This window comes from Scatophagus argus, chromosome 4 (genome assembly GCF_020382885.2).
Source record: "Scatophagus argus isolate fScaArg1 chromosome 4, fScaArg1.pri, whole genome shotgun sequence".
In the NCBI taxonomy this organism is placed as follows: domain Eukaryota; kingdom Metazoa; phylum Chordata; class Actinopteri; family Scatophagidae; genus Scatophagus; species Scatophagus argus.
Genome location: NC_058496.1, coordinates 1,204,573 through 1,276,483, shown reverse-complemented (window position 1 = coordinate 1,276,483; position 71,911 = coordinate 1,204,573). Strand labels below are relative to the sequence as shown.

The 71,911-nt window shown below is 46.5% G+C and overlaps 2 protein-coding genes across 4 annotated transcripts; one reads left to right on the top strand and one right to left on the bottom strand.

Moving 5' to 3' along the window:
- Positions 1-2,027: 2,027 nt before the first annotated feature.
- Positions 2,028-5,717, bottom strand: lrrtm4l2 (leucine rich repeat transmembrane neuronal 4 like 2). The gene is made up of 2 exons (XM_046387009.1): positions 5,375-5,717; positions 2,028-5,062 (listed from the first exon to the last, which is right to left on the bottom strand). The coding sequence occupies exons 1-2, from the start codon at positions 5,427-5,429 to the stop codon at positions 3,462-3,464; spliced, it is 1,656 nt and encodes a 551-aa protein (XP_046242965.1). The 5' UTR covers positions 5,430-5,717; the 3' UTR covers positions 2,028-3,461.
- A 6,123-nt stretch (positions 5,718-11,840) lies between these two features.
- Positions 11,841-47,451, top strand: LOC124057953 (leucine-rich repeat transmembrane neuronal protein 4). 3 transcript variants are annotated; one of them, XM_046386673.1, is made up of 3 exons: positions 11,841-11,990; positions 12,346-13,929; positions 46,273-47,451. In XM_046386673.1, exons 1-2 carry the CDS (start codon positions 11,987-11,989, stop codon positions 13,884-13,886), a joined length of 1,545 nt encoding a protein of 514 aa, XP_046242629.1. In that variant the 5' UTR covers positions 11,841-11,986; the 3' UTR covers positions 13,887-13,929; positions 46,273-47,451. The 3 variants fall into 3 exon arrangements, with proteins under 3 accessions (XP_046242629.1, XP_046242630.1, XP_046242628.1); XM_046386674.1 differs by lacking the exon at positions 46,273-47,451 and adding an exon at positions 14,422-15,741; XM_046386672.1 differs by lacking the exon at positions 46,273-47,451 and having other exon boundaries at positions 12,346-15,741.
- The last annotated feature ends 24,460 nt before the right edge of the window (positions 47,452-71,911 follow it).

The window sequence follows — 71,911 nt, the reverse complement described above, 5'->3', positions numbered from 1 at the left end:
GCTGCCAGGCGTGAGAGAGACCACTTCATCGGACAAACCTGGGTTATTTTAGTGACCATGGAGACATTTTCCAGCCTGTGGCAGCAAAACCAGGTACTTCAGCCAAAACATGATGTTCTCCTAAACCTCCCCAAGTGAGATTTTTGTGCCTAAAACTAACCAGGTCAACATTAAACCAAAAACTGAAAGTTCAAGAACTTAAAGAAATGTAAAACTGAAACACAAGCAAACGTTAATTTTCAATATCCGTGCTTTACAGAAATTTACAATGCCAACCTTTATTTTGACAATTGGGTTTAAGTAGGCAGATTTTGTTATGTCTAGACAGAGCTAGGCTAGCTGTTTTCATCCTTTTCCTGTCTATATGCTAAGCTAGGCTAACTAGCTGCTGGCTGTTGCCTTTCATTAACCAACAGACTTGATGATATCAATCGTCATATCTAACACTCAACAAGAAGGCAAGTAAGCATATTTTCCAAAATGCAGAACTACTCCTTTAAATTACTTACCTCGTCAATGGAAATCAGGCTGCCGGTTAAAAATAAAATATGCATTTGAGGTCTACTGACAACACAACCCGAGGCCTGTTGTGCCTCTCTTTTAAAACACCAACGTAACCTTTGGCAGCGCTGAGCAGAGTTTAGCACACGGCCGTCACTGGGGGCCGGGCTGGGGGGGCTGGGGGGGCCCCTCACAGCGAGTGAAGCCCACAGAAAACATGCTGCATTTATGGATGTTTTTCTGATTCTGTTTTGGCCCTGCTCTTCTGCTCGGAGTATCTTTTCTTTTCATTTCTCGGAGCGTACAGGTTGAGATTTCTTCCCTCCAGATGTTTGCAGATGAAGTGCTGTTCAGTTTGTGCATACTAAGTCAATAACATGCATTCCTTCAATTTTTCATCCAAACAAATAACCTCAATAATGATCTGCAAGTCGCGGACCGCAGCTCTCGGATCAGCACTCTTCTCTTCTCTTCTCGCTACACGGCTCCAAAGGATTTCAAAACACGGGCAATTGCTTTTCATCAGTCACGATATGACAAATCAAACTCTAATTACAATATCTGCCAAAATTAGACCAACAAATCATTTGTTCTGTTCATGTTACCCTCAGATTGTCCCACTGCTCCTTGAAAGAAATTCATCATATGTGAAAGTAAATATATGGATATAAATTCTGTTGGCGGCGTGCCCGCATGCAGGCCCGCGGGCTAAAGAAAGCCTGAGTCATGTTTGGAAAGTGAATTATGGGAGATCATAAATCCTTATCTGAACAACCTTTGACCAGTCAGAAACTTCGCTGCGTGTGAACACGCTGACGGCTGATAACAAGCAGGAGAAAAGTCTGTTTACTTCACAACAGGGTCTGAGAAAACTACTGACAGCAGATTGTTGTTTTCAGCCGAGTGTCAGACGCTCCTACATGAAAGCAGCAGCACTGCCTAATCCTGCCTGGCTTCACACGTGCACATATGTCCCCTGGCACAGGTTAATTTGCTCTCCTCACAGTCAGCAAGCCGGAAAAAACAACAGAAGCAGGCGAGGAAGGAAGGGAAGGACGGTGAGAAGTGATATGTTCTTAATGGCATAACTGCTTTGACCCGTAACACCTTCAGTCCCTCGGCAGCCTGCCTCGCTCCTCCTTTTCCTTCCACAGCCTTTAAAGACAGACTCATTGGAAAGGGAGACTCTTAATCTGTCGGCCGCAGGGGGCTCAGGTGTCTCGTTTTGTCTCGTTTTGTCTCGTCGGCGAAGCGAAGAACGGCATCACCCACTCGGGCTTCTCTTGCACTGAAAGCAAACCGTCTCATTGATGTCCCAGGGACTGACGTGGGCCTCCCACCCGGAGTGGGAGGTGTGTAACCCAGATGCAATCAAGAGTGAGAGGACAGAAGACGCACGTGATGGGAAATATGTCGGCTCGGCTCTCACGCAGCAGCAAATCCAAAGAAACGTACCACACAGGGAGCACAATGAGAGGCTTTTCTTTTCCTCCGGTCGTCCATGTTCTCACCACACACAGTCCTCACAGGTTGTCAGTGTTTCTTTAATTATACAGTCGTTATCACATAGAACGTCAGGTACCCACACTGTCATGTCTGTACACAAAACAAAGCATCACCGGGATGGAAGGAGGGTTCAGTAGAAAAGTCTTTATGAAAACCATCACTTCTGACACGTCAGTCCTGAGATTAGACTCGTGAGATTTAAATACAGTCAGTTTAACTTCTGCCACGACTCCATCATCGATTAGAGCTGATGGTTAAATACGAGGGAGAAGCATCTTCAGGAAGGACAGTGAGTTCATGCAGAAGATCTGAGGACGAGATGCTCCCTTCGGGCCGTCCCTCCGCAGCCTGTGGACGTTTGGAAAACCCCTTTAACATTTAACCTGACGGCTGAGCCAGAATCTGATTTCGACCTCTTAAAGTGTTGCTTTGACATGTCCGGAAAGCTACTGACACGTAGCCAAAGCTGATCAGAAATACAGACATCAGTAGCTGCTTTTGAGAAGTATTTGACGTACGTACTGTTGAATTTTCACATGTCGAAAAAGGAGTGTGACTGATTTCTCACCATGTGTGTAACGTGTCGAACCATTCCTGATATGTGACAATTTCCTTATGATATCTAAAAGTCAGTTCTGACGAGTTATAAAGACGTGTAGAATTTCATTCGTGATGTGTGTCGACAGGAAGTGAGAGCTGCTACGTTACGGATACGCCGACCGTTACTACTACTACAGAACTGACCTGTAGAGTCTGTAACTGTTCGAATAAAAATCAACGGTTAGGCCAAGTTTCAGTTAGGTCACGGATATCAGATGTCGATGTCAGGCATTTCGACTGGTGACAAATGAGCTGTAGATATCTTTAGTTAGATTTGCAACTAGTCAGGATTACAGTATAGACATGCTGGCTGTCGCTGCTTAAATGTTAAAAGGGCTCGTCACAGTGGAAGTGCGGCTTCAGACTGCTGCACATCGTAGTCCAGGTGGTATCAGCGAGGACAAGGTGCCACACTTCACTCGACACACACACACACACAAAGACACACACATCCTAAATGCATGACATTACATAAAAAATTAAAACTAGCAAGTAAAAAGTGGCTTCGTTGGTTCATTTGTTCTAGAGTTTTACTAAGAATAAGTTCAGTTTGGGCAGACGTCCACCGCCGTGGAGGTCCAGTCGTTACCTTAGACGATACACAGCTAACCTGGCTGACCCCGCCACTGCCTGTCCTCGTGTCAGTCGGGGGTGGTAATTAGCTCCAAATATATCTCTCCGTTCCTGTCTTCTTCTCTGTGCACGTAATTATATTGTAATATGCCCCCAAGTATTTCCTTCAGAGCCGCAGAATCTATCATCTCACATTAGAGATAAAACACTTAATCTCACGGAAAGAAAAACCCATTTACCTCTCTGCTTAGCAACTGCAGTTTTAGAGTGTTTAAGGTGGCTCAGACCTCACACTCTATGGATCCTGATATGGTGCACGTGCACGGCCTCGTCTCGTTCACCAGCGAGTCCATCGTCTCCGAGTTCGAATGGTAGCTCAGATAGTACTCTTGCAACTGAGTGTTTAGGTCCTGCTCCTGCTTGCGGGCCTTTTTCCTGCGCTTGTGGTTGACTGAGTGCTGCTGCAGCTGCCTCATGGTGTTGGGGTAGCGCCTCCACGACACATAAATAACCAGAAGGATCAATGACACTGACAGGAACAGGGCTACACTGCCCGCAATGATTTTATGGAAAGCCATATGCTCGAAGTGCGGCTCTGGGATAAACGACGTGGGGGGCTCAGGGGGGGACGTGGGGCTCATGTTTGTGGCCTCTGCTGTCCCAGTAGGATGCACAGGTGAAGGGCTTAAACTGTGAACAGGTGACTCGGTACGAGTCAGCTGGGTGGCACCAGAGGGAGAGAGGGCAGACGTGACGTTCGCGGCCTGGGCTGAGGTCAGGATGCTGAGCGCGGTTGTTGAGAACACGTTTGACACGTCCGCACAGGTCGAGTGATTCCTCACCACATCCGTGACTCGCTCACCCTGCACCGACTTGGGACTGCTGCATATCATACTGATGTCTTTGGAGTCTCTGAGGTGTCTGAGCCAGCCCATGAGAGGGCAGATGCTGGGGCTGCAGTCCCAGGCGTTACCTGCCAGGCTGATGGTGGTGAGGGACGTCCACGCGCCCACGGCTTCCTCAGGCACGCTGCTCAGCTTGTTCGACTCCAGGTTGAGTATTTGTAAGTTCGGCATACACTGGAAAACCGCCGGGTCCAAGATTTGGATTTCATTCCCCGACAGATCCAGTTTCAGTAGCTTGTGCCAGGTCCAGGGCACACCTTGGTTGATGGCTCGTATGCGGTTCCACTGCAAATAAAGAGCTTGGAGGTTGGTAAGGCGAGGGAAAATGAAGAAATTAATCCTGGAAAACTGATTGTGCTCCAAATGAAGTTCTTTCAGCTTGAACAGCCCTAAGAAGGTTGTGCGGGTGAGACTCCGCAAGCGATTGTAACCCAAGTCCAGAAACTCCAGGCTGCGGCACTCCAGAAAGGTCCGGATGAGGATCTGCTTCAGTCCGTTCGATCGAAGGTGGAGATTCTGCAGCTTGCGCAGACCATAAAAATGCCCCGGCTGCAGAGACTGCAGCTGATTATAGGATAAGTCTAAATTTCGCAGGTTTGGGATGGCGCTGAAGGTCTTGTTGTGCAGGAGGCTTATTTTGTTGGAGCTGAGGATCAGTTCCTTGAGCCTGCGCACGCCGTGGAAGGCTAACGCATCGACGGCAGTGATGGAGTTGTGGTCCAAGTACAGCCAGATGAGCTGGTTGAGGTGAGCGAACTGGTAGGGCAGCAGAACCAGCAGGTTGTTATAGCGCAGAGACAGACCTTGGCATCCCGTGGTGATGTTTTCTGGGATGCCTTGGAAGATGCCGGATTCACAGTAAACAATCTTTCCTTCGCAGCGACAACTCGCAGGGCACATCTTCTCCCCCTTGCTGAGCAGCAGCAGAACGGCTGCCTGCAGGAGAAGACACGACCTCCAGCCTGACACCACAGAACCTGTTGGGGGTAGAGCAGGCAATCAGAGGGGTGACCTGGTGTTACAAACATGTCAGAACATTCAGTCTTCCAACACGAGCTGATGCAGCGAGGTCTGATGTCTGACACACCAGACCTGCTTCATGAAGAATTGATGACAGGCAGGGAGACTGACGGGAGCTACTTTTAAGGTGAGGGAGTCCGAGAATATTCACAAGAATGGGATGCAGTTTCAGTTCGTGCTTACAGAAATGCAGGAATTATGGAATTCAGTTTTGGAACAAATGGAAGCTGACCCCAGCTGTGGTCTGGAGGGGGGTGATGATGACTTACCCATCGCCACTGAGGACAGGAGGAATCCTCTGAAACAGATGGATGAAGAGCACATTAAACTGCTCCCACATGAGGAAAACCGCAGTTCACGCAGCCTCGGAGTCGATCCGCATCACCAAAGTCTTCAGTTTGAGGAGAGAAAAAAAATCAAACAATCGCAAGTTTTTCCGCAGCGGTCCGACGCGTCCTGGAGATCCTCCGCCGTCAGCGGCGGCTCGTCGCTGGACTCCGCGCTGTGCGTTCAGCCGCCGGAGGAGCGCAAACGCACTGAGGCTCCGCCGTGGACACACAGTGTGACTGTGTCTCTGCGCGTGTCTCTGTGCGTGTCTCTCTGCCTGTCTCTCTCCCCTCCGCTCTCCCTCTCTGAGGCGTAGGCGTCTTCAACACACACGCAGCCTTGAAGCCGTAACGCAGCATGTGTGCGCGTATCGACCCCGCGTGTTCAGCTCTTTACGATTATTTAACTGGCTGTAATATCTGTGTTTTTCTTCCGTCTTACAGGTTAAATACGTCTGCATTAAATATGAATGCTGTAAGTTAAGCTGCTCAGCGGGAGGCTCCGTGAATCATAAAAATAAAACGTCAACGGAATTTGGCAGAACATTTGCTGTTTATATTCACTGTAGCTCTTTAATTCTTCATTTGTTTTACTGATGACACTTTATTTGCTTTAAATAACACAGTGTATAAAACCCACAATGATGACCTGTTTGTGTAGCTACATGATCAGCTCTGATCCAAACCCGCCATTCAGTCACAATCAGGCCTTTTGGTCCCGTGTTAAAACCCTAACTGAGAGCTCAGCTTTGCTGTGATGTGGACACACAGCGTCCATCCACACTGTGAGGCAACAGGCTAACAGCTAACACCTCCTGCTGCTGAGGAGGAGGCAACAGGAGGAGTATGGCTGTTCAAATGAATGGACCCTCATGGAGTGGACAGCAGAGGAACGGTGTGTGTGTGTGTGTGTGTGTGAAAACGTGCTTAAAGAGACCACAGAGAAACCTGTGATTCTGTGGTCCTTTCAAGCTCATTTTTCATACTTTGCTCAGTCTGCTTTGAGCAGACATCCATCACATTCAGTGTGGAAAACAGCATTGATGACTGCACAGACACACAGAGGCTGAGGAGGAGCGTGTGGCAACAGCGACCCCTGGTGCACAGAAGAAGAAATGCTTCACACACACACATTCACACACACACACAGTCACAGACACGCACACACACTCACAGTCACACTCACACACACACACACACAGTCACACACACAGTGATCAGCAGCATTCAGATCAAACAGAGCTGAGGGGGGCTCACGTCAGTCTTTGGCTCGGGGTCTGGTGATGTTCTCAGTCAGACGAGTTCTCCTCTGGTGGATCGTGTTAAGAAGAAGAGGAAATGTTAAGATAATTCCTCTTCAGCACGGAGAACGATGCCTCACGCGTGTCCCCGGAGGTCACACGTCATTCAAGAAAACCAAAAGTGTGTGAAAGGAGGCGCAGCAGCAAAACCACTCAAAGGTTTTCAGTTTCAGGTGAGACCTGTCTCTGGGTGTCCTGCTCGACCTGAGGACGTCGTTGGTCTTTAAAGGCCACCAGAAGCCTGGACTTTCATAACAAAACTATCACGATGAAGTGAAAAACGGCTCAGGTGCGACAGCTAAACGCAGCCTGTCATCCTCTGCAGCAGCATTATGTAAACGCTGCTGCATTACCTGTAAGCTTTAGGTGTAGTGTGTGTTTCCAGTGTTTCACACACACACACACGCCCTGCTGGCGATGAACCTGCACTCAAGCAAACACAGCAGAGCCGCTCACAACACCGCAGGCCTCTCGTCCCCTGAGACAGGACACGAGTGGCGGGACAGCTGGCTGAATAGAAGCTCGTGTAGAAACTCTACCTGTTGCAGCCTCAGCTTTGGTTTATTTGCGATTAGAGGAGAGCCTCTTAGCCCGCTGGTCTCGTGTGTGCACTGCTATGCTAACTCCATGCATTATGAATGAGGACATAAACTATACACAGTGAACTGAGGTGGAGCAGAAGAACCTTGACATCAGTGATGCAGGGAACCGTTGGGTTGGTTGGTTGTTTGGTGCGTCCATCTCTTCCTGCCTCCTGCCACTTCTGCCCTCAGGCCCTTCTGCTCCACGCCTGCTGTTCTCCACCTGTCCACCAGGTGCCCTCAGACCTCCCCGCTGCCGCCTGGTGTTAGGGTCTGCTCTCTGTTCCGCCGGACTGTCAACCTGGCAGCGTCAACATGTTTGTGCCTTTGGGTCCTCGATCCCGTCGCCTCTGCTGCACGTGTGTGACTGTTTGGATTTAAATGCAGGAGCCCATTATCATCATCTCTATAATGCATAAGCAGCCGCTCCTCACAGGTGCTTTCTTATGCATGAAGGTAGACCAGCACATAAAGCTTTGAATGTTCTGCTGAGCGTTTCTGGAGCAAACACTGTGTGTTTTAACTGTGTTTGCGGTCCCCTCTTTGACTCCATGGATGTCGGAGCACTTCTGCTGCTGGAGCTCCAGCATGAGAACTGGTCTGGAGAGATGAGGTGCTTGATGCACATACTAAGAAAACAGCTCCCTAAAATAAAACGAGGTCAGAAGGAACAGCTTCAGGGATCCTCTCAGTGTGATCACAACTTCAGTGAGACCCATACAAAGACCCGATCAATCGGCTGATCAGAGGATCGGTTTTAAAGGCGTCACTTCATATGTGGAATCAGAGCACAGTCATAATACATCCTGTGGTAGTTCGATAAATGTATGCAGTATTTTCTCCCTTTTTGCCTCATTTGAGCCACGGGAGCAGCAGGGGATAAAGTGCCAGATGCTTCGGGACGAACCCTCTGCCTCAAATGTTTTCCTGCTGCTTGGATATTTTGCGTGTAATTCGTCGGTAATTAAAGTTACATATTTAAAAGTCAGGGTCAGAGTAAATGGAGCCTTCTTCAACACTGTTTTAAGTCTCTCTTTGTCCTAATTATTTTACTACTTATACATTTCTGCACTCTGTTTCAGTGGGATTCATTATGCTGCAAAAAAGCAGGTCCTTCCCTTGCTCCATTATTCAGGGCTCAGTCAGTCACAGACAGTCATTAAACTTTCATAGGAAGCAATTTGGTGGCTGAGTTATTTGCAAAGCGAGGTGAGTGCATATGGTGGTGCTACACCTTTGTTTATGGCGTGGCTTCCCGTGGGCTTCTCTCGGGGGGGGGGTTCAGCGATGGCGCCTGAGCGACGCCTGCAGACGATCGTCGACGAGTCAAAGCACGAGTCGTTTTATCTGAAGGATGTTTTGACAAGCCGTAGGATAAGAAGCAAGAAAACGTTTGAGAGAAACAGGTCAAAGTTGTGGTGTTCCTTCCACTGTTAGGACTGAAAACATACTGTGGTGGATGCGTCTCTGCATTGCTGGCATTTGTCACATCAGATGCGTTGGACTGATGCACAGACCAAAGAATATTTAAAGGAACTTGGAAAGAAAGATCACAGCAAAGTGACGCACTGTGACTGTAAAGAGTGGGATTACACCTGCAGATACGAGGGAGTTTTACCCACAAGAACCTCCAGCTTTTCATCTCCATGTTTCATTAACAGATTTGATAATACATCAAACACACACCAGACAGAAGACCAAACGGAGAAAAGAGACCACAAGCCACCTCCCAGCAGACAGAGCAGGACTGCACAGTACGTTCCCACACATTAGAACCTGTTATGCAGGCCTAATCCTGCGTACAGGAACACAACGTGACTCGGCCGTCCACAACCCCACACCCTCGGACTCTGCAGGACTCTGCTCATCAGGTACATCTGGAGATATCATTTCATTTCCATGTGAAATACATCAAAACTTTGTGTGCCTTGATTTCCTCTCGGCCGGGGAATCTTTTTTTATGGCGTACAGATGGGACCTAATAGACGCACAGAGTCATAAACCACGTCCTGGTTCACTAATAAACCACAGCCTCCCTGAACCGTCTGAGGTGGGAGAAACATTTCCACTGATTCACATCCACGACGAAAACTTGGAACGCTGCGTAAAACATAAACAAAAGCAGTCAGTCGCGAATGAGCCGTGTTTTACTGTGTCCCAGTCCCACAGGGTCACGGATGGCAAATCCAGAATCAGCAGATCTTTACAGAAATCACGTGAAGCTGATGGGATAATTAACTTGTCTTCATGCTGATTTCAGCTGGTTTATCACATTGTGTCCTGACTTTTTCTGACTTTGGGGTTGAGTGTCTCGCTGCCTGTGACACACCTGCAGTCCGGTACCTGAGGACTACCTGAGGACTACCTGAGGAGTACCTGAGGAGTACCTGAGGACTACCTGAGGACTACCTGAGGACTACCCGAGGACTACCTGAGGAGTACCTGAGGACTACCTGAGGACTACCTGAGGACTACCTGAGGACTACCTGAGGAGTACCTGAGGACTACCTGAGGACTACCTGAGGACTACCTGAGGAGTACCTCAGGGCTCCGCTGTCAGACCACAGAGCTTTCATTTAGTCTCCAAATGACTCTGACCAAACCGTCCACTTCCTGCATGTGGAAAGCATCACAGGAAGCTTTTAATTATCATGACTGTCACACTTACATCAAACAGTTTGCAGTGTCAAAGTCCCTGTTTACCGTCCATTGTGAAAATCCGGTCTAATCAGTGTGTTTTGTGTGTTTTTTAAATGTACGCCTCTGTAATCTTAATGAGTCTAATTCAGCATCAGTGATTGAAAGAAATAGTTTGTGTCCTCCAGGCTTGATTGGGAAGCGTCACGTGACCACATCTCCCTCAAGTGGATCACTGAAGGATGTGCACCGTGTATTGTGTGCTTATTCTTCCAGCCACCTTGATGTGTGTGTGCGTGTGTGTGTGTGTGTGTGTGTGTGTGTGTGTGTGTTCCTGCCCCGTCCTTCAACTCCAGTTAGCTGACTGATCTAACGATGGAAATTAAATCAGTGACTGCTGCTGAAGTGTGAGATGAGTCGGTTTTATTTTTGTTTCCACCGATTTCTTTGTCACAATCTATCTGAGTTTTGAGGTCAAATGTTCGTTAATGTCCATCACGGCAATTACGGCACTCATTAAGCACAGAGGCACAAGGACCCGTGAGGAGCGATGACTCTGATCCCGACTCAGAGTCCCATTAGGAGGCCTTGAGAGGAGCCGTCGTTTACGCATCAAGTACTTCAGTGTGTGTGAGCTTCCTCAGCTTCTTCTCTTGGCACCAGTTGAAAATTATTTACTTCTAAACTATACTTCAAACCATAGAAGAGTTGAAATACACGAGCTTTGCACCCCATCTGTTGTTTTCCTCCTCCTGTGCTGAACCTGCATGGATTTAGTCTTTCTGCTTCCATTTCAAACAACGTGCTGAGTGTAAATCAGAACGTGGACGAAAGCGATTTAACTGGTTTATTAGAAGAGACAAAGTGGCTCCTACACACACTGTGTCTTACAGTGTGTGTAGGAGCCACAACACAACACACACACAACACAGGCTGTGCTGCAGATCACTCAACACGTGCTTGTCGCTCAGTATTTCCATTTTTACTGCAGTGCTGTTTGTGTGACTTTCGCTGCCACTAAATGAATATTTTGGCACTGATGTGTTTTAGGACGTTTGTGTACGTTTGACAGCACTGCGTCAGGTAGGCCTTCATATGACAGGAAACAGAACACTGAGAAGTACATTTACTGTACTGAGTACTATTTTACGTTCCAGTACTTCTGCTCCACTACACTTCAGAGGAACAGTACATGAATTTGACAGTAGCCTGCAGACTGTGACTGTCCTGTAAGACACGATGCCTCCTCGCAGAGTGAAGGAAAACACAGGCTCAGTCTGTGTGTGGAGCTCTTCTGCTCACAGATCAGAACAACATTTCTAACCTGAAGTGAGCGCGCTCGGTTGTGTGATGATCCTGACACACGTGAACGCAGCTCTGCAGCTCAGCTCAGTGAGGAAGAGTCCGGGCTGCACACAGTCGCTCAGTGGCCAGGAGATGGCATCTCAGGTCCTGAAACGAGCGCCACTCGGCTCAGTGCAAGCATACACCAACATCCTTCCTGTTGCTACACAACTCATTTGTTCCTGAAGCTCTAACCCACAGCAGACTGCGCCTCCTCCTCCACAGCTCAATCAGGACGCAGCGGCCGCAACTTGTCGGCTTCGGACGACAGTTTTTCCCCTCTCAGATCCTCCACTTGCTGCGGTTTCCGGTGTCTTTTCTTCCACTTCACCGAGACTGAACAACTCGCCGTTCGAAATGTGTTTTCCAGCCTCCTGCAAGGCGCGCTAACAGCAGTGTGGTTCTCCCGAGGCGACAGGTGCCCGTCTGAGACACGCATCAGGCTGATGTTGTGCGGTAACGCGGGCAACTACAGGCAGCGGCTGATGCGCACCTTCAGGAGCTTCTCACATCTCCGACAGGTGTGCGGCCGTGCGCAAAGCGGCTCACAGTGCGTCTGTTTCCCGTGAGGACAGGCGTCCCGGGTGCGTGTCCAACTGTTTGGACAAAACGCCGAGCGCGTCTAACATGTGGACCTGGGACGCGTGCAACAGAGAGCCCTGAACGCCAGGAGAAGCCGACACCGCGCAGAAATGGGTACGTACACGTTCCGCAAGGTGCTTATGGTCCGCCTAATTCCAGTTCACTTATGGCTGATGTTGCTGGTGTCTTTGGCTGTGCGGGTTCTGACTGATGACTGCAGGCTGCGGGCTCTGAAGGAGCTGTTGGACGAGTAATGCCTGATGCATGAGGTTATCAGTCACCTTTCCGGTGTCTCAAGAACATGACTTTGCCTGTGATGGTGTGTGTGGCGAGGCTGTGCAGATGCATCAGGACATATGGCCTGTAATGTCTCTCTTCTGTTTCACTGTGTTTCATTCTGCTCTGCTGTGTGTTACCAGTCCTGGTTTCTACGTGTTTTATGCTCTTTGACTCCTCTGTGTGTCTGCAGGACTTCTCGTGCTTTTCAGATGGCTCGTGTTCACGTTGGCGGTGCCCGCCTGGCTGCTTGCTGCTCCGAGTGGCATCCGCGAGCGTCCCTGCCCCCTGAGCTGCAGATGTGATGGCAAAATAATATACTGTGAGTCCAATGCCTTCCGTGACGTGCCGAACAACGTGTCTGCGGGCACACAGGGCCTCTCCCTGCGTTACAACAGCCTGGCGAGCCTCAGAGCCCACCAGTTTGCAGGCCTGAGTCAGCTGGTGTGGCTCTACCTCGACCACAACTACATCAGCGCTGTGGACGGCCAGGCTTTCCATGGGATACGCAGGCTCAAAGAACTGATTCTGAGCTCCAATAAGATCACGCACCTGAAAAACAACACTTTCCACGATGTTCCGAATTTACGCAACCTCGACCTTTCCTACAATAAACTGCAGGCTCTCCAGCCCAATCAGTTTGTGGGTCTAAGGAAGCTCCTCAGTTTACACTTGAGGTCAAACTCCTTAAAAACTGTCCCGATGCGAGTTTTCCTCGACTGTCGCAACCTGGAGTTTCTTGATATTGGCTACAACCGGCTGCGGAGCCTCACACGTAATGCTTTCGCAGGACTCCTCAAGCTCGTCGAGCTTCATCTCGAGCACAACCAGTTCTCAAAGATAAACTTTGCCCATTTTCCCCGCCTGACTAACCTGAGGGCGCTCTACCTGCAGTGGAACCGCATCAGACTGCTAACCCAGGGCCTGCCGTGGATGTGGACCTCATTGCAAAAGCTGGACCTCTCAGGAAACGAGCTCCAAGTGTTGGACCCGAGCACATTTCAATGCCTCCCTAATCTGCAGACCCTTAACCTGGACTCCAACAAACTCAGCAACGTGTCTCAGCAGACAGTGGAGGCTTGGATCTCCCTCACCACCATCAGCCTGGCTGGTAATCTGTGGTACTGTAACCCCAACATATGTCCCCTGGTGGCCTGGCTCCAAGCCTTTAAGGGCAACAAGGAGTCAACAATGATTTGTGCCGGCCCTAAGGAGGCACAAGGGGAGAAAGTGACCGATGTGGTGGATACTTACAACGTCTGTACAGCAACTCCAACCCCCATCCCCTCCACGACGTCGGCCCGCACTTCTGCGTTTCAGCCTGAGCTGCTGCCTCTTCCCACGCAGGCGGAGAAGGAGCCGATGTGGAACAGGACAGCCTCCCCTACTCCATCCGAGGCCTCCCCCACCGTCCCTTTGCCAGACGTCGAGTACGTGTCCTTCCACAAGATCATAGCTGGTAGCGTGGCCCTCCTCTTATCTGTGGCCATCATTCTGCTGGTTATCTATGTCTCGTGGAAGCGCTATCCCAGTAGTATCAAACAGCTCCAGCAGCGCTCGGCGGTTAAAAAGCGGCAGAAAAAGGCGCGGGAGGCCGGCCGCTCCCTTAGTTCGCCGCTGCAAGAGTACTATGTGGACTACAAGCCTTCACACTCAGAGACTATGGATGTGCTGGTTAATGGGACAGGACCTTACACATACACCATCTCAGGCTCCAGGGAATGCGAGGTATGACCGTTGCCCTCCAAAAATCCATTTCCACTGCGAGGCATGAGAGGTAAATTTTCTAACAATCTGCGGAGAAAAATGTTTTCGTTTCTCCTGTGCTCTTGTCTGTCGTGGGATCAGGAAGTAGAGGTCAGTGCACGGTGACTTGTTCTGCAAAGTACTCGGTTCCACATGATTACTCAGCCGTTGCTCTCAAGTTTTACTGCTAAAATATGATTCCCGTTGGCTGAAATCATCCTGGCAGCTCCTCTCACACACACAGTCAGATGCACCATAAACAAAGTGAGTTCTCATCCTTCATCCCCGACATGAAGGAGCTCGCTGCTGAATCTGCGTATCATCAGCCAGTCTGTTACGTAGGCACAAAATGGCTTGCGTGTCCACAATGGGATCACGAGAGCGTTTCAGATCAGGTCGCTGTGCAGGTGGTCCTCTGCTGTCCTCATGTGCGAGTCACGTGTGAGTCTTGATATTTGTTTGTAAATTTCTGTAAATATTAATAATCACACCAGCTGATCCCATTTTCCATTTCTGCCTCCAGCAAACAAGCACTTGAGATTTTACTCATTAGTTTAATTAGCTGAGTTCAAACGCTCACCGCAGGCTGGAGAACATGCAAAGGCCTGCAGCCAAAGAAAAGACAAACTGTGCATTTGGGTTCACTTTCTGTGTGGCTTCTGAGTGCTGCTGCAGTAACAAACTGCGTTATGCTATTTCAGTTGTCTCAGAAATGTAAAGAAACTGCAGGGCTGCACAAAGCTGGACGCTTTGCCGAGCTGAGATTCTCAGAGGGCTGCTTCACAAGGACCGTGGGACACGGGGGGATTGAGACACAGGGCCTTGACAGAAAGACTAATCAATTTGCTCGTGCGTGATTGGGCACTTTTCTTTGCCTCCTAATGCTGTGCATCCGTCTTGCTTTGTCCAGCAGCTTTGTGTCACGTGGCAGGACGGTCGTGTGTGATTAACAGGACGCGTTGTGTCGCGTCTCTTCGCGTCCCACCTGCCAGCTGACGTCTTTCCTCTCCGGTTGCTTCTGTGAGGGCAGCTCGGAGACGAAGCGTCAAAACAAGATCCTGCAAGACGGAATAATGAGGAAGTTTGTCCAAGCGATGACTTAACCGTCTCCGAGTTAGCTGCGCTGTGATATTCCAGTCCTGACGATGACACTGATGTGAAATAATAAAACACTGGCAGCGTATGTCCGTAATACTCTTGTGATAATATTGTGTAAGCTGTCGTATTAGTTCGCCTGGTTGTCTTTGCATCCATCATTTAGAGGAACTTTGTGTACACTTGTGCTTACACTCTGAGTGTCATTTGTTGATCAGAAACAAACAGTAAACAAAGCTGAAGTTCAGTTTGAGCACAAACTGAATGGTTTTCCTCACATACTGCAGTTCTGAGGTACATGTACTTCACTGGAGTATTTCTGTTTTCTGCCCCTTAAGACTTCTTCTCCACTACAATGCAGTTCACTTTTTACTCCACTACGCTGAATGTAGACGTGTTCTGATGGATTATAATCGATTACGTTAAAACTTTGTTGATCCCTGAGGGGAAGTTCACACTCTGAAGACAAACTGTGTAAATCTCCTTCACCGGCGTCAACACATTAATGCATCAGCACTTTATTCTCTTTACATTTGGTACTGTTGTACTTGTATGCAAGACTTTTACACATAAGACAGTATTTGTACGCTGTGGTGCTGACAGAAGATCTGAGTCGTTCCTCCACTTGTGAATTTGACAGATTTTTTTTTACAGTGAATTGTTTTGGTCGCAGTAATCGTGTCGTGATAATTTGATGTCGCGACAGCCGAGTTCAGAATAGCGAATAAAGAGAAGCTTCTCGTTTTAACGACTTGCAGGACTTTTTTTCCATGCGTTTCCTACACTTAACTCCATATTTTCACGTGTTTTAAGTCAGTTCTGTTGTCGTCGTGTCCTCCACTGAAGTCGCTCCTGAGCTGAGCACTGACACGCTGTCAGTAATGTCAGTACTGTCAGTACTGTCACACGCTGCACTTGGAGGTGCTCTGGTGCTAAATCAGCTCTTTGTCAGATTATCTGTGGCAGAGTTTTCCTCAAGCACAAGAGCAGCTCGAGGTGAGACGGCCGGCTTATCAATCTTGTAGCTTTCATGTGAGAATGTGGCGTGGGAGCATTAAATGGCAGACCTAATGGGGCTTCTGCTAGCTAGAATAACTAATAGCCCATCAGAGGCAGGAGCCGACACTTCCCTCAGCTTTGTTATTCCTCGCCCTCTGCGCCTCAGAGGAGCGGCCTGAGTAGTTAAAAATGTCAGGGGATTTTTTTTCTTTGTGTGCAGAAGAACACATGAAGCAGCGGGGGACTTTAAAAACCACCACCAGATCTTTATGCGTGTTAAAGTCCGAGCGGTGCACCGTTAGACGGGGCCGCGTTGTCTCGGTTGTTAGCCGTGTAACTCGTGTCAGGATTCAGTAGGCTGCAGTGCAGGAAGCCGATGCTGTGCAGCACGAGTGTCCACGGCTGTTCGCATCACAGTGCAGGAAACGCAGCACAGTCTCTGCTGACATGTGAGAAAGCATTTCAGTTGTGTGGAATGGAACGCAGCGGCGGGATCCGAAGAAAGCTGCTCCGCCGTTCAAACTCGGAGACAGAAGCATATTGTGAACGCCCCGACCCAGCGAGCCCTCTGCACATTACTTTAGCTTTCCCAGATAGCAAGCACTTAAGCTATTAGCTGCGTTTTCAATTAGGAGAAAGAGCTTTGTAATTGAAGCCTGTTATCTTCTGCACATGCCCAGTCCAACAGACTCGGGAGTAAATTTGTTTCTATAGATTTCCTCCAGCACAGCTCAGCAGGTTGGCTTCGACGCTGCAAACTGAACTCGGCGAGTGTGAATTTTGATGAACACTTTGAACTGTGCGGCTCCACGGTTCCTCCTGTGGCACGTTAGTTTAAGAAAGGCCCTCTCAGCCTCGTACGCCATCCACTTCTGTGCTCACAGAGCAGCTGCTGTGCTCGCTGTCCACCCACAGATCATCCCCCTGCAAAGTTAGCTCTGAAAATATGAAGGTGAAAACCCCACCATCTCAGCCACAGGCGATTCTTGTACCTGGGCAGAATTTGCAAGAGTTAACGAGGTGAGGAGATCCTGCTCTCAGATAATTAAAGTAGGCTGTGAGAGGGCACATGAAGTGAGGAGAAGGGAAGGTGTGCCACTGCTGGTGCATCTAACTGACGGATGCAAATGCCGAGTGAAAGACTAGACTAAGAATAATTACAATTTCAACTCATTTCTCAAGCTGACGGGGTCACAGGCGTTGCAGTGTTAACACTCTGGTGAGCAACCCAGTTTTTAGAGGAATAATTCAGGCCAGCACAAGCCCAAATCGTGCAGTGAGTTGCTTTCGTTTTCCCCTGCATTTGCTCTCTGGTTATATTAAAAACTGCTGGCTCCTATGGATCTAATCAGTGTTTGCAGAGGACAAATCCTGCAGCTGTGGTTACATTTTATTCAACAAACATTTGTCTGGTTTTTAGACTCCAGAATATGAGCCCCGTCTTTAAAAATGTCAAGAAGAAGAAACAAAGATGACGAGCGATCAAAATATTCTGCCTGGGCTTGCCAGTGTGGCAGCTTGCTCTTCATCTGCGCGTAAATGCACAGAAGGCAGGCTTCCATCATGTGGCGGGACTCTGACAGCTTTCAGCGTTTGCCGTTCTCTTGCCAAATAAAGGTTAGCCACACGAGTGAAGTAGCCTCTGAAAAAGGATGTTATATTTGTAATGCGACAGTTCGATCGTATGCTGTGGGACATCACACACATACTGCGTGACACATCATTGGGATGGCAGCGGTCCACGGGTCCGCGGAGGACTCGGCCGTCGTCATACCTGGTGGGTTTGTGAAAAATGGGCTGTGGTGAACTCCATTCAAACTGAGCCGCAGCGAAATGCAGCAGGAGGCAGCCTTTTAAGTGAATTGGCTGTAATGGCTGTTACACAACATCATCTTTTTTTGAGTGTTGTGTATCACTTATCATTTTGTAAGTGATGAGAAAAAAAATCACTGTGATACATTTTGGTGTATGAACAAGCACCTCACCGTGTGTTCATGAGAGGCTTTGGTGGATGTAATTAAAGAGATTTCACTCTTTCTAATGCAACTCTCACATTTAAATTTTTTTCTGTCAAATAAATTCCTCAGGACAGCAACAGGATCGAGGTTAGAATCCCTGTTTTAGCTGTTTAAAGGAATAGTCAGAAATGTGGGGAAATACAGAAGAAAGTCAAAAAGTATTTCCTGTGGATGTTAAGATGGCCGCCATGTCTCCACTTCCTCCCTCTGTACAGAGGAGAAGAGTCAAAACGTCCCACATAAGAGCGCTGCCACCCCGTTCTGGTGACATCATTTGGAGCCAGAGTCTGTGCAGTAGACTGATTATCAAAATATTTGGTGCCTGATTTTTCTTGCCAAGTTATCGTTGCAGTTCTACCTCCCAACGATAAGATCAGATAAGATCAGATAAGATAACCCAAAGACAGACCTGAAGTTCCTGCGTGTAGGATTTAGGGGCGGAAATTGAATAATGTTTCCATTAGTGTTCGATCAGCTGAAACTAAGAATCGTTGTACTTTTGTTAGGTTAGAACGAGCCTGAACGAGCCTCGACAGGCGGAGCTGCTTGTCTTTCACAGAGTCCACTATGTGTCTCCAGTAGCCCAGATCCGACAAACCAAACCAGAGAAGAACTTTTAAGTTTTTAGCAGCAACTACGGGGGAGGACGAGGGGTGCTCAGCTGGTTGCAATCCCCAAGCTCACCGCTAGGTGTCACTAAATGCTCCACACGGGAGCTTCCTGCATCCAAAACACACACAGCTGATTTTGTACCCCCCTTAATTCAGTCAAAGCTGTGGTTTTATGGCAGGTTAAAAGGTTGTAGTGGGATTCATTAGCACAAATGCACATAATCAGATGAGTGATCCTGCGTTTGGGGTTAAGCACCTCTCAGGCTGCTCAGTACGCGGGGTGACATGTAAACAAACCCTGGGGTATGTGGCGTGATGTCTGCTCTGCTGAGGAGGTGGAATACATTTAACAAACTTAGCAGCAGGCAGAGGCTGCGGCGGATCTGTGCAATAAGAGCCTGTAATCTAACACGGCTTGTTTAAATGAATGTGGCAGTTCTGTTGTTTCACTGTGATTAATCTTAGCCTCTCTTCTTTCATGCAATTGATGTTTTCATGATTTTATTATTCTCATTATGATGTACTAATAGCACATGTCTCAGCTTGCTAATAGCTTAATCTGGCACGGGCGGAACATTTGATGTTCTTCCTCCACGCTTCAACACAGGCAATATTGAATTTCTCTGTGGGTTAGTTGTACTTATTTACAGAACATACGCAACGAGCTGCTGTTTGTGTCTCTGACTGATCATTCCGGGCTCTCGCAGAGGCCTAAAGCCAGACCAGCGATGGTCGTAGATCTCTGGGAAAAACTCTGCAGCTGAGGGAGAAAAATGAAAGTCATCGCTGGGTCGACCTTCAAACCTCCAGTTTAAATTGAGGTCAGCGCTGATTGACAGCATCATTAACTCCGATATGCACTCGATATTGTGCGATAACCTAGTCCTTCACTTAAGCCCAAGATCAAATTAACTTGTCTGTTATAAACAAATCAGGTGAGCCAGTACATTCAGGACAAAACGAAATGGAACAAAGAAATTATGAAAGGGAATTAAAAGACCCATTTTTACCCAACCCAATTTGGGTACAAATGAAATCGAACGCTGAGATAAATCAAACTAATTCTTCCTTTTCCACCACATGGTCTCCAGTGGTCAGCCCCTCCTGCAGCCACACATAAACCATGATGAATATTTAATGTCATATTAAACTTCTCTTCACTCGTGTTTTGTTCAGGCAGTGGTGAGTCAGCTAAAACCAACTTTTGTCTTAATTAGAAGTACGTTTGGGTGGAAAGCCTTTCTGGCAATCCTTCTGTAAGCTGTTAAGATGTTATTTCTGGCCAACGGACGGACAGCGTCATCCATCATGTCTCTGAAGCGGTTTAAACAAACCACGAGCCCTCTGAATCAAACAAAACAAAAAGGTTTCACTGTGTTTAATCTAACGAGGAAGCAAAACAATATTCTCACACCTGTTTTCCTTGATAAACAGAAAAATCCAACCGCACTCCCACTGAACTCGAGTTTCTGTGTGTCACTGAGCTAAGATGAGCTGAAGTGCCTTCTTAACTCCTCGTAAAGCAGCCGGCCGCTGACTTCCTCCCTGACTTGTTGGTGCTGTAGGACGTCCGTCGTTGTTCCTGCGGCCGTGACGGGGCTCAGTCTCTTGGATGTCAACATGTCGTTTTGAGGCGTTCACTGAGAGAACCGATGCTGTTGTGCTTCTTGGGTCTGAAAAAAGCTGAACTCTTAAACGGTCGATTTCAGTCTCATCTGAACAATTAATTCAAAAGCCTCAAAGTATCCGCTTCATGGAGCTGCTGTAACGCTTGCTTCTCTGTCCTGGTTGTGCTGTTTGAAGACGTAATGTGTCATCCCCTGCAACATGTCGGCTCGGCCATAACTCCAGGAGTGAACATCTAGTTTGGGTGACACACACTCTGAAAGATTGGCTCACAGCTTTATGCCGGCGTTCCACAATCCATCATCGAAGAGAAACGCAGTGTAGAAGAGACACCGAAACCAATTTCTCCACTGACAGCCGCCTCAACAGACCACAATGCGACGCAGCCTCGTGATATGCTGCTGTCTGACTGAGGCCTGTGACTTTTTGGACTTCTTTTACTACATCCTGTCACCGTCGGCTGTACTCGCACGCAGCCAACGAGCTGCCGCCCTCCGACTCCCTGGCAGTTGTCGAAAGGCATTCAGGGGAAAGCAGGAAATCACTAACTGAAGCTGAAGCAGATGTGGAGAGTTGAGAGAAGTTGGGTACACAGAAAATAATTTATGCCTCCTCAGTGCTAAATCACTCCTGGCGTGCGCCGAGCCTCGCAGATTGATGATACATAACAGCGTAAGTGTATCCAAGGGTGGATTTTTTCCATTAAATCTTCAGTCTGAGTTAGAGCCGAGGAACAAAAGAACGATTTCGATTCCCGGCTCTCGAGTCCGGATCAATGGTCCCTTTGCAAAGATCTGTAAATTCCTGATAACTTCCCAAAAACATCTCAGTCCTGTATTGAGTGTCCTTTTATTATGGCTTATCTATCAATCGGTAATTGATAGATATGCCCTGGATTCCCTCAGCTGGAGCTTCTGTTCGCTCAGTCGCTGACACTTCTGCTGTAATGGGATTTGACAGCTTATCTGGCACTTTATGAAAAGTCGGGCACCGCAGACAGAATGAATAATACAACATGAAAATATTAGACGTAACATTTTATGCTGTTTTATGGTCACAGCGTTAATTTCTCGACTCAGCTTGAAGCCGTTGCTGGCAGTTTAGTCCTTCATTTGATTGTGATTCATTTAATTAGGGTTATTAAGTTAATTTGACTGGGATGCTGTACTTCTGCCGACTGTGTCACTTCCTCTCACGGCAAAAAGGCACGACTTGAAAGCGATTCCTAAAAGAGACCGAAGTGCTGACTTCCAACGTGTCCCAGTAAGTTAGTGGGCTGCATGTTGTGTCTCAAGCCTCCTCTGCACTGATGCAGGACGGCATCTTTTGTCTCCGTCCGCCGGGGAGGATTTTGACGTAACGCCGAAGTCTCTAAGAACGGAGAACCTAAAGCCCCTTCATCAGGTGGCTTACAGCGTCTGCGTCTGTCTGAAGGGACAAAATGGTGAGTCAGTCAGCACAAAGTGAGAACGAAGCTCCGGTCTGTGCCAGCTTCTCCTCCTCATCGGCTGATTGTGAAATCCTGTCAGGCAGCAGCGTGTGGGGGGAGAAGCTTAGCCTGGCACATTTCTCTCACCTACGAGCTGCCAGCCTTCTTACTTCTGTGCACCGCTGACACAAAAACAGATAGTGACAGCAACACGAGAAGTTAAACGAGACCAACTCCATTTTAACACCAGAATTACTGTGTTTTGTGCAGGGTTTTTTAAAACGTACATAAACTCGGTAAAAAATAGTCCGTGACTCCCTTCTTGTTGCCAGTGGACGAGTTTGCTTTTCTTTTCTTTTCTGATGCCACGGCTTGGAGGTCAGTGACTGCGGCCATTTTGTTTACGATCTTTTACTTCCGTGTCTTTTTCAGACTCTTCACAGACTGAACAGTAGTGCTGTGAGTTGGATGCTAATGTCAGCAAGGTATGTGAAGTATGATGTCAGGTCTCAGTTTTCTGAGAAATAAACTGTAATCTTCCCCACATTCATGTGTGAAACAAACATCGTTAGCAACACCAGGTGCTCGTGTTAGCATGTAGCTGGAAAATCACAGTCATTAGCATTCCCTTTGACTGAATTTTGGTTCAAATCTCGGCGACATTTTGATGGGAACTGGACTGCTGCCAGCGTTAACATGCCAGGGTTCAGCAGTTAGAGCCACATTCACACTTTTAGTTCAGCGTGCTAACTTTAGCTAATTAACAACAAACACAGAAAAGCACAGCTGAGACTAACGGCTGAAAAGTGATCATGTCATGGTTTGAAGTTTAGTCTGTTTAGCCAGTTTCTGCTTTGTAGATTTTCTCCCCTTGTGTCTTCTTCAGCTTTTCATTTCCTGTCTTTGTCTGCTTTCCCTCCGTTTGATTGCTTGCTCCTCCCCTGATCTGTTTCACCTGTGTCTTGTTACCTTCCCTTTAAATACCTGTGCTTTCCTTTGTGTCATCAGTTTGTCTGTGTTCCCTGTCAGTACTGCGTTCCCTGTGTTTGCTCCCCATAACAGATCATCCAACCTGAATATATCACCCCGGGAACATGAACGTTCGAACCACATTTCCTGGCAATTCAAGCAGTTAGTGAGATGTTGCACTAAACAAAATAAAACCTCTGAAAAAGTCAGCAAACTCATCGGAACTCGTCGTATGGGAACCATTTTGAGCCAATCGCTTTGGTGGGATGACAAACGTTTGTTGGTGTGTAATTTGTTGTGACACGTATTGTGTGCAGGTGGAGGAAGACGAGGGCTTCATCTCTGTGGTTTTCCCTCCGGGTGCCAGCGTAACCTTTTCAAATCAAACAAATGGGTCAGCCCTTTGTTCCAGCTGAATATTTTTACTTGGCCTGTCTGAAAGGCATGTAATACACTCTGATCAGCGGGGTGTTTCATTTTTAATGCTTCTCAGATCAGAGTGAGTAGACATCAGGCAAATATGAACCTAAAATTTCACTCTGCTGGCAAGCAGGCAAAATGATAGTAGATTTGGTCATTCAGAGAAAGGAGAACAACCCGACACAATGCAGTAAATGGGATGGATCATCCTGTTAGGAGGCTCTGAGTAGAATTTAAACAGAGCTCAGCTGATTTTCAGTTGTTCAGTCCCCAGACACCCAACTCCATGTTTCAGTGCCGTGTTCTGTTCCTCCAACATCCCCTCCTGGCCATGTTTCCTCAGTCAGAGAGGAAATAAACAGGCCAACAAACTGGGTAACCTGCAGAACATCGCCGAGCAGGCGCAGAGCTGCAGCCAGAAGAAATTCAGATTTGAGTCTTTTCTTGAGGTGACCTGAGGGCTCTCGTTTTGGTCGGGAAGAACAAACGTGTGGGACTGCAGAGGTGAAAACAGGCAGCTGAAACAGACCGCACAGTTAACCAGTTTTCTTGGAGATGAGCTCATCTTCCTCCTGCCATCATACTCTGCAATCGAATTAACTTGAGAATGACATATTGACATAAAAATTCTATTTTGGTTGTAATGTTGGAAGATGGGCAAGATTACACTGAGAGCAGTGAGGGTCAGTGTGAAGGAGTTTGGTCCGGGGGTGCAGCGGTCGTTTCAGCAGGTCGTCCATTTTCTCCCTTGGATCAACTTTACATGCGTTTTGCAGTTTATATTTCCTTCTTTCCTTCAGTACTTGCTGTTGTGTTGCTACCACAGATAGAAACAGTTTACAGCAAACATACTGTTTCCATTCAAAATAGTTTTGGCCCCAAAGCCAGAATGATGACGTGATTAAATGTTATGTTTAGCCGACCCGGGGAGATCGCTGCTGTAAGCTCTCATCTTGAGTTTGTTTTCTGAGTCGCAGCTGTGCCTCTGCCGTCCAATCAGAGGTTAGACTGAGCAGGTTTAAAGTGCGCTTTGTCAGTCTGTGGTGCGTTCAGCTCCTCCAGTTCCTACAGGGCTGACCCTCGACCGACCTTCTGTTTCTATTTTCAAGCTTTAACAACCGCTTTGCCAAAGCAACACGCCTGTTAATTCCAGCTTTTTGCAGAAATTATTGTGCACTTGACACTGAGGCAGGAACCTGTTCCTGTCTGATTCTGATGCTTCCAGCCTGTTTCACCAGCGATGCTGATTTCTGTTATTCTCACCGAGCGGCTGCTCAGAGGTCTTTTTCTGCCCCTCCAGCTGGGAGTCTGGTTAGTGCAGCGTTTTGTTCTCTGTGTACAAAACAAAGCTCTCGTACAAATAAGTTCAATTTGTGAAGAGGACTTTATTCAAGATGAAAGCATGAGAGATCATTCAGAAATACGCAGCAGGCTGCAGTGAATCAAGCTTTTGTGGCAGGCGGTCCAAACTTTTGGGCAGCAGGGATGGGATCACCTGGTAACCATGGCAACACTCGTGCGCATCGGCACAGGAGCGTGTGGGTTTTCTCTGACCAATCAGACGTGTTGGTTTCTTATTTCTGTGTACTTTTGTAGTACTCATGAAGTCCAGAAAAGGTCCACACAAGGTGACTTTTTTCGTTCTTCATTCAGTTCTCCAAACCAAACGTTGGCAGTGTTTCCCAGTGTGAAGCTCCTGTGCACAACAAACCCACACTACATGCTATTATGTTATAATGGTTGTGTGTCTCTGCAGAAAAGATCATTTATTCACTGGGCGGCCTGCCCCAGTCGGGTCGCCCCTCATTGTTCTCTCGCTAATGGAGTAGCTGGAAACCAGTGTGCGCTGGCACTTGAACACACCACCGAACATGTTTATGTTAACGCGTTATTTTGAGTGTGCTCAGTAGCAGTTGCTGGGTGGCGTGGCTCATGTAAAGCTTTGTAAATGTTCTCCAGTTACAGAAAGGTTGTGGTGAGGGTTTAAATAACTATGATTTTAAGATTTAAATGGTTAAATTAATCACTGCTGGGTTAAAGTTAGCAAGAGATGTCAAGGTTTGTGTTTTAGGTGAGCTATTTCCTGTTGTATTTTGAAGGATACACTCATGTTCATGTTTTGCACTTCCTGTCATTGTGTCTTTCCTGCTCCCTGCCATTAACAAAAGCTTTTTAGTGTTAGTGTGGGAGCTAAAGACCAGCTAATGCAAGCACAGGTGACCTTGTCACAGTAAAAACTACAAACATAAACATTAGCATTGTGAGGCTACCAGTAAGCTAACACGTGGAGGCAACTGAGCTCACAGATCTCAGCACGCAAATCTACCAGAGATTCAAACAGAATCGCTGCAGGGTTGGAGGAGGATCGATTGCTGCTGCCAGCTTGGACTCTCAGCATCTTCTGAACAGCACAGAAGCTAAACAGGTTGAGCCCCCGGGTCAGCTGATCCTTTCTGAAGCCGATACCTGTCAGATAACACAGATCTTCACAAGAAACAGAGCTCTCACTCCCCAGCAACGACAGATTCATGCAAGACATCAAAGTGTGTGTAAAAGGACAAGGTAAACACAGATGGGGCCTTAACAAGGTGCAGGTCACCTGGACGTGAACACGGGTCAGTTTGAGGCCATGTGACACAGCTGTAGAGTCTCCCATTCAGAGCATACGTGATTTTGATTGGATGAAATTCTGATGTAGATTCTGCAGAGGAAACGTGCCACAGATAAATCAGTTAGTGAGATTATCCCTGCAGCCAGGAGGAGAGGCATTTCATCAATCAGAGATCAGGACTTTGTATTGATCTCAGCCCATGCATGTCTGACATTACTGAAACCTCCCTGGTTTTTTGGTGACTCTCGGATCTCAGTCAATCCCCCCATTTCCATAGAGCACAGAGGTGTAAGCTCGCTGCAGCAGCAGAACCGAGAGGTCGTGGGCTCCACAGGCAGCTTTTTCTCCTTTTGTTTACACCCACCTGTCAAACTCAGCTGCCGTTTTTCTATTAGCTTAACCCCACTGCACACAGACTGTGCTCAACGCCCATTTTGTGGTCTACAGTCCAAGCAAATACAATAAAACTGTACACTTTTAAAAGCAAGTGTGCTCCAACTTAATTCAGACTTTCATGTCTTCCTGAAGATGTAATGATGGAAGCTCGCTTTATCACCCACAATGCATCTTTGGTGGGAATGTCTTTCCAGTGTGTCACGGAGATGCAGCCGAACTGTTTGTGTGTTCAGACGTCGAGTGAGCGGAAGACGAGGCTGCTGATATGAATCATTATGAGCAGCAGCGTTTAGTTCGATCTGCGTGAAGTCAAGGCAGAGAGCTGCACATGCTGCTGGCGTCATGCATGGCTTACTGTCTCACACACACACACACACGCGCGCACACACACACAACACTCATCACCAGAGTTGTGTGAATCCAACATGTGTGGAAATTCTGAATAAATCCTTCATTGTGTTCTGTTTGTCAGCGATTTAAGAGTCAGGCGGCTGGTGGTGGCTTTTTCCAATTCAGTGACAACCAGTGCGATAGAAACCGGAACCCCGTGACAAGGGCCCTCCAGCGGCCCCTGAAGCTTGTGTGTGTGTGTGTGTGTGTGTGTGTGGAGAAGGGCTTGCTGACACCCCATCGTGTTCCTGTTAATGGACTTGGAAGATGCTGAATGGAGAGATTTTTCAGCCTCATGAATTTGGTTAAGTGTGTATTTATATTGCTGCTGCTTACGCTCCAGTCAGTCATGAAAGCTGCAGTTAGATTATGAGAGCACTTTGCACTGCAATTCATTTTGTTGTAATACTTCTGATTCTGCGGGATTCGGATTAACTCACGTCCTGAGTTTTGGAGTAACAATAAGGACAAGATGGCAGCTGTGTGGCTGTGAAATTGGAGAAAAGTGAATTCCAAAGCTGAACTTCCTGACATCTCAAAATTACTTTTGTGGAAGCCATCAACTCCCAGCCGAATTTACAGGAATTTAAAGGAAGTGGTGCAGATTATCAGGTACCTGAAACACCTCACAGGATGCTGGGAAAAGCTTCGAGGCTCAGAGGCTCCAGCAGAGTGTGGGACCAGAACAGAGACTTTAGTCAGAGACTTTTATCAATACGAGTGAAATCAGGGCCAAAATGGCTTTTTCACATCCTTGTGTTTCAATGTCAGCGTTTCCTCTTTCAGTTCAGGTTTTCACTGCCACATTTTAAGATCCTGACCCGCACACGAGCATCCCATTAGAGTCAAGTGGTGAGAGGCAGGAAATCAATCCAATTGTGATTAGAAAATAAATTTAATTGACCCCCAGTAGTGAAATTCAGGCTTCATTTAATTGTGTTGATGTTATTTTAGCACGTTACAGGATCATCATGGTATTACTGCAGCCACACCTGTGTGTGATCAGCTCAGGTAACAACATCTCAGTCAAGCAGACAGGAGCTGCTGCCGCCACGAAGTCGGCGCTTTGCTTTGGCCTGTTTTCTCTGCAGGCCTCAACATGCGGCTGTGATCATGTATGACACATATATCATACATGACACACAACATGATCCTCAAACACTATCAAAACGTCCACACAGTCACTGAAAGTAAGCCAGGTGTGTGTGTGTGCTTGTCCACGGTGTTTTCCTGCCTTCCACCCAGTGCATTCTGGGATTGGCTCCAGCCATTGGACACGGATGAGACTTACATTGCAGCACAATGAAGACAGATGTTAGCTGTCAGCGTGGAAGCGGCAGTACTGTCCACCACAAGTGCATTTGCATGGTGAGAAGTGACGCGTGAAGCGCTGGGTCACATTTGTCTGTTTCACTGATGAGAACTTCTCTGACAAACTGATACATAATGAAATCAAGCTAACGTGTGGTCTAATGTACAGACGGGACAAATGAGTGTGTGAGCATCAGTAGCATAAGAGTCATGTAGTGTAACAAGGCTACGATGAAAGCGGCCCTCCATCACCTTCTGCTGTCCTCGCTCTTCGTCACGCAGCTCCGCGTCTTCGTTAGCTGGCCGGCCATCGAGCTCTGCTGGTGGTGTTTGTATGTCGTGTGCGAGTGAGAGCTCGTGTCCTTGTCGACAGAGTGACTCCTCGTCTCGTGGATGGACTGCATGTGGATCCAAGGATAAAGCCTGAACCCTGAAAGCCTGAGTCTGAGCCTGAAGTTTGTATCTTCCTGCTGACAGGAAACAGACACAAACAAAGGCGACACCTCTGAATGTGAGAAAGAGAGACAAACTAGGTATGATTTAGTGACACCTAGTGGTGAGGTTGCAGATCGCAAGCAGCTGGACCCCTTCAGCCTCTCTAGTGTTTGGTTTGTCCATTCTGGGACACTGTAGAATCATGGCGGACTCCGCCAGAGCACCTGCTCATTCTGTAGATATTAAAGGCTCATTTTAAGATAAGGAAAACACAAGTAGGATTTATAGTGAACTAAATAAAATAAATAAATCAAGACGTTGATGCTAGCAGCTTTGTAAGGCTGTACGTGCTAAATGCTAACGTTTATATGGTAACATGCATACTGGTACGTGCTTGTGTTTAGCAGATATAATATTACTATTATTAGTATGTTAGCAAGCTAAATTTGCTAATTAGCACTAAACACGCAGTGCAGCTCAGGCTGGTGGGAATGTCATTAGTTCCTCAGCAAAACTGAATTCTTACATGATGATGGAGCTTGATGAAAAGTCAGGGGTTTGCTAAAGGGTTAGGGACCCTGAATTTCAGCCAAGTTTACACTCCCACCCAGCACAGTTAGAAGGCTTGCGTGAGCATTATTTTATAAGCATTGTTGGAGAAATCTGACTGCTTTTGTTGATATTGCTGCACATTTGACAAATGAAGAATTTGTGTCAGACAAATGCAGTTACAAGTACAGTTTGCAGCATCTGAGCACTGCCTCGTCGATGTGAGCGTGTGGTCTTATGTGGACACAAGCCTTAGACTTTGATTTCATAAGTTGTGACTTCACCAAAGTTGAGGCGCCTCACATTTTTTCACCTCTGCTGATTACACTGTAGCTCAGTGGTCATTGCCAAGACCACAGCACTAATTAGTCTTTCTGAAGTGATTGATATCGAGGATGGAGACGTGCCAGTAAAGCCTGTGATGACTCATGAACCAGAACTGAGCCTCGAAGTTTTGAGAGGTGCCAGATACTTTGGCAGAAAAATATTTTATTTCTCTGAGTCCTTTATGACAGACAGGACTTACTTTATTATAATGACCCACAGTGAGAGTAGCAGCATAGAAACTTATGCTACTCTTATTTTTATGAATTTATTTATTTATCTTATCAATGGAAGTTGACCTGTTTATATAGCCCACCCCCTTCTGTGACTCCTTTACTGACATATACCAGAGACTGTATTATAAATAGTGGACACACACTGGTCTGTGCAGTCAGAAGTGACCATATTTGGATGAGGGGGCAGAGCTCAAAAGGAAATTCTGATTGGATTTGACTGAGCACGCGAGGTGTCAATCACAAGGTAGCCCCGCCCTAAGCATCCCTTCTTTATGGTCTTTATGGCTTTATTTCACTCTACGTGATGTAGAGTCAAATAGTGTAATTTATAAAAAATGAACTTCATGTTGTAGTGAGGAAGACTTGAAACTAGTGACTGATACCATAAACTCATCAAGAAATTATTTGCTGAGGTCATAAATCAAGTGAGAAGTAGATTCATTTTCTCATAAGCTTACATACGATCAGATTTCTTTTTGAAACCAGTAGCATCGCCCCCTGCTGGACACTAGAAAATACAGGTTTAAGGCTTGAGTTTTAAGACCCAGAAGCTCCACTCGTTTGTTATGCAATCAATGATATATACCAGTACATATGCAGTGTGTATATATATATATATATATATATACACACTGTATATATATATATATATATATACAGTGTGTATATATATATGTATATATATATACCAACGCTGCAGGGGTGCTGACAGTTTCAGACTTTCTCTTATGGGTATTTCAAGAACTACGCTAACCGGGAAGATACAACGTTTGTTACTTTACTTCCATGAAAAAACTCACACAAACACAAAACAGTTCTCTTTCTCCAGGCACCTGCCACCTGATCTTGGTGATCCCAGGACTTTTCCTCTTGTGCCACCATCAAGTCAATGTTTGGCCCTCAGTTTTCCACGTTACAGTCTTGAATATGAAAGCTCTCGGGGGGCTCAAAGGATGCCTGATTAATTGTTAGCTTAAAGGAAGGAAGCTTCTCTTCACTAATGTTGCTGATCCTGTCATGTAGATGATTTGTTCTCTTCTGTTTGGGCTGATCACTTCACTGATCCCAATTCTGAGAGAGCTTTAGGCTGGATTTTCCCCAAAGACCAGATCGGCAGCAGTACGTGGCTGCCGTGGCTGAGCCGGCCGAGGAGTTTCGGTGTGTATATCTACAGATGGCCCTGTTAGATGCTATGGCAGTTTGATTTCACCTGAAGCTGAGGAGCCCTTCTCATCTAAATGTAAATATGAGCGAAGGATTTGTTGTTACTGTATGGAGACTCCTCCAGAAGAAAGTATGTCTCCTTGAGCTGTCATTGTTTCGTTGCTATATTTAGTAACTCCAGCGCCGGCTCTGAATGGAGGCTTGCATGCAGTCCCCACCTCTTTGTCAGTAGGGAAAACGTGGCGTCATCAGCAGCAAATTTTTTGAGGATACCAGCCGTCACCACCCGTCTATGTCTCGGTAAGCTCAACCTGTTCAGCTCAGTACACCTCGGTTAAGTTTCAGCATGTGGGCTGTAACCACGGATGGTGACCACAACCTGATACTGGACCCAGAGATGGCGTCTGTTCAGTCCAGTGAGGATTGTTTGCCTGTTGCAAATCCCACAAAAACGTTTACTTTACATGTTTTTCTCAACTGGAGGAAAGTTTTGCAAATATTGTAGATCAAAAACTCATAAAAGAAGGATTTTTATTGTCATTGTGCTGTTTGACATTCAGCACTGCAGAGAGAAGACAGAAAGAAGCTTGTGCCTCGGCGATGGCACAGCAGGAAAGGTTTGAGGTCACCGAGATCGGTAGATTTATTTCCGTATGCTGTGTGAATATTTTTCATATTTCATGTCAATTCTCAATTCTCTGACCAACAGTCTGAAACCCTGAAAGACTTGACAGGAAAAGGAGCAAATCTCAAGAAGCTGGAACCAGCAAATGTTTGGCATTTTTACTCAGAAAACGATTAATCGATTGATCAAATCAAATGAGAACTAATCAAAGACCAACGAAGTAATCGACTGTTGCTTGCAGTTTTATTATCTGATAATCTTTTTCATTTCCAGGTGCGTGATGTTCGAGACAAACACAAATGATCCCCAGTTCGGTGCTGATTGTCTGATTTCCTCCGACTAAACATTTAATGAAAAGGAATCACAGTCTGCTTTCATCTCTACTGTCATCACTCCTTCATTTTCACAGCGATTTAATCTCTTCAATTTCCTGTTTCCATCCTGGTTTTAACGCCTTTACTGGAGATGCGAGGCACGCGGTAAACACCACGGAGGCCCGTGTTGCCCGGGCACATACAAACCATCTCATTGCCCCGTTAAATGAGATCTGTGCCCTTGTTTGCACCGAGGTCCTGTAGCTCCATCTCCCCCCGCAATGAGAGGAAAGGTCCACGAGGCTGGCAGATCTCGTCCATGGGCAAGAGGTTCAATTACTCCAGTTGTCATGGAGCAATAAATGACAAATTAAGTGGCTGGCACCGAACCCTGCTTGAAGGGGGCTGTATCAGAATACTAATGTCAGCTGTGTCTGACGGCGGGAGAGGAGAGACACCACAAAATGAAGGCCCGACTCTGGCAAAGGAAGAACTTTTCAGCAGGATGTATCCTCTACTCCTTGACCTCGATTCAGAATAATTAGGCCTGCTGGCTCCTTCGTTGCATGAAAGACACAGTGACGTTTAATTGGTATTTAAAAGCACACCTTCCTGTTATTTATAGACACGATAAGCAGGCGTATTGTTCAGCAGTATTCACTTCGATCCTTGCTCTGTCTTGTTTTATTCTTTTCAGCAGATCTCAGACAGACGGGAACAGGCTTTGTAGTCCAGTAATTAGTCGAGTATGCACACAGAATTTAGACGCTGGTTAAAGTGCTCTGTCTGCTTTCATCACATTACAGCTAAAGCTGAAAGTCTGGAGCCGCACCACGAGGCTCTAATGGCACAGCAAGTAGTCCCGACAAGCAATCTGATTGGTCAGCTAGACATTTGGAAGTCTTCCTCCTCCTCCTCCTCCTCCTCCACCTCCACAGCAGCGTTTTTGTTCATGAAAATAAACGGCAGCAGGCCTGTGGACTCTGACCTCCTGTTAGGCTGTGTGTCACAGCTGTTAAAGCAACATTCAGAGAATAATTACAAACATTAATTAAACAATTTCTGAACTTGAACTCAACCACCTCATTTGCAGAAGCTCACCGACGTAGTTATACGAGTGATCCAGCAGATTAAATGAGTTAGTCTTCATTTTTACTAAATCAGCTGTCTTTAATGAATGTAATTTATGTGCTGGATTGCTGCGAGATACAATTAAGATTAATACAAGTTTGTAGCTCCCGTCGTGTGCAGCAGCCAGAGAGCAAATGTTGTTTTTTTGAAACACAACAAATATGGACTGAAGATGAATATTTCATTAGATGAAAACATGTGAATTTTAAAAATGCTTTGATGTTACGCCCTGGCGTCCTCCGTCAGCTGTGCTGCTAACCTTAAAGTCCTAAAGTACACGTGCAGTTCACTGGAATGTCCAGATCAGTTCACGGAGAGACCATTTTATCTGACTGAGCCAGCCAGGAAGTTCAGCGTTCACCTGTGTGGCGTTTAATCCCACAAGCGTCTGCGTCAGTCGTCACATTGTTTTCCAGTTATTAGTCAGACCCCGTGTTTTTCCAGTGAAACAGAGATAACACGAACACCACAGTATGAAGACATCCTCATCCTCCGACTGTTAGCGGGACACGATGTGTAAAGTCTGACCTGATGGTGGCGCCACAGGAAACACTGTGTTCCTGCCACTCAGACTTAAAGTCCTCATGAACCAAACGTCTCTGTCTTGTGTTGTGTCTCATGTTACCGAGCGAAATGAGCTTAGCGACTACAGCAGCTTGATAAGGAGCTGCAGAGGGCTGTCGGCCTCCACCCACACCTGCCTCACCCGCCTCATTAGAACAGGAGGAGGAGGAGGACTGGGGGGAACAAACAGACTATAATGAAGAAGAAATATAAGTTTTTAAAAACTGATACAAACAGACACCTCCAGATGATGATGATGATGATGTGCTTCTGCCAGCTATGACTCACAAACGGTCAAGTGCAGTTTTACAGGATGAGTTAGTCCCAAATCACACCGAAGTGGATGAACGTACACTCGAGTTCAAAATGACTCACGAAAAGCTTTGTGGTGTTTCAGGAGGAGAGAGAAGGGAGGGATTTGACAAATTATTCTTAACATGTTTAGCAACAAGAGATAAACGATTAAGAAGAGACACAGTGAAGACGAGGCCCTGGGATCAGCGTGTGGAGGACTCGTCGGCTCGCCGTGTTGTTCAGGTGCACTGGAACGAGCTGTTAAACACAGCACATCGTTACAGCGGCCGTGGAGCAGCAGCAGCAGCAGCAGCAGCAGCTGGAGTCGCGTTTCGCGTTTCCGCCAAACACAAGTGAGTCCAGCATTCGCTCTGCTTCTGCTTCTGCTTCTGCTCCTCAGATCAGAGTCACAGTGTAACGTGAAAAGTTTGGCGGTGTGGCGACATACCTTACGTTACATCATACGCACGACAGGCTGCGACAGTGGACAGTACATCTGTAACACTGCAGGTTTCATCGTGACGTTTCAGTGTTGGCGGTCAGCAAAGTGTGAAGCGGTTTCATGTATTTAAAGGAATCTGCACTGCTTCATAAATGACTCATGAGCAGACTGTCTTTACCTGCCAGCAGACGAGACGGTGACGAGCTGTCGTGGCTTCTTTGCTGAAAACAGTCTGAATGTTATCCTGATGAGGCTGAACCAAAACAATGAGCCTAAACACACTGAAGAGCTGAGGGGATCTGTTGGTTCCTCAGTTCACCGCAGTCTGGACCAACAGGTCTGGAAACCAGTTCTGCCCTCCGCAGCTCGGCTAAAAGTGAGGATTTCAAAGTGCGATTTTCAAATCGCTGCGTAGAGCAGATTAATAGTCGAACTTTAATCTGCTTCAGCTTCAGCTTTGTGACCAAACTGAACCTCTGGATCGTCACTGTGACCAACCCTGCAGGGCTGAGAGGACACATGCAGGGTTGAGCTTTGACCCCAAACGCAGAACCTCGTCTAACGCGGCAGCAGGGTGCAGACGGACCCCGGCGACACCTTTCACGCCTCCCGATCCTTCATCACGTCTGTGAATTTAAATGTATGTTGTTCAGAAAACACTGAGGTAGCTGACCTGTGCTGGCCTGTTCCCGTCACTCTCTGCACTTGTTTTTCCCCATGTGATTTATTACTGTACGTTCTGCAGGGTACATTGCAGCCTGTTCAGCAGACACACGGCGTGACTGAGTCATGCTGCAGCAGTTTTGTCAGGGTAACAAAACGTTTGCACTTGGACTGTGAACTTACATCGCCAAGGTGACCCCCCGGAGATCCTGTCAGGCCTGCCGAGGTGACGGCTCAACACGGGAAAATGTGCTGCGGTGAAATGAAGGCAGGCGTCGTCTGCATGAGATTCACTCATCCTAATGAAGTTGACCATCAAAGTGATGTGGCAGCACAGGTGCTAGTTAGACAGAGTTGGAGAAGCAGGGGGACAGAGTGAGGAGAGAGGCACACAGGGCCATAAGAAAGGCTCCTCAGCTCTAAACAGCTTGTTCCTCCCCAGCATCAGTCCTCTGAATAGAACAGCACCCGTCTACCTGTTGGCAACAACCTGGCAGAAAAGCTCATTTTGTAGAGCTGCTGCAAAGCTCGTTTTAATTTGACTCCCAGATGCCTGGCAGCACAATTATTCTTTTAAGTAAAAATCTGTCACCCGCTCATATAAATAAACGTGTTTTGCTGCTCCGCCTCAGAGGCTGACATGCCGTACTGTAGCACCACAGTAACTCAGAGCAGAGTCACTTCATGAGGCCTGTTTTGAACACCCGCCGCGTAAGACATATGAAGAGCTTGTATCTCGGCTGTGTGTGTGTGTGTGTGTGTGTGTGTGTGTGTGTGCACTGGGTCACATACGCAGGACCTGATTCCTCAGCAGTAACACACCTAGCTGCATGTTCACCATGAAGAGCCTCACCTGTTCAGGTGCGACGGTGACTCGGCGTGGCTGAAGTGTCCGTCTGCACTCCAGGCCTGTGAGGAGGAGCACCACCCACAACACCAAGTTACAACAAACACCATAAATCTTTGCAGATCAGCTCCGTGGAGATGACAGTTTGAGACTAGTGAAAGTGGGGCAACACAGTTTCACGAGCATCAGTCTCTTTGTTTGGCAGGGAGAAGAATGACAGGATAATGTATGGCTCCACGCACTATCGCAGCGCCGGCCTCACGCCGCTTCGCCTCAGCTGTATATTATCTCCTCTGCAATATTCACGTCTCATCGCCGCAGATGAATCTTTGCCTTGGCCCCTGATATCAACCCGAGCGTCCTCGCGCCGAACGCTCCTCTGTGGAAATATCACGGGAGGCCAACAGCTGGCTGCCGTTCATCTCTTGTCGCCTCGCATTTTCAGCCACATCAATATTGGACGAGTCTGTTCAAGTTCAGAGGCTGTTTGAGACTGTAGCTCTTAAACAGATGGCCGTCCTCTAGGCCTCCTTCGAAGGAAGTGGGCAAACAGAAGAGGGATAAACCAAATCTGTTTGTTTTCCCTGCAGTTCATTGTCTTGTTTGTGCCATCCGTTGTCGGCTCTCCAACCAATCACGAGGAGAGAGATCAAATGTGGCGCAGGGAAATTCTGCGTGTCCGTCGCCTGCCATGTGATTTCAGGTCAGCGTCCTCAAACATTTAATATCAGAGTGGGAATTAAAGGGCATATTCACATAATGACGGAGCATATGAAATATCATGTGGCACACACGCACACACACGCACACACACACACACACCATCTTCCTCAGCATTAAGAGTTAGGAATACAGCCCATTCTTTAGAGTTATCACCATGGAAACTGGACAGGAGTGAAAAGCCTGTACGACGGTGGATAGAGCAAAGGCACGACAGCATCCTGGGTCCTACACTGTGACATTTACATGAACCGCTTTAGCACAGGGTACAAACTTACTCTGCCGACGCATCTGAATCGGCACCGACGCTGCTCCTGCTCCGCAGCATCGCCCAGTTAACGCAGTTCAACCCAAGCTGTTAGAGAGGGTCAGTAATCTATGGAAAACAAACGTGACAGTGATAACAGTGAGAACCTTCTCAGCAGCACCGTTCAGTTCAGCACCAGCAGCCAAACTGCCTCTCATGTTGCTTCAGCTCTGAGCACAGCCGGATTAAAGGTAAATCTTTCATGCTTCACGACGTCGGCTTCCTCAGCGTGCACTAAAAAGTCCCTGCCAGACACGTCTCAGGACATACAGTGGACACGTTCTCTGACTTGATCAGTGATTTGGATTTGATTTCCCGTTCATTATCAACTACGTGCAGTCTGAAAGGTGTAGTTCTTATCAGCCGACTCCGTCAGCCCGGTGGATGTCACAGAGGAACAACATGTCAGGTGACGTACAATAAAGAAGAGTCGTCAGTTCATCAGACTCAACCGTGCTGTCAGCTTCCTCCTCAGCTTCCGTAACAAAACGGGCAATGAGTTATGAATCAGACCAAACCAGACTCAAAGGATCCCTCAGTCACACACTGGACTCAAAGGCAGAACTACATGAAGTACTGCAGAGGAAACGTAGGCCAACAACAGTGTGCATGGGACTACCTGCTGCTCGAGCTGTTCAGGTGTTTCTCAGAGTTTTCCCTAACTAGCAGATAGCTCGTTAGCTTCACTGCTGTGAACGGGAGGATTGCAGTCAGACTGATGTTGTCCCCAGAGCTGAGTTTAAGTTTATCCCGACCTCATTTTTACTCTTTAACCCAAACTCCTTTTCAGTTTTTCACACCAAACTATAACCCAAACTTTCACGGATTCTCCAGCTGAACTCGCTGCTAACGAACGCACTCACTTAATTGGACTGTGGGCACATTAACGTGTCTGTGAGGACTGGACCTGGGACCTGGGACCTGCAGAACAGCACATTCACACACAGTTAAGATGTTTCAGACTCTACACACACTCGGCCTGTAAAACCTTCCTATCAAACAAATACTGCCGAACTTTTCTGAGGCAGCCATCCGCCCGATCAGTGAGCATTCGGTCTGAACCAGGGTGATGCTGTTATTACCACATCCGAGTCTTTCGTATCTCTATTGAACTTACAGTTCAATTATGTGTGATTTGCAACATTAGCTCAGTATCTCATCGGGACAAAGCGAGGCTGAGGAGCTCCTGAGATCCATTAGGGAAGGAAATAGCTTGAAACGGACGCGTTGAATTCGTTTGAGCCTTTTTTTTTAACTGTCTCCATCCAAACCTCATTTGTTGTGTCACGCGAGTGAAAAAGAAGTCAGAGAAACACCTCATATGTAATAAACCGTCTTTCTGTATCTTTCTGAGTAACTTGATTGTGTTTTTGTTATGACAGACTGGTTGCTTTGGATCTCTCTGACAAAAGTCTGCCACTGACTGCAGTCTCTGCGGGAATCAACACTTTTTTCATATTTAATGCCATTAAAATGTTCCCACTGACACTGTTCCGCTGCATCCTGTGCTTAGCCCCGCCCACGTGGAGAAGGGTGCCAGCTAGCTGCTAGCTTTGACTGTCTGCTGTTTGGTGATGGGAAGGCAGCAGTTCATACTGACAGCAGCTGATGAGAATGAAGCAAACCGACAGCCAGAGTGATGAGATACTGCAGGCCTCATCACTAACATCATACAAACATGTGATCTGCTGTAAGTAATGACATTGATTACAGATAACCCTGACGTTAACCCAGAGGAAGTCCGCTGCTATCAGCCTGACTGACTGTGGTGTTTTAACAGTGGATGTCATTGTGCGAATGTCTGTAGTTTAGTCGTATTGTGTCTGGATTCTTGCTTTACAGGAGAAATCATTAAAGATATTTCTTGGACGGTCGCACGATTATGTTTTCCTCCCATAAAGCAGAGTCAGCCTACTGACAACTGGAGCCCAAACGCAACAACACGCATGTAGCTCATACATGACAAAATCCTGCACACGTTCATGTCGTGCGACGTGTGCATGTCAGCCGAACATCTGGCACACTTTCAAATTGGATTACTTTGCCTCTGTACATTTATTTTTCTGGTCACAAAGATTATTGAAATTGCATCAAGGACAGCAGCATTTAGACCTCAGAGCAGTAGTAGGCGTTAAGCTCCACCTCCTGTGTGCAATTTCTGTTATATAAATTAACTATGAAGCTTAAAATAAATACAAAGAATAACACACTGCGATACCATCGCCGTTACACGTAAACAAGTGTGACCTTAGAGGCGACGTTTTTTGTTGGTTTTTTTATTTTGCAGGATTGAGGCATTTAATGACTGTTTTGACAAGCAGCATCAGTGTGTGTGTGTGTGTGTGTGTGTGTGTGTGTGTGCACTCTGTGTGTGGGTGTGTAAAGAGAGCAGGAGAAAAACAGTCAGCGAGGGAGAATAAACCAAACAGCAGAGCGCACATCCGACTGTATGCCTGCCGTTGCATCAGGATTAATGTATGCATCTGCATCATCCACATTCAGGTTACTTATATCTATATACATCAGAACAAACTCTATAGAGACTCATAAATTGTCCGTCCAGTAAATAACACTAAATCTCAGCATGCGTTGCCAACATTGATGAGCAGAAAATGGGATGAGCAGCATTAGGAGAAGATAAATCCTCACATCTGAGGGATTATGGTTATTTTGACAAATGCAAAGCGCTTTTCAAATAGAAATGTAATTACATGGTGAATATTAAAGTCAGCAAAAAGATGATCTTTCTGGAATTCTAGCACCCGCAGCATAACAATGGACGACTCTCAGTGTCCTTTCTGATGGATGCTGGGTTTGTTTTGTTTTCTCCTGAGTGCTAAAATCTTCCTCTTCTCTATGATTTATTGAATGTTCATTTTTTTATTATTGTGCAAATTCATCTTAGCTTTTTTATTTGTAACATTCTCGATACTATAACATCTGAATGTGAGGCCTACCGAAAGCCTCAGCCTCCATCAGGTTTACTGACCACTTGTTACCAGCTCCAGCTTTGTGTCACTCACCCTGCAGGCATTTTTCAATTTATCCATCCCAAGCAACAATGATGGAAGGGGGTCTTGTGGCCATTAGCATGCCATTGAGCATCCATGAGTGTGCAGCCTAATAGACGGCGATGATAATGGGGGCTTGTCTGTGCTCTCTCGCCGCAGCGTTGACCGCTGAGTGAATTATCCAGCTGACGGAGAGCAGCAGCGCAGCTTTGGAGGCGGAGGATGTTGTTAATATGCCAATGAGAGCTCGTGCCTCCCGTGCCAGTCTGAGGCGAGCTGGCACGGTGCAGCTGCCTATCACCTCATTGGGAATCATTTAGCAGCAGCTTGACCTACATTCAGAACAGTGCAAAGAGGGGGGACCACCTATGTGATCGTGTTTACCAGCAGTCCGATGCTAATAGCTTGGGAGCTTGAATTAATTGCTGATTGCTGTGTCACAAGAGTTTATCTCGTTGTCCTCCTCTACATCTGCAGTCAAGTGCTGTGGAGTGGGTCAGAGTGCTTTACTGAAGAACTGTGCGTTTCGTTATGAAACGCTCAGTGTGGCAGAGAGGGAGTTTTACGTAACGTTTCTGACAGCGAGGCACTGATGTGCTCCTTTAAAGGCCCAGTTGGACAGCTGCAGCTTGCAGCTTAGCTTAGCATAAAAGCAGGAAACAGCTAGCCTGCCAGCTAGCCTCATGGAAACTCTCCAGCAGTAGTCTGTGTTTGTCATGCGGTTGTTATGTTAAAGCAGCATCTGCTTTTCACGTTACTCCCGCCCCTCCACAGACCACGCTGTGAGGAACTATTTTCTCTCGTCATCACCACGTAGAAGGAAACGTACGTCCACTCTTTGACTAGAGGCTCATGACAGAACAGGATGTGAACGTTAATGTTGTCCTCCTCAGTTGTGCCGTAATGTTAGCTGAATTAGTCCGTGAGCAGAGACACGTTTCTTTCTGCGCAGTGATACGTGGAGGAAATAGTTCCCACATCAAAGTGCTCACAACAAGCTCTGTGGATTATCTTGAGTATCGCAGTTTCTGGAAAAAGACGTCGCAGTTGAGTTTTTCAAATTTCAAATTCAGTCAAGTGTCATCTAGTTCCATTGTATTCAGCCGAAGTCAGACGTCTCTACAGCCGATATCTGCAAAACTCTGCAGCTCACACCAAAACCAGATGGACAATCAGCAGGACAGGAAAGTGGACACATGTGGTCTTGATTTTTGGGTGAACTGCTCCTTTAAATCACAGGTGTTCATGTGTAAAAGCTCTGGTTGTTCTTCCCGGATGAGAACTCTCATCTAACTCTCAGCAAGAAATCAAACAAGCACATTTTACAAAAAGTCTGATATTCTTTTAAATACTTCCTGCGCTGATCCGTGTGTAGTCGGTGTGTACCACCCACTGCAGCGTTGGACAGAAGCGGTCAGTCGAGCTGTTAGTGAATAATTCGTCATGTTGCCTGGGGTGAGGATTTCAGTGCTTATGTTTTGCTGAGGGCAGAGTATGAAAACACACTCTCACTTCGCCTGTGATTCCTGTCTGCATCGGGCTCATTCCTGTCGTTTCCGGCACTTTCCCGCATGCTTTAATACATGCATTTATATTTCATCGCTGTTGCTTTGTCTAACAGTCACATTTTCATTTTTTATAACCCAAACTACTGAAGTGAAATAAAATTAAATAACTTGAAAATATGTTGCGGTTGTTCATGCTAATAGCTGCTGCCACTGGAAGCCTGAAACAATTCCCAGACAAGCTGAGATGATCATATCTTAACGGAAACAACTCTAGAGGTTTCCAGCGGTAAACAATGAGTCATTCTAGCTGCGAGCGAGATGGCAAACAGAAAATGAACACACAGTACAGCACCTGAGACAGAGGTGTGGTGTGTTCTCTTCTCTTTGACTTCACTTCAGAGTAAAGAAGTTGAACAGCAGTTTAAACAGTTAACAAAAAAATGTAGACGAGATTGGGCTGATGCCAGATGCCCGGTTTATTACCTTGGCCGGTAGCCAGTGACTCGCTGAATGGCGACTCACACTCGTCAAGAGGAAACAAGGCTATTCTTCGATAGCTATTGTAATCAAAAGATTCGAATTCATTTACTCGCTCGTGTGGTGCACAACCAGATTGGAAAGGACTTCCTGAGCCGTTAAAGTCGAGGGAAGATGGCGATCACGCCTCGGGCGAAATCCCGCTGTATGTATGCAGCGTTCAGCCCTGAGCTGCCCTGCTGGCGGCTGTCCAAGCTCCACCAGCCAATGACTCACCTCTCTAAGAGCTCCAACCATAACAGCCAACATTTCCTCAATATTCCTGATTAATCCTGAACGCTCACTCTGCTCGCTTGGCCAAAAAGGCTTTTATTTCTTCTTCTGTGCTATCAGACATGAAACCAAAGCAGTAAACAAAAATGTGATGTTTAGTTTACTGCTCAGAAAATGCAGATATTTAAACTTTATCTCACTCATGAAGAAATGAGTGTGACGGTTTAAAGTGCGATAAAACAGTTGTTTTATTGACCTGCGAGACGTACTGTCAAATATGAACCGACTTTCATTCTGATTTAATGACTCCTACCTCCATCGGGCTTCATCGCACCCGTGAAGAGAGCTGACATTAAGTTAATCGACTTTGTTTGTGTTTTAGTAATTAGGGGTTGCTTTTATCCAGAAAGACTGACTGTGATTTAGAAAGGCTGTGTGATGTCTTTCACAAAAACAAAGTGGAAGAAATTGGTGTAGAAAATAAAAATGTGGCCCTTTGGCTGCCAGAACAACTCATTTCCCAGAACAGGCAAACAGTGGCTTAAAGCAGACACATCAGTCAGTCGTATCTGTGCTGCTTCGGTACTCATCATCTTGGCCACTCAGCCTGGCGGCCAATCGGTTTGTCTCGTTGGTCTTGAGCGTTGAGATGTTTAAAGATGGACGACGCAGCTCCACTTCCTTTCCACTGTACAAACGTGAAGCCAAATTTTCCCAGATGCGAGCGCCACCATCTTGTTCTGGTGACATCATTGGGAGTCTGTGCAGTCCGGAGGTGGAACCACAATATCAAGTTCCCGCCCTCACACTCACATGAGCCAATCAGGAGCAGCGCTCAGCTGCCAGTCATGACATTTCATGACACTTTTGATAGCATCAAGTAACTAATTAAAACCAAACGTATCAGAAAAACAAAGACTTGAGCAAAACATCGGTGAGCTCAGAACTGCCTAAAATGATAGAAACCATCTTTCGGAAAAACTTATTTATACTCAGCTTAGCCGTGTTCACTGCTAATTAGCAAATGTTAGCATGCTAACACACTGAACTAAAATGGTGAACATGGTTAACGCAGCACTTTGTACCTGCTAAATATGTTACTGTTGTTATTGTGATCAGGTTAGCATCAACGTTTAGCTGCACTGTGCCCAAATGCAGCCTCAGAGAGCCCTGAGTGTGAGTGCAGGCTCTCGAGGCAGACTTAACCTCTGCAGGAACAAAGTCTTTCCTTTGATTGAGGCCAATCTGGCAAAGCAGCAGGGTGTCACCACAGAGCAAAATAACACTGAGTCGTCCAGCAAAACACTGCAGTGGCCAATCACGTCCGTACTGTACAGCCCATGTGGATCGCATCGCAGTACACACAGCATATTTCTACTTTTTTTCTTCACAAACACAACAAAAAATAAAATAATTGCCGTGGTGATTACGAAACCCTGTGATAAGCTGAGGAGAAAAAGAAGTAGACTTAAATGCACTTGGAGGAAGGCTACAGGAGGCCTTCAGTGGTTTCTGAAAGCTGAGACTCAGTGATGGGAGGGAAAACATGCAGGCAACAGAGGTACTAAAACGTAAGTGCAAGGACATTTAGACATTCATCAAACGTCCTGGACGGTCTTTCGTTGTCTCCGTGGTCTGCTCAGTCTTGAACCGTTTACAGGACAGCGTGCCGACGTTTACAGTAAACCACGCGACAGTCAGTAAATGTCATTAGGACGATTCAGACTGTGAGTGTGAAGTCTCAGCTTCCAACCACTTCACACTTCCACAACCCACTGCTTTGCTGCACTGAAACCAGTTCTCAATGAGCGCTGAAGGACTCCGCGATGTCAACGCTGTAGAGTCTGTGGTGAATCCATATGAAGAGGGCAGAGAGCTGATCCGGATCAAGTCACGTCGGCTTAAACCTTTCTGTCTCAGCTCTGCGTTCCAACATTTAAGAGAGACAAGTTGCCACCATCGACCGCCAACGAAAATCTACTGAGGAGGGCCTTACTAAAAATTAAAGACCCCATGAAATAGAAATTAGAATTTATTTCATGGTAAGCGGCTCCATGTGAATAAAAATGTCGGTGCAACTTGCAGACTGAGAGAGCACTTTATGTAAGCCTCAGTAGGTGACAGTTCAAGCACAGAGCTGGAAAAGGCAGCAAGTGTTTGAGGAGGAGGCAATGAAAAAACAGAAAGCGGTTGGGATACAGTCAGTGCGGTTGTTTCATCCTCAACACCACACTCGCTGGGAGGGATAGCATGTGTGTGTGTGTGTGTGTGTGTGTGTGCTTCACAAATCTGATAGAACCAAAAACTGCATACAAGCTATTTTGGAAGGACGCCATGGAAATGCATCCATGTGTTGCCTGGAGATGTCGTGGTGTTACAGCACAAAGTCCACTGTGAGGCTCAGGTTGCATCACGCTGCACCTCCTGGGTGAGCACACACACACACACACACACACACGAGCGTGTCACTGGTCAGGGTTACAGGTAACACGCATCACACGTGTGTTTTCGTACCTCTGTGGGTTTTGAAAGACGGGTCCAGTTCCAAACAGCAAACCACAAGCAGAGACGAAAACCGTCAGCCTCAGACTGAACATAACGATGAAAGACGAGGAGCCGCTCGTGTCAGCTTCTTCTGAGAAGGTTTAAATCAGTCTGCACAGTGATGGGAAGCAGGATATTCTTTGTGACTGAAGCCCAGCAGAAACGACCTGACGGCCGCTCTCAAAGCTTCGCATCGCACTTTATTTCACGTTTTCTTTTGACTGTTTTGAACGACACAAATCCCTCAAAATGCTATTTTAGTCCAAAATGAAGAGTCTTTTAAACTGTTTAGGAGGTCATAAGGAGCGTCGGAGTGTTTCTGTGCTGTTTATAGTGAGCACACGTATATAATAATAGCTCTACCTTTCAAAAAGATATGTTTCTATATGTGCAGAAAAGCCTTTTATCGTCCCACTTTCTGCAGCTCGGTGTGTTTTATGGCACCTTTGGATTTGAGCCGGGATTAACTGACTGACTGTGGAGGACAAACAGAGACGCTGAGGACACAAAGGTTGCAGAAAGAGAGCGAGAGGGCGATTGCTTCAACAAACCAAATCTGTATTGACTTCACCACTTACATCTTTGGCTTTTTACTGTTGCAGTAATTGGAGAAAACAAGTCCAGCATGCAGCTTTTCCCCCTGACAATTTGTACTGAGAACTCTGGAATCCAGATCCTCCCTCACACTCACTCGGCTCATTTCGCATTCGGAGCATTGTTGTTCATGAATTTTTTATTAAGTCCTCTGAAGAAGTGTGCAAAGTTCAGCAGCTGAATTTGACAATAGACTGTTTTCAACTAATCTTGCTATTAGAGAGCAGAGCAAACGGAAGCCTCTCGTTTCCGGAGAGGAAAACATAACCTTTGGAAAGCTGTGATTTTAAATGTAAACGTCTGAAAGGTGACAGCGCTGTGAAAGCTGACCCAAAATCTGATGCGAAAGCCATTTCTGCATCAAATCAGCTTTAAGCAAATCCTTTTGTGATCCTGTAAAGTAATCCAAGACATCATATTTTACAATAGACGGTCGTGTTACAACGAAGCAGGTGCTCCGGATGCTGCAGCCTGTGGTGGCTTTCACAGCAGACTAAACAGTGTTGGTTGTGACAGTACGTTCAGTCGTTAAAGGAGCAGTTCACCCAAAAATGGAGATTCAACTGAAGAAACTGGGAACTTGTTAAAAAGTTAAAACAAACCCGGCTCCATGCAGCTCATCCAGGGCGCTAACGCTTTTAGCTCAGCGGCTAAAGTGAAGGTTTTGGTTTAGCAAAGAATGAAAATAACATATTTTCATATCAGTTTGGGATCAAGACTTGGATTACACCAGATGAGCTGTATGGAGCCATTTTAAGTTTAGCCTCTGTTGTTTTTTTTCTTTTTGTTGTATTGTTTTAAAACGAGTGTTATTCAGATGTTTAGCAGAATGCTGTTTGGCTGATGTTGGTTTTCCTTCAGCCTGGGGGTGAGGAGATAAACACAGAATTCTTTGAATCATTTTTGGATAAACTCCTCTACGCTTCCTGCTGTAGCATCACGTGTTGCATGTGGATCATGTCACCGACACATCATGCACGAGCGCCTCCGTAATTTGTATGAAGGCACTGATGCTCATTAGGACATTAATATCAGTATCCCACGGACCGTGACGCAGCTCTGTGCCATTTAATTGACATAATTCAGACCACAGAAGCACATAAAACTAAGAGGGGCCTTTGAATCAGCAAAGTGCTTGTAATGTAATAAGCACTCTCTTCTAAATGGAGCCTTGACTCCATTTAAAGGAGGGTAGAAAATATGTGTGCACTCTTGCTTAAGGCTTTCATCTTGCATATAAATCACTCCAGCTGAAAGTGGGTGTTTGAGCGCCACAGATTTCAGGTCTTGGGGCGCGCACTGTATCAGCGGCCAAGGCTGCATTAATGACAGCACAGCGCCTCGACTGCACGAAGTAAATGAAGCCAATTCCAAACACTCTGAGAAACGGAGGCTTTTCTTTGGCTGATTTAGAAGTTTTATGTGTCCTTCTGTCTTTTGCTCTTCCCTCCCTGTTCTGATTTGTGTTTCTGTGCAGGTACCGCGGCAGCTCAGCGCTCTGACGCTGTACAGGTGTGAGCAGTCCGTCCTGGATTACTGCCACGCCCACCTGTCACTGCACCTCAGCGTGGGCACGGAGCCCCCAACTCAGGCGCCGGGAGGTCCGGGGCCGGCCAAGTACCACCCGGGCCTAATGGCTGCCCTCCCCTCTGAGCTGCCTTGCCCCCAGCCCCACTCCCTCCAGCAGTGAGCCGGGGACACTCAGAGGCTCTGTGTCCAAATTACTGTCCATCTGCTGCACAGAACCAGCGGACCACTCAGATGAAAGCTGTGTGGGAGGGAACTGGGAGGGGTAAAGAAGCAAAGGAGACAATTAATCCACTGCAGAGCATCCTGGAGCCAGGGTAATGAAAAATGAAAGTGAAAAATATTTCTCTGTGGAAATAAAGGGGTGCAGCAGTATTGATTAGTGGGCTTCTGACCTTCCTGACCCTCAGTGTCCTCAATTAGCAAAGGAGGCATGACTTTCCCCGGTCTGCTCTGCCTCTTGAGGAGTATTAACGATAATAATTTAATGATTTTTTAATCTTATTAAAACATATTTCCTCGACTGCTCCTCATCCGGGCACCTCTCTGCTGCGTCAGGTGAAGTAATCAAAAGCAAAGTGGTCTAAACAGAGCGTGGGGAACCGAACGATAAGCAGCCGAGAAGCAGAACAAATGAAAGATCAGCCGAGCTCAGAGGTTTTCTGCAGCTGTCAGTCACAAGTCTCTCTTCAACTCAAGTCCCTGAGAGTTTCCATCTCAAGAAACGAGCCGCCCAAATCCAATCAGCCGACACCAGAGAAACAAGTCCGGACATGACGGACAGTAATTGTCAAATGTAATGTACAGCCTACACAGTATCATTTACATGGTGACTTTTGATTTCCTGAATGATTTGTGATGTTTATCCTGTTATAATTAATTTAATGGAGCTGAGGGACATGCGGATGAAAAATAAACGGGAAGTACAGATCTCGGTGCGCCGGGAGTCCACATGTTTACTTTTCATCATCCATTTGAATCTCTCTTGTAGTTAATGGGGTTTTTTTCTTGTTTTTAAATGTGTTCCTCAACCAGTTATCCAATTGTGCCCTCATATTATCTACACGTGTGTGCTTTTTACCAGATGTTACGTTATAATATGTGGTAAATAAACTGTGGTAAACGATCAGTGGAATCAGCCGTGTGCTGTGTTTGGACAGCTGCGTGGGTGGTCGAGACTGAGCGCCACTGAAGGCAACACGGATTAATGATGATGATGATGATGGTGTGTCTGGTTTCCCCCTGACTGAGGAAGACCCTGATGGTAACTTTCACCTGTTTTATGTCCTTTGCTCACAGAGAGTGTGCGGCGAGCAGTGAAAGCTAAGTGTGATATAATTGGAGGGTTTGTTAGCAGGGAATTTACCGTCGTAGCACTCATTCATTTAGCCAACACAAACAGGCACAACAAGCCTGTCGACCTTTGAATCTGTGCACATGTTGGAGCTGTAGGAGCGACGCGTCCGGAGAGTTAGCATGAGGCTTTCGTTCTGGTTTAAACCGCGTGTTTATCTGCTCCACATGTTAGCATGGTTAGCTAACTAGCTTACCGTCTGTCTGTCTGTGAATGCAAGAATACGTATGAGCACAAAAACATCCATCCAAAATCAAAGCGAACAAACGTCTAAAATTCACTAAAGCTGCTGCTAATATGACAACAAAGCTAATTATATCATATGTGTTCAATGTTCAAAATGTCCTCCGAGTATATTGATCTAAAAATACAAACTATAAACTGTCTGGACACACGGCGTTAGCCTCAGTCTTTCAATATGGATCAGCTTTGATAAACAAAATGTTGCGTTATATAACAAATCAAATCATGATCATACACTCGCTGCATATGTTATTAAAATATATAACGTTACACATTTGTGTTGGGGGTTCAGAGGACATAACAGGGACGACCAATATTCTGTGGTTAGCAGAAGCATATTTACAAATGCTTTGGTTGTGGTTTGATCCACATGTGCCTGTTGTAGGAGCTCCACCCGCAGCAGAAGATTCCTCCACTCGTCCTCACGCGTGACGGAGCTGCTGGAGGAGTTTCCGTCGCACACACCAAACACTTTGACGGGCCGCACAGACGCGTCAGGTGAGAGGACCAGGACAGGTTTATGTGTCCGCATGCGTGCACACCAACAGCCTGAGGCGTCGCGGCGCTTCACCTTGTGGAGGAGGTCTGTGTGTGCAGCAATAAGGAAAATAATTAGCATCCAGAGCACGTTTTAAATCAACTGTGTGACTCATAGAAAAACAACACAAGTGCAAGATATTTTCATCCTGGAGTTTCATTCTGAGCAGGGAGAGCCGCTCATTGATTTGGGGATGCAGGAAAAAACCTTGAAATGATTCGACCTGTAATAAAGAATCAACTAAAATAGCCTGAAAAACATAACTGTTTGCAATTTTGTGCATACGCGCTCATGTCAGAAGGTCACTGGGGGAAAATCCGTTTTTAAAGGCCCACGAACAACAATCTCTGTGGTCTTTAAAGAGGCTGGCTGCTCGATATTTATATCCAATCCTATCACGGGCTTAATTTTCAGAGATGAAAAGTGTGAAGGTAGTGACAAGAGACGTTTTTTGGCTTGTTTTCCACCTGACATTTTATCTGTTTGGACAACATATTGCTCTCTCTGACAATCCGTTGGCACTTTTCTTGGAAAGTAGACACGAGCTATTTTCTCCCTCTTCGGAGCTGTCAAAGTAAGCCAGACAATGTAACACTTTATATTACGTGGGCTTAAAATCCTCTCATCCCTCATTCTGCTCCATTGATTTCATCCAGCGATCTTATTTCTGCGGGATTCGGGACGCCATCGAGAGAGCTCTACATTTACAAGACGAAGCGTAAGATAGCTTCCTCATTTCTTTCTTTGTGATTCAAATAGAGTAACTCTGTATACTCACATTTTCCCAAAATCCAGTCAATCCAGTTTTTGCTCTTGGCACAGTCTAACCTATATTTCTCTCTCGGATGGCATAACACAAAACAAGTGGGAATATTTACCTTTTCAAAGTCTAACGGAGCCGTCTCAGACTTGCGGGGTGAAAGGTGTACAAGCCTTCATGTTGGGCTGCACTTCAGGCTGTGGTGTTTTTATCTGGAAACATGGCGGCTTCGTCTCACCCACGAGCTCACGGTGTATCTGAAGTGTTTCTGATTTGAGGTCGAGCTCAAGTTTCTGCCTGTCTTCGTCCGCTCGCACGTCGCCCTGTCATTTTAGAGTGGTGTCGCGGCGGCTGGCGGGGAGGGCAGCTGTGAAAGCTCTTGATTTCCCGCGGGAGTTACTCTGCTGTGCCCACACTTTGAGATTACCTTTACCACCGCTATGACACTGCTGCTGCTAGTTTATTTTTAAACCGTCTCTTGAATCACAAAGCGATCGAGTGCTTTCCCGACACCTTTCGGGGTCAAAGGTACGGTCACTTTTCAACCCTCACAGTGACTCGTCACTCTGTCTCATTTTAATTTGGCTCAATCGGGGATCCTTTTGAAGTAAAAAATTCATTCCTATTCAGCCTTGTGATCCTCCATTTCAAGATTTAAAACTCTCTTAGTGTGGGCCGTCACTTTGCAGCATGACGGGAATGGACACCTAACCCCATATAACCCAGTAATCTACTTAAGTCTCCCTGTTTAGGGACTGTACAAAAATGATTGGGGTGGCAAGCAGCCTGAACTTTATCTTTCACTTAAAAGGACAGTTCACCCCCTAGTGAAAACTACATATTTTCCCCTTAGCTGTGGTGCTGCTTATCCATGCAGAGTTGTTGGTGTGAGCTGCAGAGTTTGGGAGATTTTGGCTATAGAGACGTCTGCCTTATCTTAATATAATGGAACAAGATGGCGCCAAAAACATTTGGAAAGACTCAACAGCCATTTCTCTTTCCAGAAATCGTGACCAGCTTACTCAAGATGATCCGCAGAGCTTGCTGTGAGCAGTTTCACGGAAGCTCTTCTTCCTTTCCATATCAGCGCACAGAAGAAGTGTGCATCATGGGATGAGGCTAGCTGACTAAGCTAACTAAATTTACAACAGTAATTATATGGCAAAAGAAGATTGAAATCAAGGGGGCTTCACATTTTGGATGAGAAAAAAAACCAAAACTTTAAACCAAATAACAAATGACAGCTTCCCTTTTTTCCAGGCCTAATAATTTTCATACAGTCCCTTACCCTTTGTCATCTGGCTGCGCAGTAACAAAGTCCTCATAAAAAATACATCTTCATCACTTGAAATAATAATACGCAATAAATAAGCAATTCACATGAGGATGTCAGTTTTATTGGATGAAGGTTTAATATCCAAGTCCAATATGTAACACAGGCTTTTCCTCGATTCCACAGATTTCCTGTGCAGAACGCTGCTTCAACAAAACACAATTGGGAACAGACTAAAAATGGGACGAGTACAGCATGATGCTGGAGTGAAAGCATGTTTGTTAGCAGCGGTGACAGGAAATGCATGGCTTCCTTTAAAATAAAGTTGTCAGAACAGAATGAAATTAGGTTTAAAAATGTCGGGCTGTGACCACAGCTGTTTGAGCTGCAGTCTCTGCTCTGAAAGCCGGCAGGATAATGCGTTGACAAAGGCTGCTGTTTAAATAGTTTCAGAATCCATCTCCCTCAATGTCGCTTTCATTGTGGAAAATACAAATCAATTATGGTAAACAGAGGCGTAGTTGAGTAGTTGTGCTGTGTGGTTTGTATCGGAGGCTGAATGCCACTCACTTTGCTCCATCAGGATTATGCTGGCAGTATGTGCTGTATAATGTGAGATTTCCAAATGTAGTTAAGCAGTTTCTCATTTACAGTAGCAGCAGTTTAGATGACAGGCAGCTGCGTAGGCTTGTTTCAGTGACAGCACCACCAGCATGGAAACAATAATATCTGTACCCCCCCAACAGATGTGCCTTTTGTTGTTATTTATTTATTATTTTATTGATTATTTATTTTCCATTTATTCCAGAAATAAAAGATGGTGTTCTAAGTGAGCACCAAGACTCTGCATTACTAAGTCTCTCATAAGAACTCTGCTGGCAGCATGTCGTACTGAAGTTTGTCAGGGTCAAGAGACGCCTGCTGGTGTCTCTCAGCGGCGACGCTGCTGATGACTGGCATCATGGCTGCTTAGCTGCTGCTTTAACATTAACGGAGAGCTGAAACGACATGAGACAGTCAGACAACAGTTTCCTAACGGGCTTCTTCACTACAGCATGATGTTCGTTCTGTAAACGATGCTCCCGTTCAGAGTCAAACCGACCATAAAGCAGGGCTCGCTTTGGGGCGGGTCAGATCCAATCAGGATGTCCTCCCCTGCTCCGTCCTCTTGTCCAAACATGGTCACTTCTGTGCCCAGGAAACTAAGATGGTGACGCTCGTTATGCCAGACTCGAGACTTAAAATGTCCACAAACTAATGGATGGGTGCCGTCACAGCAGGTTCCCACATCATTTCTGAAACACCTGTGGAAGACTGCTAAGCCTCGTAGACACCACGTCAGTGAGTAAGCAGAGGACACTCCCATAATTAACCCAAAGTATCATGTCTCCATACGGTTTAATAATGCTTCAGCTGCTGTGTGTGGCTTCATGTTTTAAAGGTGTTACATATCCACTTAGTCTCCCTTGCATAATAATTATACTGGTCACCATGCGCTGCTCGGTGCACCGATTGGTATTTGTGCTGAGGAAAAAGGTTGCTAGGCAATCCATTGAGATCTAAGAAAAGGTCTGTATGAGATGTGGCGAAGACAGAGAGCTGGCAGTTGCTGGGTAAACTGCAAGTAGACAATCAAAGTCATATCACACTGAGCTGGCGAGCAGAAAGAGAGGAGCGAGCTGCCGTTTGCCTCCTGCCCTCACGCAGCAACAGGCGCCACCAACAGTTAAGTGCACTCCAAATTAGTCTGTGATTGATTATTTTATTTAGAAAAAGAGAATTAATTAAGAATTAATCACACTCTATTCAGAATATTACACACTTAAACCCTGACGTGGCTCAGGATGTGGTTTTGAGCTCTGATTTTGAGTGAAGGAGGTGGCGTGATTGGGTTCACATCCTGTGGGGCGAACACCCCCCCCACACACACACACACACCTCCCACAACGAGCATCTGACAACAAAAAAAACTGAATACATAAAGGACTTGTTGACGAAACAGCACAAATGTCTTCCATCTTCCACCGGGCCAAGTTCTCCCGCTGATAAGGCACACGGCGGGACACAAGTCGAATCTCGCTGCCTTTCAGCTCAATACTCAGGTGTGGCCGTGTGGCCTGCGGCGTGCGGGGGATTTATGGCGGGGAAGACTGTAGCTGTCATGTCCCTGCAGCAGCACCACTGCTCAGCATCTCTGCCAAGGCGCAGTTTACTCTGCCAGCACTGCCCTTGCATCCCAATGAGCTGCATGCAGGAAACGGCTAATGTTACAGCCTCTCATCATGTGTCCAGGGATATGAGCTCAATTAACTCAACATAAGCACTGTCAATGGGGATCAAAACAGATACGGGCCTCGTGTTCCGCCGTGGCCATAATTACAGTTTGTGTAACAAACAGAGAGGCACAAAAAGCAGGATTGGACCGGCGTGACGGACCGCTTTCATGTCCTTTGTGTCGCACCTCTCGTTTTGGGCCTGTAATCCATCTTTTAGTGCACCGGCTGGGGCATTATGGGGCCGATCTCGGGAGCCAGGGGATAAAGCCAGAGGATGCTCCATCGGTTTTAGCTCGCTGCACTGATTTACATCTCAGTGGCAGAAGGCAATTCATGACTTGCGGAAATCCAGCATTTTTTCCTTCCCTCCTTCTTTTTCCACACAGCTGAGAATCTATCACGGCGGATCTGATCGAGACAGGCTACGGGAAGGATCCCCTCGCATCGTGTTTGTGGGGATACTGAAGCAGCCGGGGAGGCTGCTTGTTGCTGTTTGAGGGGTCCAGAGAGTCCGGGACCAGGACCCGGTGCACGTCACTGTGGGAAATCGGCTCCTTCATGTTCTTTGTGTGTTCGTAACAGGTCGATGACATGTTTCATAACTCGTTCAGAAATGACTCATGGATTTTCAACCACCTCTTTTCCCCTAAATTCATTTTACTGTCACATTATCTAACTGGCTGCAAGTCTGGAATAAAAGCACAGGGAAATAAAGCAATTAGAAGAGCATTCAGCACCCAAAACGTTTTGTATTTACTTCACTTCTCTTGTAATGAAGCTCTTAGACAAATCTGTTGTTCTTCTAAATGTAGAATCAGCCTGCGTGGTCAGAACGAGACCCCCCCACCCCCGGTCTCCTGTTCTTATTACATTTAGTCACTAAATTAATCTACAACTAATCTCCTGTTTATGTTTTTATGAGTCGCACAATTAATTTAAAATCATTTAAGTGTATAAAAAGGATTGTAAACGAGCAAATGCGGCTGGAAATTAGGCTTTTAATTGCCGTTAAGCCTGGCCATTACAGCTACTGGTTCATATTTCTTCAGCAGCGTCGCAGGAATACAAATGTTGTGATGTGGTGCGGAGCAGAAATTAGCCCTCCTTAAAAGAGACTGTTTAATAGTTGTTTTCTCGTCTGTCTTGTGGAGCATGTTGTTTGTGTGTGAAGCCGAGGGGCATCGTGTGTGCGCTGCAATGAGCTGATTTATTAAATTGTTTGCCTCACAGCAGCCACAAATATCCCCGATATTACAGGGGAGCCGGAGACTGTTGACTGGTGCATCGCTGCCGCAAAATGATAAATTACAACAAGAGCAGCCAGTGAAATCCCTCACAGTCACACAGAGACACCGGAGACGTCCACGGGCAGGACTTCAGCTGCTCCTCACGCCACAAGCACAGGACCCTTCCTGAATGAGCCAGTGCTTTTACTGTCTTTTACCTGTAAGGGACATTTTTCCATGAGACTTTCTAACTCTGATCTGTCGATGTGATTAACATCTGGCAAATAAGGTGATCGTCTCCATTCAACGAAGCCGACTGAGTGGACAAAACGAAGCGGTTAGATCCCCAAAGAGCTTCGTGTGAATGTGGACAGAAACGAGTGTCACGTGAGCGCGACCCGCGACGTGAAGAGACGACACGTCCGTCTGACTTCACAGCTCGGTTTGTCTTTCTGCTGCGTTTTCCAAACTGCTTCGCCGCCACCCACAATTTCTTTTTAACTGTTTTTATTCCATTTGTGAGAAGCTTCTGTGCGTTTCAGAGCCAGTGCAACTTTTTCAAACACCAATATGCTAAAGCAGCTAAATGCTAACATTTCCTTTTGTCGGTTCAGGTTTGGTTTTCGATGCCGAAGCTCCCCGTCACCGTTCTAGTCCCGTTTCTCTGTCATCTCAGTTTGCGCCCGTCCTGACGGCAGCTGCAGGCTGAACAGACCACGTGAAGAGCGCCACCTACAGAAACCCAGACTTCTGGACGTGCAGCGCATATTCACTGCAGGAATCAGCACCAAAGACGTCGCTGAATCTGAAGGATTACGACCGTGTGACCAAACCAAAGCCAAGAACCGTGACAGACTTTCGTGTTTGCTCAGGTGGCTGTTAAAACCATCCGCTCCCCTCAAACTGCTGGCTTCCCTTCGCCGGAGTGTCGCTCAAAAGTTGGCTTTTTATTAAACCAACTTTTACACTAAACACATCTTTTAAGTATAAGGATATTAAGTGGCGCTTTTTACAAACAACAAGGCGGCTGTTGACAGCAGCACATCCCACAGCTGCTAAGCGCTCGTCCACGGCTGAGAAAAGCGTCAGTCCTCTCCGAGTGCTGCTCCACGCCGTCACCTCGTCTCTGCTGCTACACAAGCTGCAGAGAACCTCTCACACCTGTCAGCTCCAGAATCACCCACACAATCTCTGCGTTTGTCTGCCTGCCCCGAGTAACAGCTCATCAGCTCCCAGGCTCTGTGGACAGACACTGCACCTCACACACACACACACACACACACACACACACACACACACACAGACACAGACACACACACACGCCGCCTCCTCCGCTGCCATCCAGACCTGCACATCCATCATAATTATGCTCAGCAGGAATTCAAATGGCTGCTCGTGCTTCAGAGCTGAGGAACGTTGCACCGGCTCCCCTGCACATTATACACGACAAACAAAACCTGAGAACATCACAATCCATTGTGGTTATTTCTGTTTACCGACTGCTTCAGTTGATTCAGCAGGAATCTGCAAAAGAGAAGAAGAAGAAGAAGACAAACTGTCTGTGCTTCCCTGCAACATGAAGATGACTTGGATTACCTGCAGGCTGCAAACTCACCTCTGAAGAACCACGTGGGATCCGCTCTGTCCACTGCAGCTGAGAGCGAGCCGACGTAACCCTCCGCCGCGTGGCCTCCCGCGGGTGACGGAGCCGGAGAGGGTGGAGGACTGAGGTCTGTTTTGCGCTTAACAATTTAATTTCCTTCAGAATCCCCTTCAACTAACAACATTTGAAATAAAAATGAAGAAATGATTTAATTTGCGGCCTTCACAGACCACCATCAGCAGCTGTTTGAGGAGCCCTCAGCTGTGTGTGTTTGTGCATGCGTCCGCTTCATATTTTCTGTGTGTCACACGAGGCCTTGAATGCACCGCAGTGTTTAACAGGATCAGCCTGCTGCGGACTAAATGCTGCTCTGCAAAATTAAATCAGCTTGAGCTGTGCTGTTTATGAGCAGAGTCCATTCGCCGCCGCTCTGCCTTCAAGTCTTCGGCTGACATGTTCGGTCACGGGGCAATGAAAAAAGATCGGATTATTTTTCTTGAAAATGGGATTATTCTCTAATTTAGCGCTAATCCTTTTTTTTCCAGCTGGTGTTGCATGAGATTCAATAATGAAGAACGTCTGCTCGGGTTCGGGCTTCTCTGCTGCAGCAAGTCCACACATAATAAAGGAAAAATGATGTCACCTTCGGGACGAGGAAGGAAAGGAAAGATGAGAACCGTAAACGTGAATCACAAATCATAAAGTTTTAACTCCTTGAAAGTGGAAGGTTGGATGAAACTCGGGGGAGATTAAGTGAGATTAAAAATACTTAATACCTGGCAGCTCATCATTGGGCAGCTTTCCATGAAGCGGTGACACGAAAGGTGACTTTGACACCACGAGTGGAGCTGAGGATGACACTCCGTCATGTGGGAGCAGGACTTTCTCCTTCCTGTTTCGGAGCAACAGCTGCTAACGAGCTGCTACCGAGCTGCCAAAGCTGCGGTCACTTCTGGCGCTTCAACATGGATCCTAAAATCTTTGTCGAGATTTTGTTTGGTTTATAAAAGCTGCTGTGAGGAGACCTCGTGCTGCATTCATTAAAGCAGCAATCACGCAGCGCGAGCCCGTCGTTTAGTTTGGGTCTTTTATTAACGTCCATGGGAAACTGTAATACTGGCCATGCATTAAAAGTGTCACTGATCGGGTTGCAGTACTTCCACACACAGTAATGTTGGCTCTATATCTTAAAGTCTCATTGACTGGGGCACAGCCAGTCCGTGTTCAATTTCCCCCAGCAACAGTAATGTTCCCCTGAATTAAATTGGTTTGCGAAATTGACAATATAGGAAACCATTTTGGAGAGATAAAATTATTTTTGGTACAGTGAGAGCAAAGCGCACATCCACCTCTAAGTGATTTCAGGGGTACAGAAATCAATAGCTCTCTAGTTGCATTTCTGCCAAGTTGATGGAGGTGGTCGAGTACAGGTGCAAAGATAGATCAAGTCGGAAATCAATCAAATCCGAAGAATTCCATTTGAAAGGCGAGAAATGTAGGGCACTGAAGTGAGCAGGAGTCAATTTTAAAACTCTGAAGGCTCAGTCATGTCGGGAGGGCGCGAGCCATATTGTCCGGGGAGGACGCCTTAAAAACCGTAATCACGTTGCCCACTCAACAGAACGACCTGCTTTACCCGCCGCTAGGAAAATGAAAATTTAAGCCCTTTTAAGAGTATAAAACATTTAATCTGACTTAATCTACTTAACTACCTGGTTGGGCTTTGCACTGCTTGAAGAGAATGTAATTTAACATCCCGAGCACTTAAACTGTCTCGACCGGTTCTTACCTTTGGGCCTCGGATGATAAGGCGTATTTCTTCCTCTGCGGTTTGTTTTGATGCATTTCAGCCGAGAACAATGGCACACGCTGTGCTGATTTCCTTTATCGCTGGACGTGACCTTTTGGCGGGTTGAGAAAAAGACTCACCTGTGAAATGTCACAACACTATCCTGGATGTAATTGTATTTTGCGGGGGAAACAAACAAATAAAAAACAGAAGAGGGTGTCGAGCACAGAGGTGGTAACTCGCAGGGTGACAGGAAGTCATCTGATGTGTGTGTTCAGGTGCAAACATCGACCAGCACACTTTCTGGCCTTTTAACACAGTGGAAATTACATTCCTCTGGTCGGAGCCGACGGCATCACGGCCCGTCTGTACCTGTGTGTCCCCAACGTAATCCTGGCAGAAAACACACTTTACAGCCAACTGCTCGCCTCTTTGCTTTAAAGGACGCCGTAAACCTCCGAACAGCAGCGACAAAACTGCTCGTCGGGGTTTTGACAATCATGACTGCATGCGCTCAGGTCCTTTTACATCACAGGATGTCAGGGAGGAAAAATTACGACAGGAACATGCAGAGAATTTGTGTAAATGGGAAATAAACTGGCGTAATAATACAACAGTTTTTCAAAATAAATTGTTTCGTATTGGAAACAAAGCAATTCAGTTCCCTCAGGGGCAAATCCGCAGGACGGCCTGATGTCCTCCAAAGATTTGAAATACACACAGTTTGCCTTGTTCTTCTTTCTTTTATTCTTTTTTAATTTACTGATACACTAGAAACATCTCAAGTCATATCTCAGGTTAGTCCTGTTAACTTGAGCAGTGAACAGCGTTTACTTTGAAGGAACCTTATGAGATGATAATGATTGTTCCAGGTATTAGTCACACCCCAGAGAACAGAGTAATAGTTTGACACAAGCTTTAAACTGTCATTGTAAAACACATAAAAATATAAATTAATGGTCTTTTTTTTTTCTTTGGTAAGTGAGCACATGATATAAACCACCGACTGTGCATAATTCTTGAATTTCCCTCGGGATCAATAAAGTATGTATCTATCTATCTAAAGACGACATGAGAGCTCCTCAAAAGTGAAGCCCAAACACCTGGACGCCCCCTGGTGGATGGCTGCAGTACAGCTCATAAGCTCCTCCCCCTACATGTTAGCAGATGGGACATGAGCCAAACTAAAAACTAAAAAGTACACATCAAATAAATTTTTCCCAAAGATGGTTTCTGTCATTTTAGGATGTTCTTATCACACTGATGTTTGTTCAAGTGTTAGTTTGATTAGTTAATTGAAAGTTTAGTTAAAAAGGGACTGAAACATCATGACTGACAGCTGAATGCTGTTCCTGATTGGCTCACGCTCCAACTCCAGATCACTACTACACAGACTCTGGCTCCAAATGAGGTCAGCTTGTGTCAGGGATGTTTTGGCTTCACTTAAGTACAGTGAGAGGAAACGCGTCGGCCATCTTTACGCATGTCAGTGGATAATGTCCTTCAAGGTGTCCCTCACCAAGGAGTTCAGACGAGGAGACGAGGAGATTAACACCGAGGAGAGGATGTCATAAAGTCCTAAAGTCCAGATTTGTTGGAAACGAAGAGAAAAAGCAGCAGGTGTGTAGCAAACACAGTTAACCTAAACGTGCACGCAGAAGTTTTATTTGGAATGTTTTAAAGTGCATGAAAGGTTTTCTTAAACTTCAGAGAACACTGGAAGAACTGTGTCAGTGCTTGGCGACTCTGCCTGCAGGTCTGCGGCGGACGTCAGGCTCCAGCACTTAGCGCTCGAGGTCAGACAAATCGAGCAGGTATGTACATGACAGGTACGAATAGCTGTTTGTGCGAGCAGCCATAATTGCGCCGATAGGAACCATTACCTGTCCTTCCCAGGTGAGATTATCAAGTCAATGGTCTTGAACTAATGACCAGAACATTGAGCACAGGCCTGTGCGAGCTGCTCAGCGCCTGAGAGGAAATCTGTCTGAGATGAAGCACCAATCAGCCTTCCACAGCTCCTGCGAGGAGACTTACAGACAAATTAGTGTCTTTTATAAGAGCCGACGGTCAGGAGTCAGTAAGTTTGAGCTTAAAGGGTATTGTAGACATCGAACGCCGATACAAGGAGAGAAATAATGCTGACAGTCACGAGTGTTTCACTTCAGCTGTTACCTTTAAATACACAGTGTGTGTTTGAATCTGGGTTTGAACACTGCTGGAAACACAAAGTTGTTGTCGCAACGCAGGAACGTGATGCGTCTTCAACACCCTCGATTTCATAGAACTTCTCAAAATGTGACGTGAGAACCGCCATCCCAGCTGTCTGGTTCAGTGTCGGAGTCCTGGATCAGATGGGTGATAAGAAGGATACAAAACAGCAGCTTTTGTATCTGCTGAGGCTTTAATAGCACCACATCTGCTCACCTCAAAGTAAGAGCGAATCATAATCTCACACCTGCTGCTCGCTTTCGCTCAGCTGCACCGGCAGATAAATCTCACGGACTGGCACACAAATGCACACATACACGCTCAGACCGGCGGTGTGGATCCAGACGTCTGAGGCCAAACATCTGGAACCGATGCTCAGCTTGAGTCTCTCTGATCTTATTGAATTATTCTCCTTCTGAGAAGAAGGTAGACACTTTGAAGAAGTCACCTTCACCTGAAGCACGAGTACATGAAGTACTAAAATGAATACTATGTTTCCAAGGCAAGCCTGTTAGCACCGTCTAATCCACCTCAGATTGGCAGGGTCGGTCTCAGAAGCGGTTTGAGGATCACCCGGCCTGAGTCTTACAGCCGCCACACTTGCTGGTTGCCATGTTTTGGCCATGGGATTAAATATTGAGGAAAGCGGTGTAGCAGCGGCGGTCTTTGTTCCCATCACACACGTTAAGGGCTGATATGATGAAAGCTCTGCAGCGCGAGCAGCGTGTGTCTTCAGATTGTAGTCGACACTCTGGGGGCCCGCAGTCTCACATGGCTTCTGAAGGCTGTCGGTGTTTGATATTTACCAGCATATCTACATCTGTTCCTCTTGTCTGTGCCGGTATTAGAAGTTTTTGTGTTTCACTTCTCGATTATCCGGCTCTGTGGAGCTTCCTGTTGTCCGCTCAGCCGCCCGGGGGGAGCAGTAAGTCTCTCAGACAGCAGTCCATATGATGTCTGAGGCTTAAAAAGAGTTTCAGTCCTGCTGAACATTGCAGCTTTAGGTTAAGTCGTTATAGGTGAAATGCAGCTGATGAATTACTCTCCGCTCATCCACTCACGCAGCATTCATCAGAGAGCAGAATACATTAAAGCTAATTGAGCTTTCTTGCCATTTGGGCTGTATTAATTGAAAAGCCATCACTGCCAGCCATGCACCAAATGACCACATTAACTGTCAACATTATGTTTGACATCCTACCAGATGAAGTAGTGCTCGGGGAGCTCTCAGCGGGCTCTTAGGAGCGCCAGGCGAGCTATGCCTGTGTGTAGGTGGTCAGGACGGAAGTCGAACAACAAATTGCCGTCTCGTTGCGTCACTGGTGCTAATCACCGATGGATGGATTTGTCGTGTCATCCAGGATTGGCGTCTGCTGGGATGAAACAGCACAAAGTTTCACGGTGCGTCGTGGGTTCAGACGGAAACGGAACAGAAAACGAGCCCCGGAGTCTATTTAGAGACGAGCGCTTTGCAAGCTGTTTTCCTCTGTTTGCACCTCATTTCTGCTCGCAGCGCGTCTGTCATGTGCCTGCCAGATATTTCCACCCTCGCTGCTCTCTGGGTCTCGCCCTGTTTGACTATCTGAGCTTGTGTTTCGCAGCAGGAGGCCTGGAGAATCAGACGCAGACTCCCGTGTGCTTTGGCGCTGGCTGCAGTGCGCTCGGCGCCGCGTGGCCCCGTGCAGCCTGTCGCTGCTGGGATGACAGCAGTATTTAATTTTAACACAAAGGTATATGCCAGATCCCTGCAGATACTCTCTGAGTCGTGTACTTGCTCAGGGATTATGTGGCACCGAGCTGCGCGCTGCAGTTGCTTAGCTTTTTGTGAAATGCTTAAAAAATCAAATCACCATGAAGTTTACCGACAGACAGACAGACAGACAGACAGACAGACGAGATGAGGCTTTCAGAACGACATGCAAATCAGTCACGACACACAACACTCACACGAAATTTATCACATGTGGTGATGCATTTTGAATGTATAATGTAAGCCAAAATAAAAGGAAGTACAACAGGCTTACAGTGTTTTTAATGTTGCCGCGTCTTTCACTGGCTGTAAGAAGAAAGAGCTTCTGAAACAGCCACATCCCTCTGAACATAACCCACTGAGCGGCAGCCTCCACACGGCAGCACGTGCTCCCCTGTGCCACTCGGTCCCTGGTGTGAAAACTTTTCCTTAATCCCACCTCGAGGACGTTCTTGAAGCTGCGACGTGTCTCCAGGGATTCGAGTTCGTGCCTGCAGAACCTCATTTCCATTGTGGCTCGGCTGGTAATGGTGAACGGGGTGAATGGTAACGGGTGGAGAGAGGGGGGTGGGGTGCAAATCTGGTGAATCAAGGTGCAGGTGGTGCAGCTTGTTATTTTTGTGGGTGGAGGCCAGGGCACACGTGGAACAAAAGCTGTGTCTTCTCCAGCGAGACAGTTTGGTGATGGGGTGACGAGTCCAGAGGAGACCTGAAGTTATGTCTTCAACTCGGTGCTTCTGGAAGCTTTAAGAGCTCGACATTCGAGAGTGTTTGACAGGGTGTCTTCGCTTCGCCTGCGTCACATACGCAAGCCTCATGTCAACATTTGTACAACACCTGTCGCACACCTGAGCTGACTTTCACGTCGGCTGCTGGCCTCAGGTGTCACACGTGTTTGTTTCAGCATTTGGTCGACACCACCAAGTGGTCCTCGTGCTCATCACAAGGCTGAACCCTGAAACACAAAGCTTCAACATATTTGCGCTGCACTAATGTGGATGAAGGTATAAAACAAACCTCGGTGGTTTGCAGAAGCGCACACCAACACCAACATGGACTCTGGTCGGGTTTCCTCGGCTCTTTGTTTCAGTTTTCTGGCCCACAGATTTGCTGTTTTGTTTCGGTCACATTCGCCTCATTTTCCGGACACGAGAAGCTGGTGAAAACAGCAGCAGATTGAAAGGCCTACAACACCTGCTGACGTTTGGCTTCCTCAACTTCAAATGTCCAGAAACTGAGTTGACATTTTCGATCAACAGCCAATGATTAGTTACTCCACCGATCAGGATCATCCCTGAGATTAGAAGCTCATGTTGCACTCGTGCTGAAAAGGTTAACTTACATTTCGCAGTGGTTGCTTTAACGCCAGGCGAAGCTGCAGAATCAGAACATGACGATGCCATCATGGGCTAATAGACCTGCTCAAACCTTCAGGAACACGGGGGTCCACAGACAACAGCCGGATTGTAATCCTGTTACGACAGGCTCTCTGCTCAGACAAATGAAATCATGTGCTGCAAGTGGAGGGAGGCCAAGTTTGCATAAATAAATTAAGAAACAGATTTTCTTCCACCCCCTTCAGTGATAGCACCTGGATTCCCTGAACAGAAAAGCAGCATAATTTAACTGATAAGGGCCTCTAAATAAATTGCACATTCAGACGGGTCTTCGTGTTCTGCTCCCTTAAAATGTGTGACATATCAGTCATTTTTATTCCTACAGGACAGACAGAGGGAATGTGACTCCGGTAGGTGAACTGCTGAAGCCTTAAGCCTGCATTCTTTCTAATGTCCAGCAGGGGGCGACTCCACTGGTTTCAAAAAGAAATCTGATTGTATGTGAGCTTATGAGAAAGTTCTGACCTCAGTAAACGGTTTCTGAATGAGTCTCAGTCACTGGTTTCAAGTCTTCTTTGCTTCAGCGTGATGTTCATTTGGTAAATTATGGTCCCGAACAGACCATAAAGCAGCATGTCCCCGGGTTCAGGTGTCCACCCCAGTTTCACCTTATCATCCAAATTTGCTCGCTTCTGCCTACAACACACCAAGATGGCGACTGCCGTATCATCACACCCGAGGGTTCAAAACACAAGTCCACAGACCAGGATGACAACATGAATGTGCATTACACTCAAATCAAACGTGTTCGCGCAGTGTATGTGTAATTATTGTCACTGCCAGAAGGGGGAGACAAAAGCTCCACACTGCGTTTTTAAAGCAATGGATAAACTGTTGAAATTCCATTCCAAACTGTAGGAAGTTAACTAAACTGACCTAAATGTAACAATTCAACTATGGAAAGTGATTATAATGACACCAACTTTTATAAAATAGTGTTGAATAACACTGAGTTCAAAGTCAGTCTGAGTGATGAGTGGAGTCCAACACGTGGTCCTTGAACTCTGTAGCCAGACAAAACACACCTGTGTTGACAGCGTGGTATTAATAAGTGCACACACTCGTGCAAAGTAAAGAGGGAGTACATAATAATGTGTGAAAGAGTTAATGAGCTCCGGCTTCAAGGGCTGTCTCCACCGCGAGCTGCAGGAGCCGACACTCCATAAGGGTGGATGGATGGGGTCATCCAGGTGAGCTGCTCCAAGGTTGCTGTGTTATTGCATCTTGCCCAATTATATAAAGTCAATACCAAAGTGTTTTCACATCTGAAGTCATTAGGCTCGGCAGGGACCCTTCCCTGCTGCTGCAGTCACCAAAGCTACACTGTGAAAAGCCCTGGACTTTATTACAGCCACGAGGTCCGTCGAAAGGCCTTGCAGCTCGATGAATGTCTCTTAGCGGCAGGTTATCCTGGCAGCTTCGGAAAGAAAATAAACTTCATCCTGAAGCCACAGTACTTGGTGGCTCGTCTGGCAGAACATGTGTGAGGTGTGCAGCTTCTCCCGAAATAGTTTCATTACCCCGATTTGGCTAAGATCGATGACTACAGCTTTAATTTAAAGTCCCTAAAAGGAAAATTATGCTAAACATTTCATTATCCCGACTCTGAAGAAATTATAGGCTGAATTAAAAAAGGGAACTGAAATGAGGACTTCACTGACACTGAGAATTCCCATTAGTGACCAAGAAAATGAACGATATTTCATCAAAGCCTCAGATGACGGCTGTGCTTCATTCACTCCCAGCAGCTGGATGTGCCTTTCACCCGCACCAGCCTCACACTCGTGCTTATCTGCACTTTGACAACGTAATACCCGAGTTTCTCCCTCTGTTTAATCTGATTATTTAGTGCACCGTGGAGAACGATTTTCAACAATGAAGAGGAGAAACACTTGTCCCTGTATAGTGGCTGATGCTGCACTGAGAGAGCCAGTTTCCCTCATTTGAAAAGTGGATTTCATGACGAAGCGTAAACGCTGCTGGAGCTCAAGCACTTGTTTTCTTTCTTTGTCTTGTAACCATATCAGATGTGAAGCAACGATCCCGAGTGCATTACATTTTAATGGTGTTATCACAGCACACGAGAACAATTAGTCCAGCAGCCCAAAGAGGAGATCATTTCCAAACGGCTCAGCTCCATTTAACGACAGTCCGGGGGAAGCTGGCGCAGCAGAATCAGCAGCGCGGGGCTTTCAGCGCCGCCAACAGCCGCTTGTGGTCGTGTCGGCAGTTTACCTGCAAAGCCGAATCAGTCTGCTTCGATCAAACGGCCTGATTGGCTCCTTGATTCATAGGAAATATGTTAATACACCACGCAAAGTCACTTTAAATTTACCAGCAGTAATTTACGATTACAGAAGACCTAATTCAGCTGCTGCTGCTGCTGCTTTATCGTGTCCTGTAATGTCCCATCATAAAAGAGGTAAGTTGGTAGAAACCAGGTGATGTATGGCTTCAGCTGAACCTGTTCCGTGACATCAGTTATTCTGACAGTTTCACGGTTGTCGGGCCACCCATAATGATATCCGATGGGTCAACTTGAAATTGGACAGGTGAGACGGTATGTCATCCTGACATGAGGACAATGTGAGCAGCCTGAGCACTGATAGCTGGGGAAATTGATTTAGGGGCATTTTTCCAACATTTTTAACAGGCGTGAAGATCATTCCAGAAATGACAGATTTTTGTAAAACGAGCACCAATGGATTATGCTGTCTCATCCAGGAGCCTTCGTGTTGAAATGCGAGGCCGCCTGCTCCCACTGAAGGCTGAGTGAAGCTCTCCACAAAGCCTCAGTCCTACACATTCCTGAAAGAGATTACCGCCGCTGCCTGAGTTGCCATGGCTGCGTAGAGAGAATCCCTGATGTTTGTTTTCCCCCCACTGCTTTTAAAACTGCAAGACAGGAGATACTAATCAGACTCAAAGTTCTTCTGTTACCACGAAGACTCGTGTAGGCTTTGCTGCTGCTGCCTTGTTCCTGTCGGTCCTTTTAAATGATAAATGATTTTGCAAAGTATTAAATAAATTACCTTGAGCGTTGCGAGACAAGGAGAGTGCTGATCTGTGGGTGGCAGCAGATAAAGGTGTCCTTGAGGTATTTCATGCCAGAAGAATTCACAGTGCATTAAAACAACCTGTTGCAGCGAGCTCTGTTTCACAGGGCTGAAAAAGCTTCTGGTGAGCCGCCTGCAGGACCTCTGAAGGTTCCACAGACTGTGGACAGCAGAGTCTGAACCTTCACAGACTGAACCTTCACAGACTGTGGACAGCAGAGTCTGAACCTTATCAGACTGTGGACAGCAGAGTCTGAACCTTCACAGACTGTGGACAGCAGAGTCTGAACCTTCAGAGACTGTGGACAGCAGAGTCTGAACCTTCAGAGACTGTGGACAGCAGAGTCTGAACCTTCAGAGTCTGAACCTTCACAGACTGTGGACAGCAGAGTCTGAACCTTCACAGACTGTGGACAGCAGAGTCTGAACCTTATCAGACTGTGGACAGCAGAGTCTGAACCTTCACAGACTGTGGACAGCAGAGTCTGAACCTTCAGAGACTGTGGACAGCAGAGTCTGAACCTTCAGAGACTGTGGACAGCAGAGTCTGAACCTTCAGAGTCTGAACCTTCACAGACTGTGGACAGCAGAGTCTGAACCTTCAGAGTCTGAACCTTCACAGACTGTGGACAGCAGAGTCTGAACCTTCAGAGACTGAAACTTCACAGACTGTGGACAGCAGAATCTGAACCTTCACAGACTGTGGACAGCAGAGTCTGAACCTTCACAGACTGTGGACAGCAGAGTCTGAACCTTCACAGATTGTGGACAGCAGAGTCTGAACCTTCAGAGACTGTGGACAGCAGAGTCTGAACCTTCAGAGACTGTGGACAGCAGAGTCTGAACATTCACAGACTGTGGACAGACTCTGCTGTGCCTCCAGCTTCTCCGCCGTCGCCCGACGTGGAGCTCTGCTAACCGTGAGGTGAGGCGCATCGCTCGGTTCTTCCTCTCGAACACGTTTGGATGGAAAGAGCAGATTGATCAGCTTCATCAGGCCTTCACTGGACTTTAATGCTTGTGTAGAGTTTCAGTGACGCTCTATGAATTGCTGACATGTTTAATTGTGTCTGTTGTGTGAGATTTGGTTTTGGTGTCAGGACTGAACTGTGCTCACAGGTGTGCACACCTGTCGGACTGAACACTTTCTACAAAGACTACATCAGTGGTGTGTTATGGGGACATCCGTAGTCTCTTATGATGCCTTCATAAGGCTTTATAACTGCTCTCATGAGCTCTGGTGTCAACAGGCATAAAACAATAAAGATGTGATTCATAATCTGATCTCCTCCATGTTAATCTCACAGTATCCTTACATACTAGTTATGTAGAAAAGTTATGCTGCTTCGTAAGTGATTCATAAGCATTAATGAGCAGGCTGTGAGTCCGTTTTTTGATCCTTTTCCAGCAGTCGACAAACTCTAAAACAGATGGTGTGAAGACGTGATGATCGGCGCACCACTCGTCTGATTAATTAAAAATATTTATTTTGATTTTAAAGTAGTTTTAATATGTAAAGCCTAAGTTTCAGGAGCACTAAGATTTCAACATTTTAGTGTTCTATCATAGAAAATCTTCTGGAAGCTAAACATCACATAAGCATCTATGTGGTAAAAATAAAGTCACAATTCCTGCTTGTTTCTTAAAAGTCACGCATGTGAACACTTTCTGTGTCTGCTTCTTTATATAATTAACACTGAAGTCCTTTCTGGGTCACATCCTTGGACACAGTTTTTATACTTTTGCATAAATTCAATATTTTAAGACATGTAATATGACACATCTAACTGACCAAGCAAACTACACTACATGGACATAAGTATTGGAACACCTGTCCATCACACCAACAGGGACTTTAATGACGTCTCATTGTAAACACACAGACAGCTTTGCAGCTCTAACAGCTTCCACTCTTCTGTGAAGGCTTTCCACAACATGTTGGAGTGTTTCTGTGGGAATTTGTGCCCATTCATGCAGTAGAGCATTTGTGAGGTCACACACTGATGTTGGACCAAAAGGCCTGGCTCACAATCTCCGTTCCAGTTCATCCCAAAGGTGTTGGATGGGGTTGAGGTCAGGGCTCTGTGTGGGCCAGTCAAGTTCTTCCACACCAAACTCATCCAACCATGTCTTTATGGAGCTTTGCTTTGTGCACTGGGGCACAGTCATGCTGGAATAGAAAAGGGCCTTCAACAAACTGTTGCCACAAAGTTGGAAGCACAGCATAACTATGATGTCTGGAGTAGCCCAAGTGTTGAAAACTTTCATATTGTAGTCAGGCCTTTTGGTTTATGGGTCTGTCACGAACAGCAGCAACAGTTTCAAGATATTTTTGTGGTATAAAAACACCACCCACTCACCCACACACACGCCAATACACAAACAAGTGCAAATAAACAAGCTCAGCAAACATTTCCCAGCGAAGAAAATCCACAAACACACACAAACAACTGACATGTTCCTCTCTGTGGACGTCTGTGGTGGTGAAACAGGCCCAGATGTCTTCATGTCATGTCCTGTGATGCTCACAGTTCTGCCTCTAGGGGCAGCTGAGGACGCGTTCGAGGTCCTCTCAGACAGACCGAGTCCCTGCCATGAGGCTCAAAGGGGCAGCTCTGTGCGTCCTCTCACCTGAGCTCAGTCAGCTTTGGGCCGTTTTCATTCTTCTCTGGGTTTTGGTTGGATGTAAAACAGCAACAACATGATGGAAACCCGCTGAGATGTAAAACGAGTGTCAACGTTCGCAGAAGAAGAAGGAATGAAGAAGCTGATGAATGCTGAGATGGTCTTATTTTCCCCACTGCACATATGCTATCAAGCACAGTTATACAAATATTCACTCGAGAGTCCGAGGAATGTATTTTCATTCGCTCTCCTCGATGTGTCATTAACGTACAAGTAAAACACCCTGAGGGAGTCACGGAGGGCACGACCAGCTCTCAGATGAGAGAAAGGAGAGAACGTTGCAATAAAACCAAAGTAAATCCCTCTGATGCCATTTGGCACACGGTTGCTTGATAAACCTCAGGCTGGATATTAAAAATCTCAGATGGGCCGTCCAACTGACAACTTAATCCATTTAGAGCCAGCGAGCGAAGCAGCAGGAAGCTGACTCAGGGTCAGCGTACAGCGAGGTCTGTCATTTCTCACACGAGGCACAACAAGTTTATCTCCGGTGATCTATTCCAACGAGCTGAAGAGTCGGAAACCAGCGGGGAGGCAGAGAGGGGAAATACATTTTGATATCACAATGATTAAAAGGTGTCACAACGTGAAACAGGCCGGAGTCGCACGAGCACCTCAAAACGTGTGCTGCCGTTCTCGAGGAAAAGCCTGCCAGGGCATCGCTGACTTGATGCGAGAATACGTTATGTAAAATAATCCAACTGTGAAGGGTAGAGGAAATGACCTTCTGAAAACAGAGCGGTTCAATATGTTAATTAGCAAGGCCACGTTCACAGGCGGCGCGAGATTGGCTGGGGGCACGGCGGCCGCACTGACTTCCTTATGAACGTCCCCAGACAAAAGGCAGGAGGGAATTCAGTTCAGATGGAAGACAGTGAAGTGGCCGTGTTTTATAACATAAAGAAGTTCACTCGACTTTAATGAAGAGAGGAAAGCGATGCAGAAGCTGCTGACAAGCCCTGGAAGAGGACTGAGCTTCACACGGGAAGTTCCAGAGCTAAACTACCTGCTGCTTCGACAGAACTCACCTTTAACAGGTGAGGTGTAGCAGCTTGGTACACAGTGTGAAGGGGTCCCTCACGCTGCACTTAGCCCACTGCTAGCTGTGCTAGCCTCAGGCTGCGAAAGCTGTCACGCTGGAACAATCCCGACTCTGGACTCTGGAGTCAGGACTCAGCCCTTGTTGGCCCCGAGTCCGCAGGTTCATCCAGCTGACGTATCTTAAGATGGCCGACAAGTCGCCACTTCACTGCACTAACGTGAAGCCAGAATATCCCGAATACGAGTTCCAGCTGGTACTTAACCCAAATCTAGCAGGAGCGCAGCTCGCTTCGCTAAGCTAAACCCTGGAGAACAGTGTGTGTGTGTGTGTGTGTGTGTGTGTGTGTGGGCTGTCTCGTGGTCAGCTCTTAGCCCAGGGTGAGAATATACAGGGTGAAAAACTCACAGGAATGTACAAACGTACCCTCACATCCGTTTACACTTTGTTTTGTGTGCTGTGTGAGCTTCAGGTGCTTGCAGCCTGATCATGTCTGGCGTTTCAACCCGCTTCCTGTCTACATGCTAAGCTAAGCTATCCAGCTGCTGGAGGCAGATTCGTATTCAAGGTGTTGTCACGAGGGGGGTGTCGGTCCTCTCATCTGACTCTCAGGAAAAAATCTGCACATTTTTCCAAAAGGTTGAGCCATTTCTGTGAAGAAAATCTGGAAAAACCACTGGAGAAAAGTGTGTGTGTGTTGACGTGCCAGCTGCTAACCAAACCAAATTACCACTCCAACTGTGTCTTTTATACAGTAGTATCTGTTTCTGCATCTGTATTTTAATGATCTTAAAGACTTGTTTCCATCCAGGGAAGAAACTTAAGAAACCGAACATCCTGGATCAGAAGTAAAGTGACAGTTAATGACGATAAAATGTAAAACTGTGACTTCTCAGAAGGGATGGCCTAATGTTTGGATGGACAGACAGAGAGATAGATATTATATTATATATTGTTATTATTTTTCACTAAACCTGGATGACAGTAATATGACAGTTTCTCAGGCTCACGAGGCGCACGACACGACACGTTTGTTTGCTGATCCTCTGAATATCAAATCCTGCTCTCCTGCAGTTGGTTGTGTTGGCTGACAATGACTCACGCATTGACACAAGCATTTACAGTCAATTGATTCAAGCTTTTCAAAAATATCCACTCTGACAGGTGCCATCGTGCACCGTCGACTGACTTCACCTCAGCCACGAACAGAGAGGGCGGGTGAGGAGGGGGGAGGATGGGGCAGGAGTGGGCCACATTGTTTGTACTGTCTCCCTCCCTGTCACATTTTGGACCACTTCGTGTGAGCCGCTGGGTCAACACTGCCACCTTCTGGATGAATGCGGCAACAGTCGCTTTAGTCCTGTTTAATCCTGCGTCCCCCTGAAGTACACCGTTCCCACACGGCCTGGTCTCATTCCCACACTTCCTGTTCCAGCCCTGAACCGATAAGGAACAGCGGTTTTACATAAATCCGCTCTGATCAGGATTTCTGGGGCCGATCATCAATCACCCATCAACATGTTGTTACATACTTTATCATCACCTCGGCTTGTTATTAGTGCCACATCAAAACACTGTGGAAATGCTGAGGAAATAAAGAAGTGAGGGAGACCTTTACTGCTCCAGGATCGTCTCAGTGCTTTGATGGTGTCTGTTTCACCTTCTCATAGTAAAACCTTTGGACAGACGGGGTTTGGGTGACATGTCGGTGGTACCACAGGATTGCCCCGTCGGTCATCCTGGGAGAACGTCTCCAGAGGACCTCGATGTAACTGACACCAGACAAAAGATGAGACGTTGCGGTGAGCTGAGTGGAGTCAATCGGGTCTGAACAGAACACAACACTGCTGAGGTTCAGGGATCGGTTCTCACAGGGACCACGATGAGCGAGAGCGTCTCTGCCTGCCGTTAACCTCCAGGCTGGCACTTTATACCTCGACAGATGTTCCAGAGATCTTCACGAGGCTGGTTTTTATCCACAGAGACACCAGAGATCCTCCTCAGAGTTACAGGACTCATCTGAGTAAGAGGAGGAGAGATTAGCAGAATAAACAAGAAAAGGAGAGAGACAGCAGAGCAACAAAACCTGTTTACACTGAGCTTTCACAAAATTACGCTTTTCTGTACTCTGGACTATTAATTAACTGTTTCAACTGGCAGCCTTTCATTCTTCAAACTGACTGAGATTTAATTTTGACATGTTTCTAGATAATTACTCACCTAACAGAAATACATGATCACAGTGGCTGTGCTGATAATAGTGATTATATCTGATAAGTCCTAAAATATTCACAAACTGTTTAGCATCCGTTTCACTCTTAGTCCCACTTTCACCAGAAGCTTCATGATTTGTTAAATCCTGTAACTATTATTACATTCCAGTCTTTGG

Bases quoted from the DNA above. Each gene is read 5' to 3' on its own strand.
- lrrtm4l2 (XM_046387009.1), bottom strand. From the start codon at position 5,429: ATGTGCTCTTCATCCATCTGTTTCAGAGGATTCCTCCTGTCCTCAGTG. The intron at 5,063-5,374 runs GTAAGTCATCAT...TACCCCCAACAG, and splicing joins CCTGTCCTCAGTGGCGATGG to GTTCTGTGGTGTCAGGCTGG.